At 37.6% G+C, this 72089-nt stretch overlaps 4 protein-coding genes across 8 annotated transcripts in view; all 4 read right to left on the bottom strand.

Moving 5' to 3' along the window:
- LOC311588308 (NKG2-D type II integral membrane protein-like) overlaps positions 1-6851 on the bottom strand; it is a 13463-nt gene extending 6612 nt beyond the window's left edge. For 2 of the 3 annotated variants that reach the window (XM_084765860.1, XM_084765862.1), the window contains exons 1-3: positions 4943-5079; positions 3694-3791; positions 2282-2389 (exon numbers count right to left, since the gene is read on the bottom strand). In XM_084765860.1, coding sequence (XP_084621986.1) covers positions 2282-2389; positions 3694-3736 — 151 coding nt within the window. In that variant the 5' untranslated portion in view covers positions 3737-3791; positions 4943-5079. Of the gene's footprint in view, positions 1-2281; positions 2390-3693; positions 3792-4942; positions 5080-6762 lie in introns of those variants that run through there. The other variant, XM_084765861.1, reaches the window with a different exon arrangement.
- An 8382-nt stretch (positions 6852-15233) lies between these two features.
- LOC311588269 (NKG2-A/NKG2-B type II integral membrane protein-like) lies at positions 15234-24337 on the bottom strand. Of its 2 annotated transcripts, XM_084765801.1 has the most exons (7): positions 23745-24337; positions 23307-23408; positions 22885-22935; positions 21633-21784; positions 19677-19777; positions 19175-19317; positions 15234-15836 (listed from the first exon to the last, which is right to left on the bottom strand). In XM_084765801.1, exons 1-6 carry the CDS (start codon positions 24007-24009, stop codon positions 19200-19202), a joined length of 789 nt encoding a protein of 262 aa, XP_084621927.1. In that variant the 5' UTR covers positions 24010-24337; the 3' UTR covers positions 15234-15836; positions 19175-19199. The 2 variants fall into 2 exon arrangements, with proteins under 2 accessions (XP_084621927.1, XP_084621928.1); XM_084765802.1 differs by lacking the exon at positions 22885-22935.
- A 2204-nt stretch (positions 24338-26541) lies between these two features.
- LOC311588386 (NKG2-A/NKG2-B type II integral membrane protein-like) lies at positions 26542-40211 on the bottom strand. The gene is made up of 8 exons (XM_084765960.1): positions 40025-40211; positions 38712-39066; positions 38285-38386; positions 37748-37798; positions 37093-37244; positions 35305-35405; positions 34860-35002; positions 26542-28711 (listed from the first exon to the last, which is right to left on the bottom strand). The coding sequence occupies exons 2-7, from the start codon at positions 38896-38898 to the stop codon at positions 34885-34887; spliced, it is 711 nt and encodes a 236-aa protein (XP_084622086.1). The 5' UTR covers positions 38899-39066; positions 40025-40211; the 3' UTR covers positions 26542-28711; positions 34860-34884.
- A 26525-nt stretch (positions 40212-66736) lies between these two features.
- Positions 66737-72089, bottom strand: part of LOC311588193 (killer cell lectin-like receptor subfamily I member 1) — a 13632-nt gene continuing 8279 nt past the window's right edge. The window contains exons 5-7 of one of the 2 annotated variants that reach the window (XM_084765677.1): positions 68407-68558; positions 67698-67801; positions 66737-66946 (exon numbers count right to left, since the gene is read on the bottom strand). In XM_084765677.1, the coding sequence (XP_084621803.1) occupies positions 66832-66946; positions 67698-67801; positions 68407-68558 (371 nt within the window). In that variant the 3' untranslated portion in view covers positions 66737-66831. The remainder of the gene's footprint in view (positions 66947-67697; positions 67802-68406; positions 68559-72089) is intronic. The other variant, XM_084765678.1, reaches the window with a different exon arrangement.

Raw genomic sequence — 72089 nt, 5'->3', positions numbered from 1 at the left:
TCATAAACTTCTTGAATATTCGATGGTGCCTCCACTATTTCAGCACATTTCCTTTTCAGTGTTACATGGTATTACAGAACATTTTTGTGCCTTAAGACTATACAGTGAGGGTCTGGAAGGTTGCCTCATCAGTTGAGTGTTTATCACTCTTCAAGAGGCCCTGAGTTCTGTTCCCCGCTCACAACAGCCTATGATTCCAGTTCCCTGGGATTTAGCACCCCCTTCTGGACTCAATGGGCACCTGCATACACACACACACACACACACACACACACACAGCGAGGGGGGGGAGAGAGAGAGAGAGAGAGAGAGAGAGAGAGAGAGAGAGAGAGAGAGAGAGAGAGAGAGAGAAATAAAAATAATCACCTTTAACACAAACTTAAATATGAAATTTTCAAGAGTATGACACTTCTTAGCAATGGTGTATTGACATCCAGACAGGATTACACTGTGCACACATACAAAGATATTATCTGTAAGGTGCTGTCTTTATCCCTAAATAGTCTCTGTTTTCATTATTTGTGCTTATTTTACATTTACTAGCAATTCAAAGTAAGTAATAAAATCATTTCTAGATTACTTTTAATATAAAAGTTTATTTTTGCTTTATCCTTTTGGTTTTGGCCATAAAATTTTCTTCCATTCCATACATAAAACAGTCTGTTTATATTTTTAGTTATAAAAAATCGATTTTCATTCATGTCTTAAGTTTGCATCAAGACTATATCAAATTCTAATATTAATTCTAACATTTAGGAAATATTTACTTCCAAGCTTTCAAATATTTTGACTTATATCTTTTACAAATACATTAATTTTTATTTTTAACTCTGATATGGTAGATATCACATTTACCTTCACTTGGGTGATCATTTAACAATGTTGAAACAGTATTTAACAGTGGCAGTAATAGTATTTTTGAATTTTAATACTTATATTGAAAAATCCTTTTTTTATTTTTTATTTTTTTTACATTTAATAGTATAATAATGGATTTTTATATATTCTATGTGTCTCTACACTTATACACATATTAAAGACAACATTTGTGTTTATAGAATTTTGAAAATCAAAGCCTTGTAAAGTAAGAATTTGTATTGAATTTTATTCAATACCTTTTAAACACCATGTACACAATCACATAAACATTCACCTTTGGTTATTACACATCACATGATTGAATTCCTAAAATTATCCCTTTAAAGATCTTTTGTTAATTTATTTCTAAATTTTAAATCAAATTTTACAGATTAAGGTGGTTTATTGGATTTTTAAAAGTTTATTTAATCTATCTTATTTTTTGAGACAGTGCTTCATATAACCAAGCTGACCCTGAATTCTTTATTGGTGAGGATAACCTTGGCCTCCAAGCAAGTCCTAGGATGACAGACATGTGAGATAAAAACAGGCTCTGGTTTTTTTCTTTGTATAAACTGTCACAAAAATTTTTAGTAATTTTTAATATGTTTCTTTTTTAACATACATTTAATTACTACACATGGGTAAAATAAACTACTTATAGCAGGAAGAACCACAAGACAGTCAGGAATTATATAAATGTTACATTCATAGTGATTTGGCTATTTGTATTTGGCAAACTTGAAATAAACATCTTTCCTATATTCTTCGGTCTAAATTTCTGAATGAAGATTAATATCTATCATATTCCATATCTATTAACTTAAAACATCTATCTTGATCTAAAAACTCATCAGAGACTTGAGAATGGATAAAATTTGAATACTTGAGTGAACCCAGAGTTCAGGTTAGCAGCTTCCAAAATGAAAAACTGACCGAGACAGTTTACTGCCTGAACAGTCACCCAACACTCTCCATAGCGTTGCAGCAGCATCTTCAGCCTTCTGACCCAATATCTCTGATAGACATATTTATGAGGCAGGAACTACTGAGGACTTGCTTACTCTGACTTGGCAGAGTTTGACCATTGACTGTGCCTGCTACTCCTCATCTCAAGGCCCTAATTGTTACTCACAAATAAGTTTATTTTTTAATTCAATGGTATTGAATTTTGTATACCAATGCAAATCATCCTCATGCCAAAAGCCAGTCTAATTTTATCACAAAATTTAATATTGGTAATATCCTTGCTTAAAAAAATCTCATCACCTGTAACTTAATTATAATTTCTAATATTATTTTAGAGCAAATACAGCTTAGTTCCCTGGGAAGGTAAAAAGAACAAGAGTTTTCCCTGACAATAGAGTGATTTCCACATTCACCTCAGCCCATCATGATGAGATAAAAGTAATTCAAGACTTACCATTTTCTCTGGGTTGGCTGTTAATTAGTGCTGACTGGTGTTTCTGCCACCCTTGAGAAGTATCCCACTTTGCTGGCTTGAGGTTGTAATTATGGCATTTGCTCATCTCTGGAGAAAACAATTCAAGCTGATACAAGTCCATGGACTTTCTGCCATTTCAATAATATATTTCTACCTTTCAACTTGTGTTTCTATGGATATACTTCCCATGAGCATCCTTTTAAGAGGCAGCATGAGTTTCCATTGCTTTTCTTAGCTCATTACTAAGATGATTACACTTCATAACAAACATAATCATGATCATTCCTTGGAGAATTAGAATTAGAAAAATAGTATAGACATTTGAAATAAACCAGTTCATAGTGTAAAATGAAAACTAACATCAAAGCAAGATTTATGCAATGAAAGAAAATAGTAAAGAAGGACAGACATATAATTATACCAGACACCCAGGTGTAATATTAGTAAGCAAAAGTAATTTAAAATCTGTATTCTGCTTCCTACAGTGCAGAAGAGAAAAGATAGCAATACTCTATTCTAGGGACTTCATAACAAATGAAATGTGGTGGACTTGGTATCAATAGTTCCAATGGCATACAAACAATAAATAAATACTAGTGAGCCAAATTGCTGGAAAGTCAGGGACACATAAAGACATAAATAGTAGACTGCAAAGTCTCATAATATACATCATGACAGTCTTGTCTGTGAACAAATCAAGTTAAACACAACCATTTCGCTCTTTTCTTGAAATTTCCATCATTAATTGAATCATTTTGTAAATGAAAAGACATTATTTATTTTATTTTAGGTTCAAGTATCAGGCTTATTCTTTTGCATATAATTCAGTTAGTAGGCCTGAAAAAAGAGTACTTGTTATTATATTGGGTGGAAAAATTGGAATTCCAGAGATATTCAGTGTAATAGTGTTCATTTAACATGATATTAACAACTGTGAATAATTCATAACCTTTTTTAGAATAAGAAGCATTTCAAATTCTATATTCCATGAGTTGCAATAGTTTAGAAGTCCACTAAGGTGAATCCAGCGTGGTTTATTTATTTATTTTTATTGGTAGAAAAAAGGAATGAAAATGCACAGAGACCATGCCCCAATGTAAAGCTGGAAATCTCAGTTCGATTAAAACCCAGCTCTTCTGACTCCAAGCCTTCATGTCCTTTCATTATTTCAAGTTATCCTATGTTATAAATGACTTCACAGTAGGAAGATGCTTAAGTAAAGAGAAAAAATTCTTGTCACATTCTCAAAAACAAAAATTTAAATACAATATAAACATAACATGGGATGCATGTACTGAGAACAGCAGTAAGTGGCCTCCATGCCTTACACTGCTTTGGATAGTTAGCATTGCGAAACAGTAGACGTACACACTCACATTTGCAGGACATACCTGGGCTGTGCTGAGGCTTTCGATCACGAATCAATGCCATCATGTGATGGTTGTGACAATTCACTTCAGAAACAAATCCAGGTTCTGGTCTTCGTTATCTAATTAATTAACATTGTGTGAGACAGTGTGCGTTTCTATGCAGACTTGGCTATCCTAGAACTCACTACATAGATCAGACTGGCATCAGATTTACAGAGATGGCCCGTCTCTGACTCCTGAGTGCTGGGATTGAAGACAGGTGCTGCTGCCTGGCTCTTGTCTACATTCTGTAATGTACAAAAGACTCTTGAATAAACAAGGTAGAGTCTAAAGGATTTTCTTCTGATACCTTTGTGGGGAGTGAAATATTTGTATTAGACAAAGTAAAATACAGAAAATTTCCCTTAAACATGAAATAATGGAAACAACAGCTCACACAAGACAAGGGGAAAATAATTAACATCTTATTGGAAAATAAAAATCTACTGTTTCAAAATATCATAAAAACTTAGTATGTATTTTTAATTCATTTTCATTGATATATTTAATAAAAAAATAGTTGGCTTCCCTACATTGAATATCAGCACATACAATTTTCTGTTTATAGTTTTAATTTGGTGTTGAACAACTTTTTTGTAAAATAAACATGCCAGATATGTGAGTTCCTGTTGCACATTTTCTGATTATCTTTTAGTAAAACTTTCTATCACTATCAAATAAAATGTTACCATTTGCATCAACAATTTTATGTATAGTAATATTTTATATTATTTAACAGTACTCACAGAGAGTGGTTGTTTATTTAATACGTAACACTTGGACTTTAAAATTGAGCAGTATTCATATTTGACTTTGATAATATAATGAAGTTGAAATAACTTGTCTCCTCATAAATGTGCAGTTGTGTTGTCTTGGAAGCAAAACCATCTTCCATAAGATTAGCTCCTTTATGTGAGAATTCTTATTGAAACGTCAGCCTTTTAATCCCCCAAATATGTTTTGCTTAGAATGTAAAGTTTATTATCTCAGCAACAATTCACTTACACTTCATTTACACTTACATTTTAGTATTCATGTCCTGATTATGGACACCAGATATAGTGAGAAAGAAAAGCACGCTTTGCCTTCAGCAATTCTACTCAGTCATTTAAGATAGAGTAACCATGCTGTGTAAGTAGTTATAGAACTCTCCTAACTTGACAAATAACTCATTTCCTGGAAAACAGTTGTTAGAAACACAGGCATAAGGACGCACATCGCATTCACAGACCTGAGCAGAGCAGGGAGGTCCTGTTTCTCGGGAATCAAAGCCTTCTACTCAACTAGAAAAGGTGGCCTTGTCCCCAGCAAAGATTTGGAACTGAAAATAAAGATGTCTCGGTAACTTCTGTCTCTGAGAATGATATCGCAGAGATTAGTCTCATCTTTCCGTGAAGAAACCACACAGCTACCACACTTCTGCATTTTCCGTGCACACACCATTTGCCTTATTTGGTGAATGAGGTTTGTGGATAAATGTCAAGTCCTAAGAACATTTTAGGACTTGAAAATGATGATGTTTGTGTTATGAAATAGCATGGAGTTTTTGAAAAATAAATGGTGGAATTATATAATATGGGAATCAAAAGTGAAAAAATACAAAACATGGTTTTTCACTCTCTGTTTGAAATTAAGTAGAAAGAAATTATTAAATATTTTCCTCACCATGTGCATAAACTTTGGCCCTTTGATTAGAATTAAGTCTGCTGCATTGTTTAGGTGGGAACCATGAGAACTTTTTCTTGACCATACACAGAAACACACACACATATACACTATATGCATACATATGAAAACAGAAAATGAATAGATAGTAGTAATCCCATAAGGGTTGGTAATATGTTTATGTACCTAGAAAATACAAATAATTTAGTGGTCACTTAATAGGACTAGTGTTAGCATAACAATGTAACATTAATTTATAACTGTTATTATATTGTTCAAAATGAATTATTCAAAACAACAATTTTATTAGATGAAGAGTTAAACTAATAATAGAAGCATTGTAAAACATTTGTGAGGAAATACAAAGCACACATGTGTGGTACAGGAAACACTAAAAATAACAGCATAAAAATTTAAAGGGCTTTTGAATACTCAAAGTTGTCAAGGATTGCTAGCATGCTCTAGGTAATTGCTTCAAATCTAATTAATACTCTAGTTTTTGTTGTAGGAAAATCTCACATTATCAATTAAGTACATAGCTAAGATCCAGAAGGCCACAATTGAAGAAACAAAATTGGTAATTTCATTATTATTATTATTATTATTATTATTATTATTATTATTATTATTATTATTTAATCTTTTGTTGTGTTGGAGAGATGGTTTGGCAATCAAGAGCACTTATTGATCTTGCATAAGACTTTAGTTTAATTTCCAAAACCCATATTACAAAATTCATAACTCCAGTTCCAAGAAGCTGTCACTCTCCTCTGGCTTCTGTGCATATCAGGTACACCCATGGGGCACATACACACAGACATGCATTTTTAGAGCCTAATTTTTAAAAGCCATTTCTCCACACACAAAAGCTTTGTCCCCAAATCTACCCGGCTTACAAGATGTTCAAGGATAAAGATAGAGCAGAGATTGAGGGAATGTTCAACCAAAGCCTGTCCCAACCTGAGACCCATCCCATGGGAGAGAGCCAACTCCTGTCACTACTTATCATACTGTGCTAGGTCTGCAGACAGGAGCTTAGCGTAGCTCTTCTCTGAGAGGCTCCACCCAGTAATGGATCAAAACAGATGTTGAGACCCACAGACAAACATTGGGCAAAGCATAGGCAGTCTTGTGCAAAAGTGGTGGGGAGTAGGGGGAGGAGAGTAGAGAGTAGGATGGCTTGGAGAGACAAGAATTCCACAAGAAGACCAAGAATACCAACTAACCTGGGCCCAGGGACGTTTGCGGAGACTGATGGACCAACCAAGGACTGTGCATGGGCTCCGCCTAAGCCCTCTGCACATACATAGACCATGGGTAGCTTGGTCTTCATGTGGGTCCTTTAGAAAGGGAATAAGGGCCTGTCTCTGGAATAGACGCTCTTACCTGCTCTTTGATCACTTCTCTCTAGTGAGGCTGCCTCACCAGGCCACTGGGGAAGAAGATGTGCTCAGTCCTGAAGCGATTTGATGGACTCGTGTGGGAGGGGGAGGGGGGATTAGGGGAAGTGGGAGAGAGGGGTGGGGCTGGGAGGAGAGGAGGGATGAGGCTGTTATCGGGGTGTAAAGCGAACAAATATATAAATTTAAAAGGGAGAAAAGCCATTTTTTGTTTAAATTTATGTTAAAATATAATTATATTTTCTCTTCCCTTCTCTTTACGCCAACCCTTCCCATGTCTGCATGCCCCCCCCCCTTACTCCCTCTCAAATTCATGGTTTTTATTTAATTACTTTTAAGTGTTTCTTTAATTGCTACTCTTTAAGCGTTATCTATCTATCCATCTATCATCTATCTAATATATATACACATACATACATATATATGAATAAATATATAGCTACAACCCTATCAGTCTCTTTAGTGCTACTTGAATGTACTTCATTTTAGGGCTGACCGCTTGGTATTGGATAGTGGATTAGGGGACTCATTCCCGATGAAGATTTTTCCCTGCATCATCATCATCATGCCTTGGGATCCTGCAGTTCTTTGTCTATGGTGGGGCACCATGAAATTTCCCTCCTGCACACCATTGTTGTCTATAATGTTGTACTTCTTCAGGTCCTGTGTAGGCAGCCATATTGCTGAGACGTCATGGTTGAAGCTGCCTGTCATTTCTAGGAGATACAATATTACAGCATCTTTGCTGGTCCTCTGGTTCTTACAGTCTTCCTGCCCTCTCTTCCTCAAAGTTCACTGAAATATGAACAACAGCAGTGACCTAAGGATGCAACGGTGGCACTCATATCTTGGCACTGGATAACAGCTATACAATTAGATGTAAGGCTTACTCAGGAGGCGGGAAGTCATGCCTGTTACTGGAAACCTAGCTCGCTCTTTTCCCAATGCTAATGGCTTTGTGGTTCTTAGAGGAGTCCCTACTGTTGCCGCTTTCTACACCAGCATAATTCCTAACTCCGTTCTAAACACTTATTCCTATACCCACAGATAAGTGGCGCTCTCACCTCTCACCAAAGAACCTTTTTCTTTCTAACAATAAAGCAATCTTAAATAAAAGATAGTGAAATGAGAGCATAGATATGCAAGTTTAAAAGGGAAAGTATAAAAACAAAAGGCAGTCATGAATAGATGAAAAATAGGTCATTTTGTACACAACATGAGAAATGGGAGCAAGTGGAGCCAGCAAGGACAGTTGGATCAGATCCACAATTTTGGTAGATTTAGGAGCTCAGCAAAATTGGATGCCGTGTTTCTAGCTGGCAAAACCCCGCCCCCCCACACACACAGGAAGCAAAAACCTCAAACCACACCTGACAATTTAAATTACCTTTCCTTTAGAATCCTGTTCCATCAGACTATCCATCAGGAGGTTCTAATATCACATTTCTCTATGACTTCAGACAAGAACAGAATTTATCTATAGGAGAGGCTTTTGCTGAGCTATGAACAGTAATGGCCTTAGTTTTATGAGTTTGTATAGACAGGAAATGTTGTATAAGGGCTCCAAATCCAGGGCCACAAAGTGAGATTCTATAGAGACCCATGGTGCTCTGAATCTTTCTACCTCATCAAGCACGCTGTCAAAAGTGCTCACTCCATGTGGCACAGTCAAATCTAGATGCAGATATTTATTAGGTCACACATCAGTGCATTCTCCTAACTGAAGTATTATTATGTGTCTATGCTTAGGTAAAACTAGATATACCCTATGGCTTGTCCTACTGACTCTGATGGCTGATCAGCTTCTGTTACAGTGACCTCCAGGTTCCCTTGAAGGAAACTGCTTTCAGTTGCAGTCCTGGGGCCATTCTATGGCACATCCTTCTGAGGGCCATGCATTTACTTCAAACAGTAATGTACATCCTGAACAGGCAGTCAAATAAACTCATAAATAAAATGTCTTCAAAATAAGTACCTCCACGAAGAAGCTGAGGGCAAGCTGAGCACTGGGTTGGTGGTGTTGTATTATAAGCGCCCTAAACAAAACAGTGTGGAAAGGAATTTTTTCAATATATATTTTTTAGAGATGTTATTTACATGTGTTGGTATGAGTCTACACAGGTGTTTGTGAGTGTTTGCAGAGGGCATTGGATCCCTTAGAATTTGACTGAATTTTCCAGGACACGCAACTTGTAAATGTAGAGTCTGGAATCTGAGCTCCAATCCTCAGATTACACAGCAAGTGCTCTTAATTATGGAGCCATTTCTCCAGCCCTGGAACGGAATCTTAAAATGGAGAACAAAAAGATGAATCCTCTATGGTGAGTGAAAAGTATTAATTAAATAAAGAGACATTATGTTCAAGAAAATTCTCAGTTGCTTTTCAGTGCTGAGTACAAGGTCACTCTACAATCATTGTGTACCAACACTGAACATTTGGGCAGCATTATTTTTAGTCTGTGGAACTGCAGAACAATGTGGCAATGAAATCATAAGCCACCCTTTCATATGAATTGAACAAAACATACAAGAATTCATGGATAAATAGTAACTTGACTGCCTACGTTCATGTATGGTCATTGCATGGCCATAATTATCTGATCCAAGTTCAGTGATTTGTGGACAGCCTGGGTTCAAGTAACTTGAGGGAAACCACCAACAAACAAACTACAAGTCTCTCCTAGTAGTTGAGATTAACCGCCGAGACAGATGGTTTTCTCGGCCACTAACATTACGTTTTTCCTGTGCACACTGTTGAAGCTAATGTGCCCTTTGCAGTGAGAAAGAGAGAGGCAGGCAGGATGCTTACCTCAAATTGTGAAGCCGAAGTTGGCTGTGATCAGAAGTTGTCACTGGACACCTGCTCAGAAATGAAACTAACAGATATGTGGTTGTGGCTGTGTGCAAATTCTCAATCTTTCTGGAAATGTGTTTGAATTCATGAAAGAAAAGCAGACTCTTAGTATATGTGATCAAATGAAGTAAATACGAAAGAAGAGGGAAACCAGAATCCAGTCACTGGATATGTGTGGAATATTGCAGTAGAAATGAAACGGTGTGTAACAGTTCAAAGAGAAAGAAGATTTGAAGGAATATGTATTTATTTGGCTAAGATTCCAACCTATGTTGAGTAACAGTTGAAAAGACAATCTTGTCTCCTAATTTTAGAGTAAATGCTTTTGTTTTTTTTATCATTTAGTATAATGTTGGCCATAGGCCTTTATTATGCTGAGTCTCTCCCTCTCTCTCTCTCTCTCTCTCTCTCTCTCTCTCTCTCTCTCTCTCTCTCTCTCTCTCTCTCTTTCCAGGTCTTCAGAGCCATTATTGTCAAAAGCCTTCTATGAAACTAATGAGACATTCATGAGACTTCTGTCTCTAAGGCCGTTTGTGCATTCTGTCACATCTATAGGTTTGTGCATACTTAATCATCCTTGCATCGCTGAAATGAATCCAACATGGTCGTGTTGTATATAATCTTTGTAATGTATCATTGAATTTAGTTTGAAAATATTTTGTTGAGACTTTTCATCTGTGTTTATTAAGAAACTTGGTGTATAATTTTTTTTGTTGTTGTTGTGTTATTTGCTTTTAGTATCAGGGTTCTGGTTTCATTTTTTTTCTTAAATTTTAACACTTACTTTAATGTTTGAGAATTTTTTATGTGAGTACTATATTTATATCATTTCCACCCTGCGTTCTCCTTACTTCTGCCTCTTCTTGCTCCCCAACTCCTTCTTATGACCACTAATTATTACTATTGGGTACATGTGTACACACACATGTGTACACACACACACACACACACACACACATACACACGTATATATAAACATATCCTAATGAGTTCATTTAATGTTGCTCATGTGTATATGTATTTAGGGCTGAGCACAAGGATTAAATAATCTATTAGTGGACTCATCCCATAGAAGGCTGATTCTCCCTCCTTGTTATTAGTCATTAGTTACCTGTAGAACCTCATTAAGGGTGGGGCTTTCTGAGATTTCCCACATCTACTTTGGAAACCATATTGTTGAGAGTTATATATAGATGACACTATCTCACAGCAGACATCCTGGTCCTCTGACTCCTAGAATCCAGAAGATACTATCTTGTTATTATTTTAATTTCTTTTTCTGTTATTGTGCTAAAATAGCCTGACAAAAGAAAGTTAGAGGTAAGAGCTAAGGCTGACTCAGTGTTCAGAGGGGAGTCAAGACAGCGGGAGTCTGAAGCAGCTGGTCACACTGCATCCACAGTTAGGAAGCAGACACCAATGAATGCATGTTGCTATCCAGTTCCCATTCTCCATACTGAGAGTCCAGGATCCCAGTCAGCAAATGGTGTGACCCACAATGGGTGGTCATCCAGTTTCCATTAATGCAATCAAAGTAAGAAGCATGCCCAGAGGCTGATCTCTCAGCTTAGTCTCCATTCTGTAAAGTTAACTGTGAGCACTCACCATCACAATTCCACCCCTTGGCAACTGACACCCGACCACAATAAGCCACAACTTCCTCCTCGTTGTACACATAGTCTCATGTCTGTGTTATCACATAAAATGCATTCAGTCTAACTTTAAAGTTCCCATAGTCTTTAACAATTTCAACACACTAGAAGTCCAGCATCTCTTAATTGTGAAGATGTATGGTTCAAGATGTCCCAGGTGTGGCTCACAGTTATGATCTGCACACATTGCAGTTCTCAAGTTTGTAAAATTCTGGAGCAATTAGATAATGGCTTCCCCCAGATTAAAAACTCAAACCATTCATGAGAAGGCCTGGAGCCTGGCAGGAACCAACTGTAGGGTAGTATTTAAGTTTATGCAATGAACAACAAACCAACTGGCAGCTTGCAATGCCTACCTGGGGAAAAATACCCACGTCAGTTTTTTTTTCGATTTTTTATTTTTAAACTTAATTTATTTACTTTACATCTAATTGCAGCCTCCCTCCTTTCTTCCCATTTCCCAACCCCGACCCTGATCCTGACATCCTCCTGTCCTTTTTCTCTTCTAGAAAAGGCTCAGAAAAAGGGAGAGCTCCTGTGGATTGATATCAATTATTAAGAAAAGGAAGGAAGAGAAGACGGAGGAGGACTAGGACAAGGAGGAGGAGCAGGAGGAGGAAGCATCAGGAGGAGGAGGAAGCATCAGGAGGAGGAGGAGGATGAGGAGGAGGAGGAGGACTAGGAGGAGGAGGAAGCATCAGGAGGAGGAGGACGAGGAGGAGGAGGAGGAGGACAAGGAGGAGGAGCAGGAGGTTGAGGATAAGGACAAGGAGGAGGAGGAGGAAGCATCAGGAGGAGGAGGAGGATGAGGAGGAGGAGGAGGACTAGGAGGAGGAGGAAACATCAGGAGGAGGAGGACGAGGAGGAGGAAGCATCAGAAGGAGGAGGAGGAGGAGGAGGAGGAGGAGGAGCAGGAGGTTGAGGATAAGGACAAGGAGGAGGAGGAGGAAGCATCAGGAGGAGGAGGAGGAGGAGGAGGAAGCATCAGAAGGAGGAGGAGGAGGAGGAGGAGGAGGAGGAGGAAGCAGCAGCAGCAGAAGCAGAAGCAAAAGCAAAAGAAGAAGCAGAAGCAGAACACTGGAGAACTTAAAAATAATCCTGACAATATTTTTTTTCTGTGTAAATCTTCTATCTGCTTCCAGACTAGCAGTCCCCTGTCTCTGCTTAAATTGTTCAGTTCTTTCTTCTTTTCTTTTTTCTTTCTTTCTTTCTTTCTTTCTTTCTTTCTTTCTTTCTCTCTTTCTTTCTTTTTTTCAAGACAGGGTTTCTCTGTGTAGCCTTGGATGTCCTGGACTTAATTTGTAAACCAGTACAAGAAAATTGAAATAATCCCTTGTATTTTATCAGATCACCATGGACTAAAGCTAGACTTCAAAAAAAATATATCAAAAAGCCTATACACTCATGGAAACTGAACAACTCTCTACTCAATCACCACTGGGTCAGAGAAGAAATAAAGAAAGAAATTAAAGACTTCCTAAAATTCAATGGAAATGAAGGCACAGCATACCCAAACTTATGGAACACAATGAAAACAGTGCTAAGAAGAAAGTTCACTCTGAGACTCACAACCAACATTAGGCAGAGCTCAGGAGTCTTGTGGGGGAAGAGTTGGAGGAAAGATAGAAGGACCTGGAGGGCACAAGAACTCCACAAGAAGACCAACAGAGTCAACTAGCCTAGGCCCATGAGGGTGAGGGCTCACAGAGAGCACAACCAAATAAACGCAAGGACTAGACCTAGGCTCCCTACACAGATGTAGCTGCTGGGCAGCTTATTCTTCATGTGGGTCCCCTAGCAAGTGGAGTGGCGGCTGTCTCTAATGCGGACTCTGTTGCCTGCTTTTGACACTTTTCCCTAATGAGCCTCAGTGGAAAAGAATATGCTCGGTCCTGATGAAACTTGATGTGTTGGGGTGGCTCGGTAAGGAGGTAGGATAGGAGGGACGGGGGAAGAGGGTGAGAGTGTGGGACTAGGAAGAGAGGTGGAAAGGGATAGGAACTGGATATAAAGGAAATAAATAAAAAATTGTTCAATGTGTAACCTGGGTCTGGGACCTAAAGAGATTTAAGGTATGTATGTATATATGTATGTATGTATGTATGTATGTATATGTATATATATATATATATATATGTATATATGTAATGTATAAGCCTAAGTTCTATAAAGACTGGTAAATTTTTTTGTTTTTTTCTTTCTTTTTTATTAATTTATTCATATTACATCTCGATTGTTAGCCCTTGCCTTGTTTCCTCCTATTCCTCCCTCCCTCCCACTTCCCCCCTTCTCCCCTCACCTATGTCTGTGATTGAGGGAGACCTCCTCCCCCTATATATGCTCTTAGAGTATCGAGTCTCTTCTTGGTAACTTGCTATCCTTACTCTGAGTGCCTCCAGGCCTCCCCATCCAGGGGACATGGTCAGAAAAGGGGGCACCAGAGTTCGTGTGAGAGTCAGATCTCACTCTCCACTCACCGGTGGAAAATATCATGTTCGTCGGCTAGGTCTTGGTAGGGGTTCGAAGTTTACGGCCTATATTCTCCTTGGCTGGTGCCATAGTTTGAGGAGGACCCCAGGACCCAGATCTGCCTGTCATAAAGTTCTTCTTGTAGGTTTCCAGGACTCTGTGGATCTTACTATTTCCCCATTTTTCCATGCTACTCTCACCTAAAGTCTCAATAGGATGTCCTTTCCTCTGACCCATAAATTTTTTTGTTTAAAGCTGGTTCTCTTTTCTGAGTTAGCTAGAACCAGTTGTGCACTGTTACTTAAGAGCTTTTCCTTTATTTGTCTCTACGTGTGCAGAGTGATTTCTTACTGGAAAGGAATTTTGACTCAACAACATTGCTGCCTTTCTCATAGAAGTGGATTCTCACTACTTCTTTGGGGAGCACGTGCTTTGTTCTCTTCTTTGTCACTGGGCTCCTGTAATACAGAATTATACATTAATATCAGCCTCTTCCCTTATAGATTCCCCAGTCTGAGTTGATCTCTCTCTCTCTCTCTCTCTCTCTCTCTCTCTCTCTCTCTCTCTCTCTCTCTCTCTCCCTCTCCTTCTCCCTCTCCCTCTCTCTCTGTCTTTCTCTGTGTATGTGTGTGAGAGAGAGACAGAGAGAGACAGAGAGACAGAGAGAGGGAGAGTCAGAGAGACAGAGAAACAGAAAGAAAGAGACAGGAGACAAAGACCGAGACACAGAGACAGAGACAGAGGCAGAGAGAAAAAGACAGAAACTTTGGAAGGAAAAGTGGTCAGTTTCTTCATCTTCTACAAGAGTGGACATTTTTAACTGGCACCAAATCAGAAGGGGCTAAAAGTTATATTGCTAGAGTGTGGCCTTCACAATTCAATTGTCTTTAATTCTATATAACATGGCTTTTATGTACGTGTGTGAAAGAATACATGAGAGGAGGAGCTTAAGCATTTTAGCGCTAAGAATAAAAATGTTAATTTTTACCAATAGAGTTCAGTAGCTAATATATTTAGTACCTATATATGGAAGATACTAAATTTAAAAAAAATACTTCTTTAAAACTCTCATTTACTTGATATAGGATGAAATAGTTAAACTAGATTAATTTTTGGATGTCTGAATGTTATGAAACAACAAATATCTGACTTTTGAAGGACTTGGTTCTTCTTAAAAATTAAATTTGTTGGTATATTTTATGAGTTATATGATTCTTTCAGTAATGAAGACTTAGTATTTATAGACCAATACCTTTTCCAAGTGTGCTTCAGAATCCTCAAGTAATCATATGTATAAGATGCCTTGTCTGTCGTATTTTGTAGCAAAGAACAGATGCTTGACTGAGTTAATAGGTAATAAAATGCTGCTGGGGTTTAAAACATGAATCTAGATGAATGAAGGAGAGTGACCACGTGTTACAGAGAACACATTGATACATGTCGCTACACTCACCATTACTCCTTTCACATACAATTGCTATAAGGATCTTTTCAAGTTAGGTTGGAATTTTATAAAGTTTTGTCTTGTTTGTATCTTCTTCCATTCTGAATCTACCAACAAGGTCCTTTATATTCCACTGCGTACTCTGACTTATTTCCTTCTCCTGATCCTGGAGTAAGACATCCTGACAAAATCAACTTAGCAAAGAAAATGTTTGTTTTAGTACTTATTTCAGGTACAGTTTATTCTACAGGGAAGTCAAGGCAGCAAGAATATGAGGGAGCCTATTATATTACATCCACAATCAAGGAGCAAAGAGTGATAGATGAATGAGGCTATTCACTTCCCTCACTCAACATACTCATTCTAAGGTTCCCAAGCAGGAAATGGATATGGGACCATCTTCCTACCTCAGTCAACCTTTACAGTCTTCAAATATACATTGCACAGCAACCCTGGCAAACATGTCTAGCTTTTGAAATACATAATATATGACAAAATAAAGTGGAACTTTGTTTTTTTCTTCTGGGAGATACTAGTCTTCGTAGAGAGTGTGTGCCTGGCTCTGAAGATAAGATACATAAAAAGATTTCAGATGAATTTGTGTTCTGGAACCAAGTGTCTTCAAGCTCATCTTAGATCACCTGAAATCAAGGAGATCACAAAGCTTGAGTGAGAAATAGATCTTTACTTTTTAAATGTTACTACAATCTTGTGATTTTTATTATACAGCTTAACAATTAGGTAGGACAAACTTATGCATTGAATAAAATTAATTTTGGATACATAGTTTATATATTAATGCCAAAATAAAAAGAGACATTACAAGATATCTTTCATATAAAAGCATATGAAACGTTAAATTATTTTGTGTATAATCTTTATCTCTACTTTAAATAAACTTCAGTCCCCTAATCATTGTTAAATCACTAAAACACATGCCTTTCTTCGTAATAATAAGATGCTTAACTCAGGCATTTTTTGTCATTTTAATACTTACATCTTCATTATTTAATATTATTTTTTAATAAAAATGTTTTTCTAAGCATCATAGTCATGACAAAGGGAAACTGATTCTCAAAATATTCTAAGTATACTGGTGGAAGGCACAAAAGTGTGAAATAGACCTAACAACATCATTAGTGAAAATATCTGGGGCTGTAGAGTGTCTCAGTGCTTAAAGACACTTCATTGCTCAGCCTAGTTTCCAGCATCCATGTCAGGCAACTAACAACAGCCTGTAACTCCAGCTCCAGGGGGATCCAACATCTTTATTTGGCCCCTTGTATCTGTTCCTTTGGTCTCTTTGTATACATTCTGGAGTGAATACATATTTCTGTGTGTCTCCTGAGTAAAATTAGTGCAGCAGAGATACCTTAGATTCTTACAGTCCCAGTAGCATTAGGGGCAATGGGCAGGAGTGTATAGCTATGTTGATAGAAAAGAACAGATGGAAAGGTAGTTGTTTCCCCCACCCCAGGATACTGTGTTTCTTTTTTTCCCCCCTTTATTAATTTATTCTTGTTACATCTCAATGGTTATCCCATCCCTTGTATCCTCCCATTCTTCCCTCCCTCCCATTTTCCCCTTATTCCGCTCCCCTATGACTGTTCCTGAGGGGGATTACCTCCCCCTGTATATGCTCATAGGGTATCAAGTCTCTTCTTGGTAACCTGCTGTCCTTCCTCTGAGTGCCACCAGGTCTCCCCCTCCGGAGGACATGGTCAAAGGTGAGGCACCAGAGTATGTGAGAAAGTCATATCCCACTCTCCACTCTACTGTGGAGAATGTTCTGACCATTGGCTAGATCTGGGTAGGGGTTTAAGGTTTACCGCCAACCTCCTTAATCATCAGGGAAATGTAAATCAGAACAACTCTGAGATTCCATCTTACACCCATCAGGATGGCTAAGATCAAAAATTCAAATGACACCACATGCTGGCGAGGATGTGGGGAGAGAGGAACACTCCTTCATTGCTGGTGGGAATGCAAACTAGTACAGCCACTTTGGAAATCTATCTGGTGCTAGCTCAGAAAAATGGGAATAGGGCTTCCTCAAGACCCAGCTATTCCACTCCTTGGAATATACCCAGAAGATGCTCCAGCACACAGCAAGAAAATTTGCTCAACCATGTTCATAGCAGCCTTATTCATAATAGCCAGAACATGGAAACAGACTAAGTGTCCATCAGTAGAAGAATGTGTTTCTTTTTTCCAAGCAAGAATATGTGTTTGGGGAGGAGATGTTGTCAAAAAGTGCCATGCGTAGTGTTTCTGGTAAATTTTACCTGAGAGTAAAAAAAAAAAAAAAAAAAAATGAGGCTAGATAATTCAAGAACGGCAGTGGGTCATGGAGAACTAAAAACTATGGCGCCTCCATCTATGTGGCTATACCCAACTTTACTCTTTTGATATAAACTCGCTGTAAGTGGTAGAATATTTTTTTATGTTGAATTAAAATTTTACCAAGTTTTGTTTTGCCTTTGTATCTTCTTCCACTCTGAGTCCCAAGCCCCTTTTGGTACTGTCTAGAAGTGGAGATCAGTGGCTGAGCATTTTAAAGATTTAGAGAAACATCTTAATGAAACAGTCCATACACATAGAAGATCGAGGGGGGAAAATAAATAATCTGAACAGGGTACATGGTACAAACATTAGAATTCTTGGAAGTTTCATAGCTGGGTCATAGTCAGGTGATGCTTGACAAGATGGTTAAGAAAAAATCTTACAACAACTTGCACCTATAAAAATAGCAGTTAATATGTTTACACACAGAAGACATGGTGCACAGGGGTATTTGGAAACATTGGGTTATGGAATGGTCATTCCAGTGAAGTAGAATTACCTCCCTTTACATTATTGGCCACAGAGGTCCCCCTGAACTCACACATTATAGGGACTATTGAAAAGGATATTGGCTACACACTAGAAAGATAACCTCATCTTTCTGAAGACCTCACATACTCTTGAGGGAGGCCATATGGTAATCAAGCTGAGGTTGCTGTAAACTATCTTTTCTGGATAGCAGGCAGTCCTGGCAGGCAATATGCAGGTCGTTGGGTAAAACTATGACCCATTTAACTATGAAACCTCTGTGTTACAGCCATCATCACGATAAGCAAGGTGCACCCTTTCCTGTAATAGTGACATGAGTGATATTGAGGTAGCCAACTCTTTCTAAATTTGTTTTAAGGTGCTTTTCATGAAATAATCGATGTTTTGTATAGGAAGTCAGCATCAAAACTACTGCTGAAAAGTAATATATCTTAATGGGGTAGCTACTTCTACGGTTTATTACATGGGTGTGGTTTTCTAATAAAATTATTTCTACATGTTTTTACTTATGACCGTAGATATCTTCCTTGGCTACAGTGATAGAAAATTCTTTGTATGGTTGTTGGAAAAGACTCATAACCAGTGACACTGTCTTTATACTGTGACTGTAGTATAGTGGCACAGGATTAGGCAAAACATATGTCACCTTCATTGGGTCAGCTGTGCCTGTTTTCATGTGTCTGCCAAAACTGGCTTTATAGAGTGCTAGTATTACTTCATAGAAAGGGATGGGTTGGGGAGGGTTATTGTTCTTCACCTGAGTTTCCTGCCATTTGTATGAAATTCTGTCTTAATTACATATGTTCTTCAGTTTCAGGAGGTGATACAACATATAGGTTGTGGAAAGTTAGTTGTTGGTGTTCTATCTACATAGCTGTGGGGAAGCCATCACCCACAATGGGTAAAGACTTGGCAGTGTGGCTCCTTTGGAGTCACCCACAGTCTTGCCAGTAATGCCTTATCCATGTTCTATAAGTAAGCCTAATAAACTCATAGGTTTTTCAGGATGTAACTGAGGTGGGACTGCAACTTTTGTGTGTATACTACAGGAACTGTTTTTGAAAGAAAATAATAATCATAACAAATAAGTCACCTTAAGATGTACTCGATCACAATTCTATTTTCAGGTTATGCATTGAAACCATACCTGGCTGACTCCCAGTGCAGGTGTTTCAGTTTGTGAGCTTACATTCACAAAGATATGTATGTAAAGCCATACAGTTGTCTGTTGTGAGACCAGATGTTGACAACATGGCACAGTTATACTCATCATAAGGAAACTCTAATATCCTGCAATGGTGGAAACACAAAATTTATACACACACACATATGTATATTCACACATGCATATATATCTGTATAACACACAAATGTGTATATATATATCAGGATAATCTATCAAATGGGTGACTTCTATAAGTGCATGCAGAAGAAGGATATCATGAAAGTTGGCAATGCCATCTTCATTAGTAGTATGGGAAGAATTGATACTATGAAAGCCCATTCTTCAGATTCTCATGAGCATGTCATGAAGGTCAGCATCATTCTTCCTGTCTATAATTCAGCTTCATTTATTGACATAATTCTCCGAGGTTTTTGTTCTATTATTTTTTTCTTCCTCATCTGTTGCACCATTCATGAAAGCTTACTTTGGTTTGAAATTTGAGTCATTTTTCCAAACCCAGGGTTGACCTCTGCTCTTTCGGAAGACTCCAACCCATGAGACCAGTGAGAGGGATTGCAGAAAGTCCTACCAAAGAAACAAGGAAATTTCATCAGTTTGAAGGTTCTTATTATTTTTTAAATGTGTTAATGTGTTCTGTCATATTGTGGTTATTGTCCAATACAAGTCAACTTTTTAACATTGAGAATACTTCTTACATTGCCCCAAAACATACATATGTGTGTATTTTTATATACAGTTAACTTTAAAATGTCTATAGTTTAAAGGTTTTATTCTTCTATTAGTGGGGGAACTTGGTGTTTATTTTATGTAATTTAACAGTGATGCATACTAACAACATACCCAATACAAGGATGGAAGTACATTTTCAGGTACTATGCATGAAATTCTCTAGATGCTGTGCCCAAATCAACCTATTTTCTATTATTCATCACAGTTTGACTTTAGAAAAAAATTAATGAGTCATTATTAAAGAAATACATGATATATATATATATATATATATATATATATATATATATGTTTTCTGGGTACTGCATTGTCCCCTGGCTAACTTCCTGCTGTTGTTTGTCAGCATTCTGATGGGTTGAAATGAGATAGTATTAATGCTTGGCTTAATACTTAATACTTAAGCTAGTATTACTCTCTTGTCTACTGTGACAAAACAAGGGTAAACTTAGAAAATAACAATGGAAGGCACAAGCCACAAATTGTGAAGGACAGAAAGGAAAAGTTGAAAGTGTTTTGCACCTGAAAAGATGAGGGATGACAGAGAGGTAGGGCATCTCCTATCCCTCATATGACAGAAGGAAATGACTTTACATGCTGTCCCTGAGCACCTACATTACAACAGGTGGATCCTGTAAGTTCATGCCTTCTCTGTGTGGAAGGGAGTCTCAGCAGCAACAATGGACAAGTCTAAAAGTTCTAGACTGTGGGTCTGTCGTCATGGGCCAGCGTGGCATCTCAGAAGTACGGGTACGCATGGTTAGCCAGAGGAAGTGGTTTTGGTTTTTTTTCTCACTAAAGGACACCAGAGCAGGCCTGTGGGTTGGAGTCCTATGAGTACTTATAAATGTTTGTGCAGAAAGTTCTGTGTCTAAGAGTATGACTCTCACTGTTTTGACCTGGGGACATAGACTTCAGAATGTAATATTCACATAATATAGCAACGATAGTCAGCAAGCTGCAGATATCAGTGCAATAATGTGGACAAAGTGCCCTAAACAACATCAGAGAGGCTCAGCTAGAAAGATAAAAGTGTAGACTGGCTTTACTCATATACAGCTCAATGGCAAACATAACTTATGGACAAAATGCCAGGAAGAAGGTTTGGGGGCAGCAAAACCTCATGACAGTATATACAGTAAAGGGGCATGGAGGAAATGGAAACATCTTTCTGATAATCTGACTGGAACTGCTCCCATCTAGTCACTTTCTGATCAGTCTGAACCATCAGCACATGTGTAGAGCTTTTCCTTTTACAATAAGAGTAAATGGTAAAGTTTATCTCAGATTAAAAACACTTGTAGAAGAATGGGTTTCATAAATAAAATAAAATAAAATACTAGAAATAGATATTTACTACCAGGACACAAAGACTAGTAAAAAATTGCAAAATAAAAATAACAAAATATTATACAGACTTGTAAATAAAGGAAACACGTATAAGAGTAGGAATAAGCAGGTCAGTGGTAGCACATGCCTGTAATCCCAGCACTCAGGAGGCAGAGGCAGGTGAATTTCTGTGAGTTTGGGGCCAGCCTGGTCTACAGAATAAGTCCCGGGGCAGACATGGTTACACAAAGAAACCCTGTTTCCATAAAAATATATATATATTTATATAATAAGAATGAGTTCTACAAACATCACATTGACAGGAAGAAAGGCTAAGCAATGATTGACACATGTCAGCTCTTACCTGCTCCTCTTCACTATCTATGTAAAGCAGATTACAGTTTTTGGAAGCGCAGGACACCAAACTGTCACTCCATGTTTTTCTCTCCACACCGATATGAATACAGGTGTGAGAATAGGATATCCACTCCTTTGGGCAATGACTACAAGGATGCGCTGAAGAAAGATTAGGGTTTATTACCTAGAAGCAACATGAACTTAATAATGAAAATTAATTTACATGTGTGCATAGTTTTGAACATGCATGTACAAAACGTAGCTATGTACCTCCTATACTGGTACATAGAAAACAAAATACACACCCAAATACACTCAAACACAGAGTCAACTTCTGGTTTACAGTTCGTGTGTCCATAGAAAGCACGTGAACAGAGAACAAATTCTCTCCACGTTTTTTTTTTTTCATATTGTGGACTATAACCTCTGTTTTAAACGACCGAATTCACTTCTCACTCATCACAATTTGCCAGCAGGGCATTGAAGCCACTTATCAAAATGGTTGTACGGCTGTTTTACATCATTATTTCCTCTGAGTGCTCAAAAAAGGATTATAATCCTGTAATATTTATTTGTGAGAATGTAGCGTTAATTTTTCTAGATTATTCCCTTGCTATAAATATAATTTAAGGCATACTCAGGTAGTCAAGTTTATTCCTTCTCAAGTCTCTGATGGAGCTGATGACCAGGTTTGCTTAGATTTTTTTTATTAACTTATTCTTGTTACATCTCAATGGCTATCCCATCCCTTGTATCCTCCCATTCTTCCCTCCCTCCCATTTTCCCCTTACTCCCCTCCCCTATGACTGTGCCTGAGGGGGACCTCCTCCCCCTTTATATGCTCATAGGGTATCAAATTTGCTTAGTTTTACAGTTAAGCTTCCTTGTTTAGAGATTAAGATGTTGTTAGGTCTAGATAGGTATTTTAAGTTGATAATGACAATATGTGATGGAGATTGATTGACATTCAGAAATTTAGATGAACCAAGATAGGAAAGATGTTTTCTTCAAGGCTGTCAAATACAAATAGCCAAAACACTAAGAATGTAACATTTTATATAATTCCTGATTATGTCATGGTTCTTCTTGCTATATGTAGTTTATGGTATATATGTATAATAATATAAATATATATGTAAAAATAAAAATGTTTAATTAATAAAATAATACAAAAAATATAACTTAAGCCTCTGCATAGTTTACATGAGACACAACACACAATGCGTGCACACATCATAAGTTTGACAAGTGAGGTGTACCTTTCTGGGTTTTGATCAAGAATGAGTGAATCTGTTCCTTTGGTTCAGTATCTAGAGGGGCAAAGTAATTCTTAAGAAATGTGACATCTAAACTAAAACAACAATTTTAGTTTCTTAATTTGAAATTGATGACCCATTTAAATTAGAATAATACAGAATACATTTGAAATTGCTGAAATATGAATAATATGGTGAAATATTAAGGAAAATTTAGTTTAATGATAGTCTAAACATATTATAATATATCATTCATAAGTCTGTCAAAATTAGAATAACCATTCCACATTTTTTATAATTTTTTTTTAACCATTCCACATTTAATCCACATATCTTCTTGAAAATAAAAGCTAAGAAGGAGCACTCAGAGACACTTGGTCATTAAAGTCGAAGGCTCGCTTATAATCTCTCAAAGGCCTGCTTACATGACGAGACAACTCTGGTTACTATCACCAAAGCCACCAATAAGGCAAACCAGATGATGCCCAAGATCCCAGAGATGAGCTTCTCCGGAGGCGATGAAAAATCTGCAGGGAGAAACGGATGTGATAAGGAATAAAATGGACACAGATGTCCACAGGCTTTACACAGAAGAGAGGTCAGAGAATCAGCAGAATAAAACCAGCCCTCCCAGGTCCTCCTGTATACCGAAATCGGCCTTTAGGAAATACCATCACCTTTTCAGTGAAGACAAATGATTCGAATATTATTGCAACAATGTCTGAATGGAAACTATGCTCACAACTTACATTATAACAGCGTGGGTCACATTTGAGCTTCTTTCTTTCCTGTAAGGAGCCCTTCCCCACCTCTGCCTGGCAGCTGGTACCCCAGAGCAGTTACACCGAGATTAAATGCCTTACTTTTGCAGTGGCAGCGCCCGTGGATCCTGGGATGCTTCTGGGAAGCACTTTGAAGGCTGGGCTCCAGCAGGCCCTCTCCTGCTCCTTTACTGAAACGGATCTGCGACTGGGTTTTCTTTGCTGCTTCCCTGGGTTCTGAGACACGTTCAGTTCCAAACAGTCGATCCATGTCTGGTGTCTGCAGGCCAGTGATGTCAGATCTGTGCTGTTCCGCAATTCTACCTGTGAGCTGTGCTATGGCGATCCTACTTAAAAAGCTACACATCCTGATGCAGTCAAAAAGGAGGGGCCCAGAGAACTGGAGCCTTTTGTCAGTTGAAATATCTAAGTTTTATTTGTCAAATGCTCTTTGATAATTTTTTTAGTAGGAAAATGAAAAAAATAAATTAGTGAGACAAATAAAAGATAAGGTTTACAAAATAAAAGATAAATTTTATATATTAAATTTCGTTTTCATAGGAATAACACCATGAGATATTTTAATGCCTTCATGAAAGGTTTCAGTGCTGTTAGAAAATAATTATGCATCAATTTTACCATGTTAAATTCAATAAGGAGTAGGAACAATGTCCTAAAACTTCCTAAAATGACTCAGAAGTTTGATATATTCTAATTACTCTCATTATCTTACTTTTAGTCAATACTTTATATGAATTTAATAAAGTGAGTCAGGTACTGTTAAATTAGCATCTATTTGCCCTAACGGAAGGGTTCAGAGAAATTACAAAAGTTTTAAGGATATTGTAAATATTGGAAAGGCCGGTGGGGGCTGAGCAGCGAAAGGTGAGAGTCGGTGCAGAAATCTAGGACAGCAGTGGCTGCGAACTCTGCCGGGTGCCCCGTGATGCTCAGATGGAGTCAAGATTTCTCACTAACGCGTTTCCGAAGGCTGAACCGGAAATTCTCATACTCGGCTGATTTTGAAGTCAGACTTCCTCATCACACCTTTACAGCGTAGGACGCTTTGGGTTCTCTTGAAAGGACACAGTGGTCCTCTAAGTCCACTGTGTAGTGTCATTTTCCACATATCTTACAAGAATTGCTATGCGTTCTGTGAAGGTGAGAAAGTACTAACCACAATCCCCAAGCTGCCCCTTACAAGATATTCTTAGGTATTTTTTTCTCTTTCATTGAAAAAGATTTTCTTTACGTATAATAATTCTGATTACAGCTTTCCCTCCTCTACACCTTCTAGCTTCTCCACATCTCATCTGTTCTATGTCCTTTGTGTCGCTCATTAGAAAACAAACAGGCGTTTAAGGAATAACAATAAAATAATATAATATAAATCGAAACAACTCAGAATAGGACAAAACAACTGACCAAGAAAAAGAGTAAAAAAAAAAAAAGCACAAGAAATGCGTTTACACACACACACACACACACACACACATACTCACTCACTCACATACAGGAATCTCATAAAAAATCCAAAACCTGAAGCCATAATATATATGCAAAGGACCCATAAGTTAAAAACAAAAACAAAGGCTGACAACATTTGAGACAACGAACCTGCAAAGATACTAAAAGTTAGTTTTGCATTGGCCATCTATAGCTGGCCATAGAGCCTACCTATAAGAATAGGGTTTTTTCCCCCTCAATATGACTCCTTTGGAGAAAATTACTTTTATTTGCAAGTGGCTCTCAGTTGGAGCTAGCCTCTGGGTTAGAAATGGGAACTTGTGTTTCTTTCACCCTCCTGCCCTAGGATTCCTTTTAGTGCCGGTCCATGCAGGCCCTGAGCATGTTGCCACGGTCTCTGTGAGATTTTATGTGCACAAGCCCTGCTCTGTTTCAGACGCCTTGATTCCTTGGTGTCCTCCATCCTCTCTGGCTGTTATACTCTTTCTGTCTCCTTTCTCAGAGTTCCCTGAGGCCTGAGGGGAGGGATTTGATGGAGACATCCCTTTTAGGGCTGAGCGTTCCAAGGTCTCTTATATACACTTTGCATTGTCTAGTTCCTCATCTGTTGCGGAGAGAAGATTCTCTGATGTTGGCTGAGTGTGACACTGATCTGTGGGTATAGCAGAATGTCATTCGTAAGTCATTTTATTGCTGTGTTCCTTGGGCAGAAAGCTGTTTGGCTTTCCCCTAGCTCCTTCACCTACCCATTGCCATGTTCTTGGCCACCAAGCAGCGTTGGCTATGAGTTCCATCTCATGGAGCGGACCTTAATTCCAACCAGACGTTGGTTGGCTCCTTACGCAAGCGTTGTGTCACTACTGTGCCAGCCTATCTTGCAAGCAAGTCACTCTTGCGGCCAAGTCAGTGTCTACCTTTCTCCTTTGGTAGCAAGCAGAGTACTTTCTAGTGTAGTGCACACTACTCCGTAGGGGTGAAGTCCGTACTTAGGCACCACATAAACTTCCCTGTGTTCGCTCAATTGTGTAAATGTTGTCTCCAGCAATAAGACCTTATCCTCGGTGTGTAGAAAGCTGCAACAGCCTTGGCAATGGCTTTGTTTGGTTGGTTGTTTTCATGGGAGAATTCTTAGACTTTAAAAAAAAATGTCTCTGCATCTCTCTGTCTTTTTCTGTTTCATAATGTCTCTCTCTTCTGGAGGATGCCCACATCAAGTACAAACAATATTACAAACATTTTCTTCTCATGTCAACTTTGCATCATTCACACCATTGAAAAATTATGGGAACGTTATCAAACTCATAGTATCATTTTCAACTGAGGTTATTATAATCAATGGATTTTCAACTTCTAAAGACTGGCACACAAACCAGTACAAACTGTTATCAAAAATACTCATATATATTTTTGTTAAAATTCTTGAAGTGCTTATGTTTTATTTCATTTCAAAGTTAAATATTTGTTTAAAATTCCTTTAATGAAAATATGTATGTTTGGTGAGTGAACTATTATTGAATATTATTTAAGTTACACTATGTCAGTATGACAGAAATTGTAATATTAAGTAATACTCATATTATTTAGTTATTTATCCATAATTATAATTGTCTATATTTTTATAGAAATATTTAGTTTTAAATGACAAAAATTCATATATAACTATGTAGTAAAAAAAATAAATTCACTCCTTTGTAACACAGAATTATCTCAACATTTTGAGGTTTGTTTTGTGGCCTTTGTTATGATCCTATTTGGAGATGTTATCTGTCCCTGGGAAGAATGTATATTGCCTATCTGCCAATATTACATCACTAGAACTCTTCCATATTCTTGTGCAAGTTTGTCTTTACTTATTTACAAATATGTCAAATATGTATTTCCTTTTTTACTTCATAGTGTTTATGTTTTTATATTACTGAGACTTTTTTTTTTTTTTACTATTTTTGGTTCATGAATGAAAGACTTCCTATACCCACAACTTGTTTGTGTCAGGTAAGGTGAGAAAATTGATTGTTTTATACATTCTATATCGAGGCAAGTTCTCTGACTGATCCCAAACTCACTGACTTCAGTGCTCTAGCTTCCCAGCTTACTCTGGTGATCCCCAGTCTCAGCATCCTACACTCTGGGATTGCCTGCTTGTGGTCACACCTGTCTAGCATTTATATGGTTGCTAGAGATCCAAACATTGGTCCTCAGCCTTGTCCTCCACCTGTGTTAGCCATTAAGCTAAGCCTATAAAGCAGAGTTCTTATTGGGACAGGAAACCAAACTCTCAAATCAAGTTTTTCTTTTTATACAAATGTGAGAACAGCTATTCTAAGATGTTACCCACTCCTTTGTATAACAACGACAATGACATAACAAAGATTAGACATTTTCTCTCAGTAACAGCATTGATATTTAATAATGACTATGCATCTTTGTGTGTCTATAATCAGGCACCTACAAATTTACAGACTTGTATTCTTGCAGCCTGTTACAAATAAAACTGCACACACACTAATACAAACATGCATGGAAAAAGTCAGGCAATCGTTCCTAAATCTATCTGGATCTAGCTCCGTATGCAGAAAACAAGCAAAAATTCACCCTATATGTGTTCCAAAATTCACTCTTCTGAAACAGAACAATTATTTAAGTCTTGTCATGTGACAACAATAGCAACTTTGAGGCAACTGATACCAAAGGACATCGTATCTTTTAGCATTTCCTTTTAATAGTGTACAAGAACAAATGTTTTCCTAAAATATTTATTTGTGAAGAGTCATTGACTAATTTTCCCCCCTGAAAGTCATGATCAGTTTTGCATAGGCTGAGATCAAGACAAAACAAAACATGTGCAAATATTGGAACTTTGACAATTATTGTGTACTTTGCTGGCTGGGGTTTATTGGGAGTAATGTTCTGCTTCGTAATTACAATAGCTAGAAAAAAAAAGTAACGGGCTCTTAAATAATTAGTATTTCTGCAAATATGAGTTTTAATTTCTTATCTTGAAATATTAGTTCCTATGAGAATATATAATATAATTATTTTATGTGGAAATTTTGTTATAAAAAATGAACCTCTGGAAGGAAAATTTTACAAAATCATAAGGGTTCAAAGCTGACCAAATTTTGGGTGGGAGAGATGTCTCGGCTGTTAAAGGCTGGGCTTACAACTAAAACTGACCAACCTTTGCAATTGTTAATATAACCACAAATAATTATTAATTTAATTAACATCTTAATAAAGGTTTCCAGGTACATATCATTGAGTTACAAAATCACAACACATTGACATAAAAACACTCTGCAGTAGTTCTGTTATTGAACTTTTGACAAATTCAGAATAAGCATTTGGCAGGTTTTTTTTTTACAACATTACATAAATAAAAATATACTAAATGAAAATATATATTAAATGGGTTTTCATGATTATATACAGAGGAATATATACAGAGACTTCCAGCTAGCAGAGTGAAAAATTCCCTTATACTCATCCATAAGCTGTCCTTACAGGTAACAACAGCTGTGTTTGCTACCACAAATGGGGAATTTAGAGAAGGCAGATGGTCCTTTGGATCCCAGCCACAAGTCCATCTGAAGCAAGCAAGAAATCTGTCGGGAGAAATGGAAGCAGTGAGAAAGACAGAGAGAAACAGCTGCTCAGGGGGTGACATGCACTCAGAAAAGGAAGACAAACTGGTACCCAAATGCCACACCCACAAATCTAATTTGCTTTTTGGTATGGACCTTTGCATTTTCGGTAAATATGGGCTTTGTAAAATGCTGGAGATTTTAGCAATACATTTACCGTACCCAACTTGGAGGTCAGGCTTATAGTTCATGTGAAACGAACTATAATGATCCTGTTTCCAACTTCAGCTCACCTCTGACAGTTACAGAGAAAAATGAATACACAGTTGCTCTGAGTCATGGCAATTTTTTCCACTTCCTTCAAGGTGCTGGGAGCACTATGAAGGAGTAATTCCAGACAGACTACTGCTTGTGTAGTCACTGGACTGGAGTGTGGCAGCAGATGCCAGGAATTATGCTTTAGGTAAATGTGCTTAAGAGATGAATGCAGCACGTTTTCCATAAACCAATATAGTATGGGAAGCCTAGGGTCATCCAACTGCACCCTTATGTTGCAGCTGGATCGAAAAATTTAGTTCAAATATCCACAGACCTTTGGATTGCACCTCACTGTAAAAATAAGAATGTTTCAACACATGTCTGGGGACCACGAAACACAATAGATTGGCAAAAACTAAAGGAACGCATTCTAGTTGGATTTTGTTGTTGCTGCTGCTGTGATGGGACATTTTGGACAAAAGCAGCCTAGGAAGGAAAGGATTTATTTCAACATATACTTCCAGGTCACATCCGTGGCTGAGGGAAGCCAGGGCAAGAACTGAAGCAGAAAGCAGACAGGATACTGCTTGCTGATTCCATTTCAAGCCTTCTCATATAGCTCAGGACTATGTGGCTAGCAACAGTGCCACAGACAAAGGGGTGGGCCATCCCACATCAGACATCACTCAGGACAGCCTCGCACAGTAGTTACTACAAAGCTAATTGAGGCAATTCTCCAACTGATACGCCCCTTTCCCAAGTTTACAGTGAAGAAGTAACCAGGACACCTTGCCTACTGGCTTAGGGCTTTACTCCAAGTTACTTGGGAAGCTGAGGCAGAAGTGTCTCAAACCGAGTGACAGCCTGCTCTATGGAAATCCATGCTGGTTCCAGGAATAAAATTATGATAAGTTCTGTCCCTACAACAAATATGTAAAGGAGTGGTCTAGGGTAGAGCCTTTGTCTGGTATGCAACTTTCAGTAATAAAAAATGCTCATAAATAAGAATATCAGTAATATGAAGCAACACTTCACATGAATGTCTTAATTAAAATCTTACATTATTGAGCCTAATGATTAAAATAGGTGTATTAATTTTTCATTCCATAAATAATGATTCAAGTTTTTATTTTGATGTGTGATAATTGCCAAGGCCTGGATGCTATGAGGTAGAAGGATAGTATTTTTTTATCACATGTATAGCAATTATTTCACTATAATGCTTTTATTTAGTGATTATCATTAGTCATTAAAATGAGATTTTATCCTTTATTTCAAATAGTTTTGAGAAGTATTTATTTAAAAAAAAAACAAGTGTTTTGTGTTTGAAACTGTTACATGACATTAGGCTCACCCATAAAGTAGACAATATTAATATCAAGCAAAGGGAAGCCTGTTACCTGTCACTTAAGGGATGTTCATGGCCATGAAACCTGTGGATGACTGAGGTCAAACAAATCTAAGTTTTTATTTCCTAAAATCTACAGAAATAGAATTTAGACCCATAAAGCTGTCAGTATGACCTGTGCAGCCATAGACTATATAAAGACATTCTGTGGCTAAAGATGTGGCTCAGTGGCACAAAGAGCTTGCCCAGCATGTGGGAACAGACAAAACAAACCAAGAGCAATGAAAATACAGTGAATAATGTAACTGTGCTCCCACAATATTATGTAGCTGAAGACACTACAGTGGCTCCAGTTGGCCTATTACACTTTGCCTCATTACATGAGACTGTGTAACAGTGCAATCTAAGAACGTCACTGTCATTAGTTGAGTTGGGAATTACAGAGTTCTCTGCAAACCCAACAGCCAGCAGGGTAATGACCAGAGGGAAACAATAGAAATTTGGCTCAAGATGACTCAAGCTGGTGTTGATTCAAACATCAACAGTCTGACCTTAAGTCGTTTATTTTAGGCATGTTTATGCACAGCACATGTACACAACATGTACATGCCATATACCCCATGGACACAACAGAGTTTAAGACTTGACTATATGGAAAGTCTTTGTATAGTGCAAGTGGCATCTTCCAATAGAAACAGATTCTAATAGATTAAATCAGAAAATAGGCTCAAGACGAGGGTCTGGAAGAGGCTATGGTCTGGCTTTAGGCACACATACTGTGCAAAAGACATCAAGCTGTTAACTGCATCCACTCTCTGCTGTCTGGGTGGAAAACACATTATACATCTTTCTCTTTGAGGAGACAACATTGTGTTTTTAACATTCCTGATATTCTCACTTCTTATCTGTGGACACACACACCTACATGACTTACAAAAATGAGTCTACTTATATTTCTATTAATTATATTTTATTTTTATAAACTAAATATTCCATATATTTATATATTCTATTCATGTTCAGTTTACCAAAACTAAATTTATTTTGTTTATGTATTAATACACTTAAGATTTAAAGCTCTCAAATAATGTAAACCATGCTCTATTCATTAACATTCCTTTTTTTCTTATTTTATGTAGTTATATTTATTACTGATAGAAACATTAATTATAAATTATATGATACTACACATCTTACCTAGAACACATTTTATTATATACAATGATATGGGTTTTCACTCTTTTGGCATGTAATCCTATAAAATCTATGTTCACAAAATAATATAACAAAAAGTTTAAAGCAAAGTGATTTTTATAACAAAAATAGCTAGAATTTATCCCTTTAAGTATATGGAAAATTATTTTTGAAAAAGAGAGTTGCTTTTTTCCAAGTTACCCATATCTAAGAACAGTATGTGAAAATAACTTTCCTTTGGTTATTAGTGAAGCAATGCTGACACCGATAAGTAATTTAGAAGTTAAAAAGAAGTAAATGATATTTTTCTGCAGCAAATTAATTCATTTTTCAGGAATCAGCAAAAATAGGCAGTCACCAGTTGACCAAGACTAAAGTAAACATTTGAAGTTCTCCTAACGATAAACACTTCCTGTAGGTGAGAGCCTTGGACATGCAAAATGAAGAGTAGAAGTAATTACTGGATATTTCTTAAGTAAATGGTGAAATATTGGTGACAAAGTATCAAATTTAAAAGTTTATTATTATCAGGAAGTATATCACAAAATTACAGAAAGAAAATAATGGAATAAAAAGTGAATAAAAATTGAAGGTTGTTGGAAGTTTTTGTTTGTTTGATTTATTGGATTTTAGTGAGTAAATAATTATACTGTAAAATGTGAGACATAAAGAAGATTTAGTGTTGAAGTTAAATTAACAAATTCATGTAATGGGATGTGATCAATGGAAATATTGTGAAAAGACAAGGGATCAGAAAAAATAGTTTATGGGATAGAAGTGTTCAAAATTAAATGAAAATTAGAATAAGTTATACATGCAAGCAACTTAATAAATAATATATCATAGTAATCTAATAATACCTGAAATATAAGCTAAATAATATTTAACTTATGTAACACAGGCTTCTGTTTCAACTTTCTTGTATCAATACAAAACTCAGAACATAAAGAAAGATGAAGACATAAAGAAAGAAGAAACAGAAAGAAAGATGAAAGTAACAAAATAAAAATTAAGCCAATTGTGTGCTATCATAAAAAATTGACAAAAACTGGAGATGAAAAAAAAAGTTTAATAATGACAACTTTTTCATTAAAACCACTAATAATATTTCACTAGTTTTTGTGTACCTAAAGGTAAAGAAATAAACAATAAAACATAGAACTGGAAATCAGAGGTTTAATATCAAATGGACCTAGATACATGAGCACTACACCCACACAGCGGATGAATCAGTGAGGTTAGGGAGACAAGTTGGAGGGTGAACCACACCCGCACAGCAGATGGGTCAGTGAGGTTAGGGAGGCAAGCTGGAGGGTCAACCACACCCGCACAGCGGATGGGTCAGTGAGGTTAGGGAGACAAGCTAGAGGGTCAACCACACCCGCACAGCAGATGGGTCAGTGAGGTTAGGGAGGCAAGCTAGAGGGTCAACCACACCCGCACAGCAGATGGGTCAGTGAGGTTAGGGAGAAAAGCTGGAGGGTCAACCACACCCGCACAGCAGATGGGTCAGTGAGGTTAGGGAGACAAGCTGGAGGGTCAACACAGGCTGTCACTCACATACTTACCTCTGTGTGCACAGAAGGCTCAGGCTCTGAGGTACAATTGGGAAATTTCCCCAGAAATATACTAGTATTTCTAAGCACATTATTAAAAAGTATTTAAAGCCGAACTGTCCACACGGTGGCCACTGTAGCCACAAGTCACACTAGCATAAGACATCCAGGCTGTAGCTATCAAGCTTAAACTTGATTGGAAAGTAAATAAAATGTAAGACACATTGTAAAATAAATTCTTTGGTTTTACTAACCATATCCACAGTCACATGCGAATATGACTGAAAATTCCTTTCAGTTTAATCAAAAAATTCTGATCCTGAAGCATATTTATTAACAATGATTGGACAAATAGGTTATCACTAAGGCTGTTCACAATTAAGAATTATAAGTAAGGCAGCTGTGCTTACAGCTTGCCAGAGGTCTAGGGGAGGGGAATAGGGCAGAAGAGGGAGGGAGGGTGAAAAAATGAAGATACAAACAAAGGGATAACAATCGGGATGTAATATGAATAGATTATAATGCATCAAAAAGAATTATAAGGAAAATATAACAAATTTTACTTCATGAATAACTGATCTCTTCAAAGGCAATATTACAGAAAAAGAGATATTTTAGTACAAACATGTATCATAGGAAGTTAATATCAAAAAAGCCAAACAAGTTGAAATTTGCAGTGAGTAAAGCAAAATGTAGAAAACAATAAACTATATAAAATTATGATCAAAAACAATATTTCAACAGAAAAGGTCAGTAAAGACCTAATCACTTACATTAAAAAAAAAAAGAAAGAAAAATAACTTTGACAAAAAAAAAATGCCTGTAAACCTCTGCTCTCAAGAACCAGAATGGCTGCTGACCATTTGGTATCAGTCTATGCTACGAAGGGAGATATCTTCTCAAAAAAAAAAAAAAAAAAAAAAAAAAAAAAAAAAAAAAAAGGAAAACAAACCAAAAGAAAACAAACAAACAAACAAAGGGCAGTGAGGTGGTTCTCATGTAAAGGTGTTTGCCATCAAACATGCCAACCTGAGTTTGAAACCTGAATCCTACACTGTAGAAGGAGAGAATCCACTTCTGTAGAGTGTCCTCTGACCTCTGTACATGCTCTGTGCACACACATGTGCACACACGCACACACACACTCACACACACTAAAACAAAAGGACATAAATAAATGACATGTGAAAGAGTTTAAAAAACAAAAAGAAACAAAAGACACATGAAATTTATTAAAGGGCCTTGAAAAACCATGAAGAAGGTGTAAATATTTTGTTTCTGTATTTTAAAAAACTTTTCTTTATAAGTTTTCCAGACCTCAGATATAGAACCTTTATTTAAAACATTTCTAAAAACATTTCTATTTATCTATGAAACAAATATATCTTAGGACACATTTGCACACACATATATATATATGTGTGTGTGTGTGTGTGTTTATGTGTGTGTGTGTATGTGTGAAAATGTAGTTAACAAGTGAGTAACCTAAATATACTAAAGAAGCTAAATTTGTAATATATAACTGCTAATTCTACAAAATCCCACTACAGTGCATTGAATAGTAAGCTCAGAATGTAACAATGCTTCTTCACAAAGCCTCCTGGGATATACGTAATCTGTCAAAAATAAATATTGTAAAGAATATCTTGAGGAAAAGATTCAGATACAAAAGTAATCTTTGTACTTTGTGTGTGCTTACTATACTTCAATGATTGCTTTTGAAAAAAAAACTGTCATTAGATCAAATGATATAATTCCCTACAAAATGTACACAATCACAATTCTATTTTCAGGTTATGAGCTGCAACCTTACCTGGCCGACTCCAGGTGCAGGGGTTTCAGTTTGTGAGCTTACACTCACAGAGATATGTGTGTAAAGCTGTACAGTTGTCTGCTGTGAGACCAGATGTTGACAGCATGGCACAGTTATACTCATCATAGGGAACCTCTGGTATCCTGCAATGGTGGAAACACAAATTGTATATACTGCAGGCTAATTGAATGAGCGACTCCTATATGGAAATGCAAAAGAAAGATCTCATGGAAGTCGGCAATGGCGTCTTCGTTAATAGGGTAGTAAGAACTGATTCCTATGAAAGCCAAGTAGCCCATTTCTTCAGATTCCCATGAACAGATCATGAAGGCCAGCATCATTCTGCCTGTCTATAACTCAGCTTCATTTATTGACACAATTCTGAGGTTTTTGTTGTTTGTTGTCCCCCCTCCCCTTGTCTATTACATCATCCGTGAAAACTTACTTCAGTTTGAAATTTGAGTCACTTTTCCAAACCCAGGGTTGTTCTCTCCTCTTCCGAAAGACTCCAGTCCATGAGACCAGTGAGAGGGATTGCAGAAAGTCCTACCATAGAAACAGAGAACTTTCATCAATATGAAGTATTTTATTATTTTAAAAATATATTCTGTCATAGTGTGGTTATTGTCCAATACAAATCAAGTTATTGATGTTGAGAAAACTTTATATATTGCCAAGCAGTTACATACGTGTGTAATTTTTTATCTAGGATTAACTTTTAAATGTTTATAATTAGAAGTTGTATTTTTATAATAGTAAGGTTTTGGTGATCAATTTATGTAACTTAATAGGTACTCATGCTAACAATATAAATATAGCAAGGATTCAAACAAATTTGTATACAAATTTCTGAATGCTGTACTCAAATCAACTTTTCTACTAGTCCTCAAAGTTCAGTTTTAGGAGGAAGTCCATGGATTGCTATGGAAGAACTGAGTGAGGCAGTAATCAATGATTTTCTTTTCTGTGTACTGCATTATCTTTAACTAGCTGAGCCCCTATGCCATCTACCACTGTAGGGTTGGATTACTGATAAGGTAGCGTTAATGTTTCTCTCGGCTACTGTGATAAATAATGGGAAACTTATAAAGTAATAATAAAAGGCAAAAGCAAGAAACGGCCTGGAACAAGAAGCTGAGAGGGCTTGACACCTTTAGGTGAGGGACATTAGAATGGCAAGCATCCTGTCTCCCTTGTCCAAGGGAAGGGAATGACCTTACACCTCTCACCTAGGACCCAAGCAACAATAGGTGGATGCTGTGACATCTCTCTTTCTTTGTGTGTAAAAGAGTTTAGGTAAGAGTATTGGGCAATGCTGAAAGCACCTAATGAGTGACTGACCATACAAAGGGCTTCTCCTACCTGCTGAAGGACACTGGGGTGGAAGTTAGAGTAGGGCACCCCGTGAGTACAGAGGTCATGTAAAATGCCTCTGTCCTTGAGAGTGTATCACTCATGGCTCCCATCCAGAGGCACCAGCTTACATTACACAGCAATGAAAAATTAGCAAACTGCAGATGGTTACAGTAAAAGGACCAACGATTTGCTATAAGACCATGAAAGAATTATAGCAGTGCTTCTCAACCTTCCTAATGCATTGACCCTTTAATACAGTCCCTCATGCTGAGGGGATCCCAAACCGTAACTTTCTACCTCATAACTGGAGTTTTGCTACTGTTATAGACACAATGTAAATATCTGATGTTTCCCATGCTTTGAGTTGACTCCTGTGAAAGGGTCATGTTAGCCTCCAGGCTGTCAACTACAGGTTGACAGCTGCTGAGTTACAGGATATCTACGTAGTGGTGCATACGTATGTCTGAGCCTGTCTTATGAAACTCAGAGGAATGTGTAGGTAATTACTACAAAAGCGAAACCTGATGAGAGCACAGGGGAAAGACATGGAGGAAAGAGAAATGTCTGCCTAGTGACCCGACTACAATCACCTCTAGTCGGTCACTCTCTGATCAGTATTAACTACTGTACATGCATAGATTATTTATATGGTACAATTAAATGGCAAATTTAATTTCAGACTAAATGCACTTGTACAAGAATGGCTTTCACGACAAAAAAAAAAAAACAACTGGAAATAAATATTCACTGCCAGTACATAAATACAAACACAGCTTTGTAAAGTAAGTAAAACATGTAAAGGATATAAGTAGGCTCTACAAATGTCACCTTGACAGGGAGAAAGGTCAAGAAATGATTGACATGCTGCAGCTCTTACCTGCTCCTCTTCACTATCTATGTAAAGCAGATTACAGTTTTTGGATATGCAGGACACCAAACTGTCATTCCAAGATTTTTTCTCTACACCAGTGTAATAACAGTTGTGGGAATATGATATCGACTCCTTCGGACAACAGCCGCAAGGGTGTGCTGAAGAGAGATTGTGCTTTATTATCTAGAAGCAACACGAACTTAATAGTGAAAATTAATATGTATTCATAGCTTTGAAAATTCACATAAAATATATATCTACACAGCCTAGAGGCTAATAAACATGGATCAAATGTATACTCAAACACACAAAGAAAAGAGTCACCATTTGGCCCTCTGTTTATGTGTCTATCCAAAGCAAATAAACAAATTTTTTTTCAAAGTCACAGAGCTTAAGGTCTATTCTAAAAGAGTGAATTCATTTCAATTTTATTAGAGTTCATCAGTAGGAAAATTAAGCCAATTATTTAAATTTTGTATGATTTTATTTGAATATTTCTTATTGTGGGACAAAAAAGGTTATCATTCTTAATGTCTGTTTAGAGCACATATCACTCTAATTTCTAGATTATTTTCTACATAGAAACCTGTGGTCATCTTTGCATGGTCAGACATAAAACATAATGAGTAGAAACATCGAAACTATGAGAAGAAGGACTTGCCTCTGTGGGTTGTAGTCAAGGATGTGTTGATCTGCTCCTTTGCTTCAGTATCTGAAGAGTTAAAATAATTCTTATGAAAATTAACATCAAAAATACTTGTAACAATTTTGGAGTCTTAGTCTGAAATTGATGTACAATTTTTAATTAGGTTTCTGTGGAATATAATTTAAGTCACCAAAATATAAATAACGCAGGAAAAACTTTGGCAAGTACTTCAATGAAAGCCCAAATTTCATCATTTTTACAGTGTAACCTCTGACAAAATCACTTTTAGAACATTTTTCACATCTCAGTAAAGAGTCTCCAAGGTCTTAAACTATGTGTTTGAGTTATAAAATCATTGATAAAATCAAAAGTAAATTTTTGTTCAGTTCTTCTGGTAGTCATAATATAAACAAAGTCACAATAAGCATCCTACATTTAATTCAAATAAATACTTTAAACTAAAAGCTACTGTTCTTGGTGTGAGGTCTTGAAAGGCATTTCCAGTCATTAAAGTGGAAAGTTCCTTTATAATCTTTTTTAAAACATGCGTACATGGTGTGATAACTGTACTAACTACAACCACAGCAACCATTAAGGCAAAGCCGATGATGCCCAGGGTCCCAGCGATGAGTTTTTCTGGAGGACATGGAAAGCCTGCAGAGAGAAATGCAAGGTAAGGGTGGCTGTACACACGGTTTATATACACAAACCTCACATACACACTGAGTCAAACAGACAAACTCCAGCTCCAGCGCTCCTCCATGCAGACACTGTATGCAGTATCATTTCACTTTTCGTGGACAGAATGATCCACAAATTTTTTTTGCCACAGAAAGACATCCATGCTCATAAATTATAAAAACATGGGTCAAGTTAGAGCTCTGATCCTCACAAGGAGGCCATTTCCACCGCTGCCCACACCCCTTCATGCCCTTGGAATCCTGGTGTCCTTAGCTTGAGGGCCAATTCAGCATCTCACCTTTGCAGCAGCAGTCCCTGCAGATGGCGGGATGCTCTGGAGAAGCTTTTTGAAAGCTGAATTCTGCATAAGTGATTTCCTGCTCCACTACTGAAATGGAACTGGGAGTGCCCCTTGGTTTCCGTTGGTGGTCCCTGGGGTTCTTTGCCACATTCAGTTCTGCGTAGGTGACTCCTTCATTAATCATCTCTGCAGTAGAGTGATGCCAAGGTCTGTGCTACCACAGTGTTTCACAGAAAGGTAACACACATTCTGATGAAGCCAAAATGGGTGGAGTTTGGAACATCAAAGCTCATTTTGCAGTTGGAACTTTTAATCTAAGTTACTTTTTTCTCTTGGATACGGAGTATATATTCTATGATAAAACAATAACAAGAACAACAACAGTAATAATGATAATAAATAATAATAATAATAATAATAATAATAATAATAATAATAATAATAATAATAATAATGTTTTAAAAGGTAACCCTCTTTTTACAGGACAATAATTTAGTGAGAAATAAAAATGCTTATAAAGAAAAAAATGTTTTACAAATTACATTTAGTTTTTATAGTACTAGCACCGTGAAATGTTTAACGCTTACAAAAATGATGCTAACAGTGTAAGGAAAAAGAGCGTTGAATTAATTTCTTTAGTTTAAATTTTTATTGTTTAGAGGATTTTACATTATTTCCATGCCTCTCTCTTCCCTTCCAACCTGTCTCGTGGCCTCCACTCTCTCTCGAATTCATGACCTCCTCTTTAATTATTGTTGTTACATATTTATGTGTGCATGCACACACAACAATCTGACGAACTTTATAATACTCTGAAATCCAATAACGAGTAAGACCTTAGTACTCTACATGGGTAGGAAGGCGGACACACATATATGCATATAAGACTTGCATATTACTTTTAATAGCTAATATATCTATTTAAATGATTTGCATGTTATTAAATTTGTTTTATTTGGAATAACTGAGGAGTTCAGAGAGTCACTAAAAATGTAAACATATTGCAAATTCTAGAAAATGTTATGTCAAAAATATTGCATAAGATGATATTGGAAGTACTTCAAAATTATTTTTAATACACATTTTATTTAAAGAAATAATTAACTAACATGTGAAACCATAACATGAAAGAAAGGTTCATAGTAGAATGCTTTTGGTTCAATCTTCCCCTAAAGAGTCTAAGGCTATCAAAGTCAGTGTCATTTAGGTTACATCAAATACAATTGTAATAACTCAACATAATTGGATAATTCAATCAATTAGCCCTGGAATCAGTGAGACCTAGAATTAATTCTGGCTTTAAAACTTACATGTGAACTTTGAGATGTGTGCATCTGAACTGAGCCTCAGTTGCTCCAATGTAGTATTTGCAAAGTCTCCTCACCAACTGGACAAGCTCCCTCTATTGCCAGAAAGCCAGGCCTCCTGCAGTGAGGTGTGGTGCTCACAGGAGGCCTGTGGGAGCCGAGAACCAAAAGGGAGAGTCAGTGCAAAGATCTAGGACAGCAGTGACTGTTCACATTGGCGGCTGCCCCATGATGCTCAGACTGAGTCAGAAGTGGAAAAGGAGATTTCTCACTAATGCGTCACTGAAGGTTCAACAGGAAATTCTCATACGTGCCTGATTTTGAAATCAGTTTTTCTCATCACACCTTCACAGTATAGAATACTTTGGGCTCCCGTGGAAGGGACAAAGTGGTCTCTCAGTGTGCTGTGCAATGTGGTCTTTTCCAACTGTTTCCCTATCACTGTTTTGTATGTGTAAGATAAAGCCGTCAGCACAGGGAGACTGGCCATGCGTGGAGTTAATTGTCTTCTATAGTAGTCATAAACATTATCCTGTCAGCGGAGAACAGATTTTTAAGCCTTGATTTTACACAAAAACACTGTTTCTTTTTCCTTCCTTTCCTTATTCCCTATTTCTCTCTCCCCCCTCTTTCCTAATTTTACTAGAGCTTCAGCCTAAGGCTGCTCATGCCAAGTGTATGCAACATTATAACACACACACATACATACATTACATTACAGCATTACAGCAAACACTATAAATATATAATATTATAGCATACAATATATTCAATACTATGCAACATTATAACACAATTTGTATATATATGTGTTATATATGTGTGTGTGTGTTGAGATATATTATATCTCAAATCTTAATTATATCATGATGGAAAAAATATAAATTCATTGAAGTGTTACCAATACATAAATATACAACACTACCTGTTACTGATTTTTCAGAGCAGTGATGCTATTTTCAGTTTCTTATGGCTGGCCAAAAAAAAAAAAACCACAGTCACACACCCATCTTCTCAAAGTCATGTGTTTGTGTTTGAGATATTACAGTTCATAATTTAATTTTATGTGTATAGTTGATTTTTTTCATGTATGTCTGGGTTAGCATGTGCATGCCTAGTGTCCTTGGAGGCCACAAAAAGGACTGCAGGTACAGAAGATTGTATACTGTCGTGTGAGCGCTGGGAACTGAACCTGGATCCTTTGGAGGAGCATCCAGTGCTCTTAACCTCTGAGATATATCCCCAGCATTGCTATATTTTATTTCATATTTAAAAATAATTATTTCTGGGATTCTTTTGACAAAAACAAATATAGACTGAATAGATAAAGCATTAATAATTTTTAAGCTGTGTCAATTTACCAGAAATTTTAAGTAACCATTATTTGTTCATTCATCTTCTTCTTTTATCATAGCTGTTTATATTTTAATAGAAATGTCTTGCTTTAAATAACAAAATCCAAGTCAAACTATGTAGGGAGGTAGGCTGAATTTAAAATGCTTACCTTGGAGATGGGAACAGATTGTGGGGGTGTTTAAAGGTGGTCCCCGACTCATATCCCTTGACAAAAATGATAGTTTTTCCCATTCATCCTCAGGAAAAGGGACATTTGTGGGGGATTTGAGATTCGGATGGGACTTCACAACATTCCTATAAAACTTGATTTCACACACAGGTCCTTTGAAAGTGAAGACACATTCAGGTGGCAGTTTGGTTAAATGTCGTCTTTGTTCCAGCATCAGAAATGACTTCATCCCCCTAAAAGCCCCACTACAATTCTGTTAGGAACTGTTGCCAAAGCTGCCTGCACTGAGATTTCAGCTTCTGGTTCACATCACTCTTACACCCAAAGGGACCACTTGTCAGACTTGTCCACGTGCATCCCCAGAGCAGGCTTGATGACCTGAGTCCCACAAAAGATATTTAACTGGCTAAGCACTGTGCATAGGCTGGTAATCCTGGCACTTGGAAGGCAAAAAACCAGAAAGCTAACCCCGAGTTTCAATGACCTTGCTGATTTGAATAAGTGTGTGCTATGGCTTGTGTTAGGACAGGGCCGCCAGTATAAAATGTTCAAACAGAGAATTTTGGGAAGGCAATTGTGTCGTGGAGCTTTATTTTGATGATGGAATCATTGCAATTACCACGAAACTAGATACATTTCCTTGAGAACAAGTTATAACAATGTGAATGTAGTGTTCTTGTCTTGCCCTCTTACTTGTGCTGTCACCATAAGGCTAGTCATTTCTATACACCAACAGGCAACAGGTATGGCATGTGGCTCAGGGTAGAAGACAAACAATTGGTAACACCACCCCAGTAACCAGAACCACAAGGGAGAAAAAAAATCAAAACACACCCTCTTTCCTTTATGAGTTACCTATCCTCAGTGACAGTGACGACAGTGACAGAGAGGAGATAAGAGGCTAATCTCAGCTCAGCCCCTCACAGTTGCAGCTTGGAAGCATTACTGTACTCCCAGGAACCCAGAAGACATACTCAGTCTATGACCTGCTAGACAGAATCCCACTGTGGTTCATGAAATCTTCCTATAATGCAGCTCCAGCTACTCTGGGCTATTATCTGACAGCTAGTCTGCACAGACAGGAACTCACCAATGACACAACTGTCCATGACTCCAAAGACAGTTATAAGGAAAATGACATTTACTGCAGAGCATGGAAAGGAGTCTGATAACTCAATTATATTGGGGCCATCAACAATGCTGGGCTATCTCTGGGGACTCAGCACTTGACACAATAGAAGGTCAAGAACTCCAAAAGAATTACACCTTTTCACACAACTGGCAAAGGACTTAGTATATGCACACCTAAGGTATATTATCATCTCAGCATCAGCAAATTAGCATGTCAAAAAGTCATGAACACGAACATAGTATATATCTCTTTAATACAAATATCACCCAGTTTTAAAAATTTTAAATACTGTGAGGCATATTAACAAAATGAAGAACAAAAAGCAGAAGATAATATTATCAATAGATGCTGAAAGAACTTTTGATGAATTTCAGTATTTTCATGATAAATTAGTCAATAAGTTATGTGCAGGAAGAATATACCTTGGTATGACTTAGCATCATATTCAACAGAGAAGGTATGTTTATTCCCTCACTTCGAGAACAGACAACGGTACTCACTCTTATAATCTCCACTTGGCAAAGTAGTATAGGTCTCAGACAAAGCATTTAGACAAGAGAAATAAATGAAAAATGTCACTATCAGGAGGGTTGAAATAAAATCAGCTGTTTTTCATGCTTGACATGGAAGCCTAAACACATAAACAAAAAGCTTAGGGGGAAATAAATAAATTCAGTAAAAAGTGTAGTGGTTGAAAAAAATTCAGTAACATTTTAGTTTAGAAATGAAAAACTGAAAAAGAAGTATTATTAACTATAACATGAAAAAGAAAAAGGTAACATAGTGTTATCAGTTATGAATATTAGTGTTAAAATGATGAGGTTGGAAATAGTAGAAAATAAGAGAGGGTTCATGGATAGATGTGAGATAAATAGGCAAGAGGAAAGACAGAGCTGTCAAACAAAAAACAAACAAACAAAAACCCAACCAACCAACCAAACAAACAAATAAAAACAAAAACCAAGTCTCCACAGGCTCCATGAAGGCCCGTGCCCCCCACCTCCTGCTAAACCAAGGAACACACTGATGACATTTTTGAAGGGCTAGAAAGATGGTTCAGCAGTTAAGAGCACCGGATACATTTCCAGAGGACACCAGTTCAATTCCCAGTATAAATATGACAGATCAAAACCTCCTGTCACTTCAGTTGCAGGAGGGAAGATATCTGATGCTATCTTTAAGCCTCCAAAGGCACTTTGCACATACAGTATGTAGACAAAACATGCACCTCAAACAAGTCAGATAAAAACAAACAAACAAATAAACAGTACAAATAAAAAAACATTACTGCCCATTTCCCTTAGTGAGCAGTGTGAAAGTTAGCCTTAATTGTCCACTTGACACAATGTAGAATCTCCTGAAAGGGACACTTGGTGAGGAATTGTCTGTACCGTGTTTGTCTGAGGGCCTACCAGTGAGACATTCTCTTCATTGTGCTAATTGAGGTAGAAAGGGAGTGTGAGAGCCCTGGGCCCTGGACTGAGTGGGAAGTAGAAAGCTACTGAGCACCATTATGCATGCATTAATATATTGTTCTCTGCTCTTGAGTGTGGTGTAATGTGATTAACCACCTCAAAGTCCTTCTTCTGTGTTGGATATGCAATGATGAAATGTAACCTCGCACTGAGAGCTAATAGGTCCTTCTACCTTAAGTTGATTTTTGGTCAGGGTGTTTTATCATAACACAGAAATGAAACAGAAACAGGTAGTTACGCTATTATACATAGTCTTGCATCTAGTCCATCTAACTGTAACAACTCAGTTGTGAGTAAAATGGCTTCTAATCCAGCATCTGGCTATTCTATGAAAGAGAGTACCTCAGACTTCCCCAGGGGTGGACCAAGGGGAGGGAAATGGTAGAGCAACCTTACAACTGCAGATGCTAGAGATGGCACTGAACTGATTTCCTGCATTTACCCTCTCACCTGCTAAAATAACATTGCTAACATTCTCTACTTTTCGCTCAGCCTGAATTCTCCTACAGCAGCATAAAAACCCAGATACTTCTCTAGTAAAGATATGAAGGATGCAAGGGGAGGCCTGTTTGTCTCTCCTTATCCACATCTCTTGGGAATAGATTCAACTGAAGGGATGATATTTTTGTCGTTATTTTCCACGCATAGACACATTGCTACTGTTCTTTTATTTCTTTGTTTTCATTTAAAGGCAGTACCCTTAGCCTAAGTTGGCCACAAACTCCATATGTAAAGGAAGATAGTCTTGGACTTGTGATGCCCCCCACTCCCACCTCCACCTCACTAGTGCTGGGACTATAGGCATGGCATGATGTTTTAGTTAGGATGTCTGCTGCTGTGATGAAATGCCATGAACAAAAGCAACTTGGGGAAGAAGTGATTACTTGTCTTACATGTCTACCTCATGGTCCACCACTGAAAGAAGTCAGGACCCAAACTCAAACAGGGTAGGAAACCGGAGGCAGGAGCTGATGGAGAGGCCATGGAGGTGTGCTGCTTACTGGCTTGCTCAGCCTGCTTTCTTACAGAATCCAGGATTACCAGCTAAGGGCATGACTTCACTCACAATAGACTGGGCCCTCCCCCATAAGTCAATAATTAATAAAATGCTCAACAGGCTTGCCTACAGCCAGATCTTTTGCAGGCATTCTCTCAACTGAGGCTCCCTTCTCTCTGATGACCCTAGAAAATTAGCCACCACACGTAGGTTACCATACTCAGTGCCTGGTGTTTGTGATTGCACTCCAGGCTTCAGGTTCCTAGCAACTGAGTAATATGCCCATCGCGTGCTGCTACATTTTCCCCTTTTACTCTCAGAAGAAATAGTTATTTCTTAAAGATAATTTTATTTTTTTGTTTGCACATTAGAAATTGCCATGAATTCCTTCTTCATGCATACCAAATAAATCATGAATCAACCTATCCTAATCTTAAATAAAAAATATTTGCACTCTATATGCAGAGAGGAAATCAAACACATTATAAGACATTTAATTAAGATCCTGTGATAAAAAGCACATCTACTTACTCAGTGATGTTTTCCTCTTTTCTCCATGATGCTATGATGTTTCCAGGGAACCTCTGGCCACACCATGATGTCTGGATGGCTCAGCTACTGTAATTTGGGGTGAAACAGACTTTATTTGTTTAATTATTATGCACTGTCAGGTATTTTGTTATAGTAACACAAGATAAAATATTTTTTGACATACAGAGTTTCAAAAATGAAGAAAAATATAGTAAAAAGAGTTGTATCTAAAGCCAGACTTTCCTTTAAGTGATATTTGTAGGTCTCCCCATGGCATTTCTTCGGAACTAAGAAAAGATCTGTGTCCAAGCAATGCACTCAATAGTTTTGGATTTCTAATGTAATAATCACAGGGTGCTGGGGAGAACAGCTAGGGTTTTGTTCATATCACACAAATGTTCTATCATGGAGCTACAATCTCCAGCCCAGTCACTGATATGTTTATAACATTATTTGGGTGCAACTTAATCTAGTTTTAGCAATCTCTTTAACTAGGGAATCAGCTTAGGTTACTAATGTCCACATAATCACATAATGTGGACTCTGTGTGTGTGTGTGTGTGTGTGTGTGTGTGTGTGTGTGTGTGTGTGTACACCTAAGTACTTTGGGGACATTGTGAGGGCAATGGGCTATGTAACTCAGCATATGTTCAGTGTGGACTCTGGACCATACCTGATGCTATGCACTGATGTCATATCAGCTAGTAGAATATACAACTGTATCTCACTCTCACAATTAAGGTGATAGTCATAAGATAAGTGAACAAGCCAAGCCAAATAAGCCAAGGAGGTAATGCAGTGCCTACATTAAGGAACAGAAATACTATGGGCTTTCATGCAGCTCTTTAATCAGAACCAAAGAGTACAGATTTGTGCTTCCAATGCTTGAAACGGGATATTTGAGGGCAGTAATGTTTGTATTATAACTTGAAACAGGTGATTCATGATCTATGTGAGCTTGTGTAATGGAGCGGAATCTAGAAGGAAACAAAACGTCTATCGTCAGGTGCTGGTATGAGAAGCGTCTGGCTGGAATGAGAATGGCCCTCATGTATGTGAACTCTTGGTCCCTGGTTGGCGGAGCTGTTGGGAAGGATTAGTAGGGGTAGCCTTGTTAGAGGAGGCCTGTCACTGGGGATGGGCTTTGAGAGTTCAAAAGGCCAAGTCATTCCTAGTTAGCTCTCTGCCTAATGCTTGTGGATCAGATGTAAGCTCTCAATTACCGCTCCAGCGCCATGCCTCCCTGCCTGCTACCATGGTTTCTGCCAGGATAGTCATCGGTTCTAATCTTCCTGAGCCATGAGAGCCAGATTAAGTGCTTTCTTTATAAATTGCTTTGGTTATGGTATTTCGTCCCAGCAATTCAAAAGGATCAGGACAAGTAGTTAGTACGCTTCAAAGAACAGCAAAGGATTCTGTAGTCAAGTGAGTAAGGCAGATGGCAGTGCAGAACCAGACCAGAGAGGAGCGTGAGTGACAAGGAGTGGTTTTTTATTAATAAACCATTGGAGGATATTTAGTAGGAACATTGAAAAAGATAGTATCTTGTCTTAAGGTATCTCTTTGAATAGTCTGTTGACACTAGAATGCTTAGGGGAGTATTTTAGGCTGAGATAAAGGGCATTTACCCAAGAGTTTCTTGGAGTCATCCAAGGAACATACAGTCATGATTTCATCATGATTACATGGGTTGGTGCTAGTGACATGTAGCCAGAATCTGGACATAGTTTGAGAACGTGAAAAAGAAGATACACTTGGGAAGCTACTAACCTGCACTCCTGGCATTCTCAGGTAATCATGTTTATTCATTCTCGAGTCTCTGATGTAGGTGAAGACCAGGTAGCTTAGTTTTACAATGGAGCTTAGTTGTTTAGGGGTTAAGATGTTTTTAGGTCTAGATGGATGTTTTAAGTTGATAATGCCAAGAGGTGATGGAGATTGATTTACACTCCAAATTTTTGATGCCAAGATAGGAAAGATGTTTTCTTCAAGGCTGCCAAATACAAATAGCCAAAATGCTAAGAATGTAACATTTATATAATTCCTGGCTGTTTCATGGTTCTTCTTGCTATAGGTAGTTTTTGGTACATATGGGTAATAATATAAATGTATATGTAAAAATAAAAAATAAAAAAGAAGTCACACAATTCTAGTTCTAATCATTTTTATCCAGCAGCTCTAAAGATATTGTTACCATTGACTCTGACTTGTAATATCAAAACTTCAGTCTCAAATATAAGCTTGATGAATTTACTGTGTGATTTGATATCTATGGGGACATTATATAGGCAATTTGATATATGATTTGGAAGTTCTTATGAGACAATGCAAATTTACCATGCCTCAATGCTTTAGCAGTATTGATTGACACTATCAGGTAATAATAATAGAAAGGTGTGGCCATTGAGTTTTCTTAGGTCTGATGCTTTAGACACCCAAGTGTGAAAGATAGTGCAGTGGTCAGCATAACCTCAAGTGATTTCTGAGAAAAATAGAGATGAGAGACAAACCACAAGGGTGTAGTTCACAGCAATAGGATGTATCAAATTGAGTGAGAAAAAGGAGCAAAGTAATAAGCCAATGGCTGGAAACCCCAGCAGCAATCATTTCTGTTAGCTGATTTTCTTAATTATATTTATCAGTTTATGTACATTGGGAATCAAATTGGGATTTTGGACAATTTCCTTCTGCTTATTGCATGATTTAATATATGTTATATATTATTTATTGGCCTACCCTGCAATTATTTTTTTTCCTATATTTTATTGCTCAGGTTCACAAAAAAAGTCAATTTTGAGCTTCATATGTAAGATGATAGATTCAGAGTGCAAAAGTAGTTTATGCTACAAAAACAAATAGCTACATTGAGACAAGCAGTACAGCCTTGTCTTCTTCACATGTTGGTATGAGTCATAGGAAACTGGAGATATTCTTATATATTTTGGTACAATATGTCATGCCAGATTTGCTGCATTTGGGTCATTTCTCGGAGTTTCATAAACTTTAGAAGAACTTTTGTAAAAGGGTCCTTAAATCATAGCATAGGAGGCTTGGCCCTCAAAGACTTATGCTACTGTCATATTGCAAAATATTCTCAGTTCATCTCCAAAACTCATCACAATCTGAATTACCTCCCAAAAGTCTTTGAAGTCACAAATCCAACCCTGTTCCGTAAAGCAATACAAACTTGCATGTAAGGTATTGTGAAATCAAGTAAAATTTATGTAAGTTCAAAGTATAATGATACAGAGTAAGCAATACCAAGGAGAAAAAATAGAAGAAAATAAGAAAGGAATATACTAAAGCAAGATCAGAACTCAGTGTGGAAAACATTAAATTCTTTATTTCCATATTCATCATCTGAGGATGGTCTTGTGATATGGAACTCACCTGACTGAGCATCTCCATCCATCGATAGGGCCATCCACTGTTAGGTGGGCTGTTCTTGATCTCTCCCACTTCCTCAGCAAACTTTCCACATTATTGGAAATTCTAAATTGGAATCTCCACTTTGTGTTCAGCTTCACTCTCACATCTTCATTCTTCAGTCTCTTATGGGATGCCAGTCAGAGCCTTGACTCTGTGGTACCTTGTCTACCTGTACCTAACTCAATCCAGTTGGAAGCCTCAATGACCTCTGCATGACTATAAAACCAGCTTCACATACATGGTAACAAGCTGCAGTGACAGCTTGGACAACAAGTGCACTGGAGTCTGAGTGTCTGGATTACTGTACTTAGGCAAAGACTTTGCCAGTGGGCCCAGTATCAGGAAGACAGAATGGAATTCTCTTCTCAATGAAATCTTTCTTTTTTTAAGATTCTTTTTTATTAAACATTTTTTATTTTTTTACATATACATTTATATTACTACACACACACACACACACACACACACACACACACACATATACATGCACATATAAAATAAACTACCTATAGAAAAAAGAACAATGACACAATCAGGAGTTATATAAATGTTACATTCATCGTGTTTTGGCTGTTTGTATTTGGCAGCCTTGAAAAAAAAAAAACATCTTTTGAAAAATGTACAATGAAGGATTCCAAGATGGCGGCACCTATGGAATACTTCATCCGAATAGCAGGAAATCCAGGACTGCACGGCCACCTAAAGACCAAACTGAGAACTACAAAACACCAATGCTGCTCATTCTCAGGTGAGAGGGCTCCAAATTGTGTGGGGCAGGGTGTGTCCATTGCCCGGCCACTCAGCTAACCCATGGAAAAAATCTCTGGGGACAGCCCACATTAGCTGCTGTCTTGGTAAGGACTGTTGAGAAATCTCTGCAGCTTCAGTCCCTCGCTGCCAGCTGCTGCTTGCGGAATCCCGGACAGAAAAACAACGGGATATACTTGCAGCTTTGGGCTCTCACTGCCCCCATGCACCCACCTGCTTCTTGCAGGATCCGGGATATGTAGTGAACAGGCAGAGTTTAGTCCCAGAGCAGGACACAATCCACATTAGCTGCCTCCCAGAAAAAAGTGTGGGGCACCCAAGTATCTTTGAGCCCTGAGCTATCTCAGGCCCCCAGCTGCTTGCTGGCTTAGACTGGCTGGGTCATGAAGCAGATAAATATACTGTTGCCATCCCAAGAGAGTCAGTGGGATTTCTGAGCAGCTTGGATACTCAATCTCATACAACACTCCCAACTACTAGCTGGGAACATACCTTGTGGCTGGCAGAGCTGAATACAGGCTCCTGCCACAGTCTGCATCCTACAAGCAGCTTCAGGCCTTGCTCTGTATACACACACAGTCCTGAAGTATACCACTCAGATACAGCTAAGACACAATGTAAGCCCACTGAGCAGAGGCCAGCTTGGTCCACATTACTCATTATCTGCAATCCTGCAAGCAGCTTCTGACCCTGATCTCACCCTGTGCACCTATAGCCTATTAGCCAGATCCACCTAGATCACAGACCAGAGACTTGTGCAGGCCACACCTCACATTCCCTGATGTTTCATGAGAAGCTTAGAGCTCTAATCTCTCTCGGTTGGCCTTACCCAAATGAGGTACAGAGAACCATCTGGAACACAGCAGATAGACAGAGCCCTGCCATCTCGAAAAGGACTATAGGGTACCTGAGAAACTTTGAGCTTACAAATATATCAGCTCATTCCTCCCCTGCCCAACCCAACTGGAATACAGGCAGGGAACCCAGCTGAGCTGGGTGCAGGCTCTAATACCCACTGTTCAACATCCTAAGGAGTCTTCTGAGGAGCCCTAGCAAACAACCTTTGGCTTGGAGTTCTCTTTACTTGCTCCCAATCTGCCTGGTCAACTTGGGACACAGATAGTGACCTCATCGAGGATCCCCCAAGCCTGCTAACACCAAAAACACCCAGATGCCTAGAGGACAGTGCAGGAAGACTAGCAACAAAACTCAGAGCCATATAACAGCACAGGATACCAGTGATCCTAACACAGCAAGTCCTGGAGATATGAACACCCATGAAACACAAAAAATAAGACTTTAAATCTGAGGTGATGAAAATGATAGAAGTTTTGAAAAAGGAAAATAAATCACTCAAAGAAACACAGGAAAATACACTCAATGAGATGAAGGAATTGAATGAATCCTATAAAGAACAACAGGAAAATACATCCAAAGAGATCAAAGAGATGAAGGAGTTGAATAAATACTATTAAAATTACAGGAAAATACATCCAAACAGATGAAGGAATTGAAGAAATCCTATAAAGAACTACAGGAAAAATACATGCAAAGAGATAAAGGAATTGGATAAATCCTATGAAGAATTATAGGAAAATTCAATCTAATGGGAGAGAGAAAGGAATAAGACTACTCAACACTTAAAGAGGGAATGAGAAGCAACAAAGAAAACACAAGCTGAGGCAATTTTAGTGTGGGAAAACATAGGGAAGAGAACAGGAACTACAGACATAAGCCATGCCAACTGAATACAAGAAATGGAAGAATAAATCTCAAGTGTGGGAGATAAAAAGTTATCGATGCATCAGTCAAAGAAAATGTTAAAACTGAAAAGCTCCTGACACAAAACACTCCAGAAATCTGGGACACTATAAAAAAGGCCAAATCTAAGAATAATAGGAATAGAAGAAGGGGAAGACTCCAAGCTCCAAGGCCCAGAAAACATTTTTAACAAAGTCATAGAAGAAAACTACCCCAACCTAAAAAAAGAAAAGCCCATTAACATACAAGAAGCCAAAAAACTCCAAATAGATTTGACCAGAAAAGAAAATGCTCCCACCACATAATAATCAAAACATTAAATGTACAGAAGAAAGAAAGAATATTAAAAGCTGCAAGAGAAAAATGTAGTCACATATAAAGACAAACCCATCAGAATTACACCTGACTTCTCAACAGAGGATGTGAAAGCTAGAAGGGCCTGGAAGGAAGTCATGCAAACATTAAGAGACCACAGATGCTAACCCAGACTCCTATACCCAGCAAAATGCTCAATCACCATAGATGATGAAAACAAGATATTCCATGAAAAAAAAAAACAAGTTTAATCAGTACCTAAGCACAAATCTAGCCCTACAGAAGCTACTAGAAAGAAAACTCCAACCCAAGAATGCTACCTATGCCCAGGAAAATACAGGAAATAAATAACTCCATATCCACAAATCCCAAACACAGAAATGCACACACTCTACCACCAACATCATCAAAGCAAAAGGAACAAACAATATCTCTTAACATTAATGGCTTCAATTTCCCAGTAAAAATATACAGGCTGATAGAATGGATGTGAAAACAAGGTCCATCATTCTGCTGCATACAAGAAACACACCTCAGCAATAAAAATAAAAATTACCTCAGAATAAAGGGTTGGAAAACTGTATTCCAAGCAAATGGACCAAAGAAACAAGCTCGAGTAACCATTTTAATATCTGACAAAATGGGTTTTCAACCAAAACTAATCAAGAGAGGCAGGGAAGGTCATTACATCCTCATCAGGGGAAAAATATGCCAAGATGATTTTTCAATTCTCAACATCTATGCCTGAAATGCGGGAGCACCCACATTTGTAAAAGAAACATTAATAAAACTTAAGCCACACATTGAACCATACACATTAATAGTGGGAGACTTCAACACCTCACACTCACCAATAGATAGAGCATCAGGACAGAAACTAAATGGAGAAAAAATAGACATCATGAAACAAATGGACCTAACTGGTATCTACAGACCATTTCACTCAAACACAAAAGATTACACCTTCTTTTCAGAACCTTCTCCAAAATTGACCACATGCTTGGCCACAAAGCAACCCTCAACAGATACAAAAAAATCAAAACATCCCTTGCATCTTATCAGACCACCATGGATTAAAGATGGACCTCAACAACAACAGCAGCAACAACAACAACAACAGCAACAGCAGCAACAACAACAGCAACAATTGAGAGCCTACAAACTCATAGAAACTGAAAAACTCCTTACTCAATGACATCTGAGTAAGGGGAGAAATATAAAGATAAATTAAATACTTCATAGAATTCAATGAAACAGAAGGCACAACATACCCAAACCTATGGGAGACAATGAAAGCAGTGCTAAGAGGAAAGCCCATAGCGCTAAATGCCTATAAAGAAACTGGAGAGATCCCATACTAGCAACTTAACAGCACACCTGACAGTTCTAGAACAAAAGGAAGCAGACACACCAAGGAGGAGGAGTAGATGGCTGGAAATCATCAAATCCAGGGCTGAAATCAATAAATTGGAAACAAAGAAAACAATTCAAAGAATCAGTGAAGCCAAGAGCTGGTTCTTTGAGAAATTTGAAAAAACTTTAGCCAAACTAACTAAAGGGCAGAGGGAGAGTATTCAAATCAACAAAAGCAGAAATGAAAAAGGAGACATAATGAAAGACACTGAGGAAATCCAAAGAATCATCAGGTCTTACTTCAAAAGCCTATTTGCCACAAAATTCAAAAACTTAAATGAAATGGACAATTTTCTTGATAGCTACCAACTACCAAAGTTGAATCAAGATCAGGTAAACAAATTGAATAATCCTATCATACCTAAGGAAATAGAGGTAGTCCTCAGAAGTCTCAAAAAAAAAAAAAAAAAAAAAGAAAGAAAAGAAAAAGCCCAGGACCAGATAGATTCAGCACAGAATTCTACCAGACCTTCAGAGAAGAGCTAACACCAATTCTCTTGAAATTATTCCATAAAATAGAAACAGAAGTAATATTATCAAACTCATTCTATGAGGCCACAGTCACCTTTATACATAAACCACAGAAAGACTCAACAAAGAAAAAGAATTTCAGACCATTTTCTCTTATGAACATTGATGCAAAAATACTCAATAAAATATTCGCAAACTGAATTCAAGAATACATCAAAACTATCATTCACCATGACCAAGTAGGCTTCATCCTATGCATGCAGGAATGGTTTAACATATGGAAATCCATCTGTGTAATTCATCATATAAATAAAGTGAAAAATATCCACATGATCATCTCCTTAGATGAAAAAAAAAAGCATTTGACAAAAACCAACATCCATTCATGTTAAAAGTTCTAGAGAGAGCAGGGATGCAAGACACATACCTAAATATAATAAAGGTAATATACAGCAATCCTATAGCCAACATAAAACTAAATGGAGAGAAATTAAATCAATTCCACTGAAATCAGGGACAAGACAAGGTTGGCCACTCTCGCCATAGCTCTTCAATATAGTACTTGAAGTCCTAGCCAGAGCAAAAAGACAACCAAAGTAGTTCAAGGAGATACAAATTAGGAAAGAAAAAGTTAAACTATCACTATTTGCAGATGATATGATAGTTTACATAAATGACCCCAAAAATTCAACCAAGGAACTTCTACAGCTGAAAAACACCTTCAGCAAAGTGACTGGATACAAAATCAACTCAAACCAGTAGCCCTCCTGTATACAAGTGAAAAACAGGCTGAGAAAGAAGTTAGGGAAACAACACCCTTCACAATAACCACAAATAATATAAAATACCTTTTGTAACTCTAACCAAGAAAGTGAAAGATTTTTATGAAAAAAATTTCAAATCTCTGAAAAAAGAATTTGAAGATTTCAGAAGATTGAAAGGTCACCCATGCTCATGGATCAGGAGAATCAACATAGTAAAAATGGCCATCTTGCCAAAAGCAATCTATAGATTCAATGCAATGCCCATCAAAATATACAGACAATTCTTTACCAAATTTGAAAGATCAATTCTCAACTTCATATGGAAAAACAGAATAGCTAAGATGATCTTCTACAATAAAAGATCTTCTGGAGGAATCTCCATCCCATATCTCAAGCTATACTATAGAGCAACAGTAATAAAAAGTATAGTACTGGCATAGAAATAGGCTGTTTGATTAATGGAATTGAATAGAAGACCAAGAAATAAACCCACATATTTATGGACACTTGATTTTTGACAAAGAAGCCAAATCCATACAATGGAAAAATGATAACATCTACAACAAATGGTGCTGGTCTAACTGAATGGTTACATGTAGAAAAATGAAAATAGATCCATATCTATCACCCTGCTCAAAACTAAAGTCCAAATGGATTAAAGACCTCAACATAAAACCAGACACACTAAATCTGTTAGAAGAAAAAATGGGAGAAGAGCCTTGAGCTCATTGGCATAGGAAACAACTTCCTGAACAGAACACCAACAGCTCAGGCCCTAAGACCAACCATCAATAAATGGGACCTTATGAAACTAAAAAACTTCTGTAAGGCAAAGGACACTGTTAACAGAACAAAATAACAGCCTACAGAATGGGAAAACATCTTGACCAACCCAACATCTGACAAAGGGCTAATATCCAAAACATATAAAGAACTGAAGAAATTAAACACTACCAGAAGAAATAATCCAATTAAAGAATTGGGTACAGAACTAAACAGAGAATTCTCTGTAGAGGAATATTGAATGACTGAGAAATGCTTACAGAAATGCTCAACATCCCTAGTTACCAGAGAAATGCAACTCAAAACAACTCTGAGATTCCTCTTACACCTATCTGAATGGCTAGGATCAAAAACCCAGGTGACAGCACATGCTGGAGAGGATGTGGAGAAAGGGGAACACTCCTCCATTTCTGGGGGAGTGCAAACTTGTACAGCCACTTTGGGAATAAATCTGGCATTTTCTCAGGAAATTCAGAATAACTGTACCTCAGGACCCAGCCATACCACTGTTGGGAATATAACCAAATGATGCTCTACTATATAACAAGGACATTTGCTCAACAATGGTCATAGCAGCTTCATTTGTAATAGGACAACCTGTATGTCCCTCAAATGAAGAATGGATAAAAAAAATTGTAGTACATCTACACAATGAAATACTATTCAGCTATTAAAAACAAGGAAATCTTGAAATTTTCAGGCAAATGGATGGAACAGGAAAAGGTCATCCTGAGTGAGGTAACTCAGACCCAGAAAGACATGCATGGTATATACTCACTCATAATCGGACATTAGCCACATAATACAGGATAACTACACTACAACACAGAGTCAGAAACATAAACCAAGGATCATGTATGATTTAGACCTAGACCAACTGCTCAGATGTTGTATCACAGTCTCCTTGTGGATACCACATGGGGAGAGTAGGGACTACTTCAGACATGTACTCTGTCCACCAAACTTAGATCACTTACCCCTGGCAAGTTGGCCTTGCTAGGCTACAGAGGAAGAGGGTAAAGGTAGTACAGATGAGACGTGATAGGCTGAGGTCAGATATTAGGGAAAGAGGAATCACCTGTCTGAGTACTAAGGGAGGGAAGGAGATGGGATGAGGAAGGGAGGGGGAATCTGGAGGGAATGAGGGAGGGGCTACACTTAGGATGTGAAGAATTTAAACAGCAGAACAAGGAGGTAACTCATATGGTTAATCCCACCATATGGGACTAGCTCTGAGACTGGCTGAAACATGAATGTGTAGGCATAGACAATGATTCTTCTTGACTACAGAGCCCCTATGAATTACTATTAGATGCCATTCTTCATATGGCATGAATGAAGGTTTAAAGATGTCTTCTTTTCCTGCTCATACAAAAAACAGAAATCCAGGCTAAATTGTTCTGTGCATCACACACACACCTTATATACTGTATAATGCTTGTGAGAAATTATGTGCTTTCAAAACAAAGGACCAGACACTGACATTGGATCAGACCTGACAGGATGCATTCCTCTCAGCATACTGGACGTTGACATCCTGTATGTAGAAAGGGGTTGAAAAGAAAGGAGAGGGAATATAGAAATATATAGGAAAGATAAAACAACAAGTAGATTAGTGAATCTACTCCTCAACTTAATGCCTCAGTTGTCACTCACAAGATATTTTTAATTCACTGGTATTTAATTTTGTAGATAGATGCAAAATAAGTTCTAGATATAGTGGTATAGAATTCAAATGTAAGATTATTCTTCACACACACCATATATATTTCTACTCTAATATGAGTTAGTGTACCAATATAACTCAATTACAATGCAAGATTTACTTCCAATGCTTTGAAAGTGCTATAGCAAGTTGTTTAGGAAAAATAAATTATACAAATTAAATGTTAGTAGATTAAATTATCCTCATGTCAATTGCTAGTCTACTTTTATCACAAGAATATACATCAGGTGCAGCAGATAGATATGACTCTATAGAAAGATAAGGTCTTCAAAAGCCCCAGAGACATGCAGAATATAGCATTAAGAATGTTTTTATTATTTTAAAGATTCACTGGCAATGAGACAGGTTAACTCCTGGCAACACCCAGCCTACCTCAAAGAAGATGATGAGCATCAAAGAACTTCCTTATGGAGATGGTTTCAAATGTGCCAAACCAGCCACTTGGCAAAAGGTTCTCACTTCCACCACAGACAGAATTCTGCCTTTAAAAAAGGGCAAGCTTGGTAAGTGAAGGCTTTCGTAGGACATGCCCCTTGGGCTAATATGCAGATATAAGTGAGTATATACCATTTGAGTCTTTCTGCTTCTGGGTTAACTCACTCATTATGATCATTTCTAGCTCAAGTCATTTATCCACAAATTTCAGGAATTCCTTGTTTTTAATAGCTGAATAGTATTCCATAGTGTATATGTACCACAGTTTCTTTATCCATTCTTCTATTGAGGGACACTTAGGCTGTTTCCATGTTCTGGCTATTATGAATAAGGCTGCTATGAACATGGTTGAGCAAATTTTCTTGCTGTGTGGGGTCCCGCTCAAACTAAAGCACCAGCCAAGGACAATACAGGCGGTAAACCTTAAACCCCTACCCAGATCTAGACAATGGACAGAACACTCTCCACAGTAGAGTGGAGAGTGGGATATTACTTTCTCACATACTCTGGTGCCTCACCTTTGACCATGTCCCCTGGAGGGGGAGACCTGGTGGCACTCAGAGGAAGGACAGCAGGTTACCAAGAAGAGACTTGATACCCTATGAACATATAAAGGGGGAGGTAATCCCCCTCAGGAACAGTCATGGGGGAGGGGAATAAGGGGGAAATGGGAGGGAGAGAAGAATGGGAGGATACAAGGGATGGGATAACCATTGAGATGTAACAAGAATAAATTAATAAAGGAGAAAAAAACAAAACAAAAAACAAACAAACAAACAAACAAAAAGGGCAAGCTTGGATTCAGGCAGAATCGATGGCCAAACTCTGCCAAGACACGGTAAGCAAGTCCTCAATAGTTCCTGCCTCACAAATATGTCTGTCATATATAGTGGGCCAAAAGACTGAAGAAGATGTCCCAACTTTATAAAGAATTTGGGTGACTATTCAGGTACAAAACTGCTCTGTCATCTTTTCATTTGGAAAGCTACTAACCTGCACTCCCAGCATATTCAGGCAATCAAGTTTATTCCTTCTCAAGTCTCTGAGAGAGTTGAAGACCAGGTAGCTTAGTTTTTAAATGAAGCTTAATTGTTTAGGGGTTAAGATGTTTTTATGTCTAGATAGGTGTTCTAAGTTGATAATGACAATATGTGATAGAGATTGATTTACACTCAGAAATTTAGACGCACCAGGACAGGAAAGATGTCTTCTTCAAGGCTGTTAAATACAAATAGCCAAAACACTAAGAATGTAACATTTATATAATTCCTGATTGTGTCATGATTTTCTTGCTTATAGGTAATCTATTGTATATATGCATAATAATATAAATGCATATGTAATAAAGGAGAAAAAACAATTGGTCCTTGAATATAAGTTTTTCTTAGTCTTTTAAAATAGCTATTCCTTTAATGCAGATGTCAAGTCTCACTGTCATATCCATATTGCTAAATTTCTTATGTGTGAGCTCAGTTGTTTTTAAAGGTCTGACTTCTTCTGGTCTACTATAACTATTCACTGCATAAATGGAAACTTACTATGTCTATGTTTTTGTACATGTAAATATATAAAATTTTTATATGTGATGTATAGTTCATCAAAAATTAAAAATTAAAAAACATCTTTCATATCTTTGTGTGTCTAAACTTCTGAATGTAAATCAATATCTATCATATCTCATCATTATCAACTTAAAACATCTATCTAGACCTAAAAACACCTTATTCCCTAAACAACTAAGCTTAGTTGTAAAACTAAACTATCTGGTCTTCAACCCCATCAGATCTTGATTACCTGAGATATATTGGGCCAGAAGGCTGAAGAAGATGCTCCAATGTTATAGAGAGTTTTGCGTGACTGACTATTCAGGTAGCAAACTGTCTCTGTCATCTTCTTATTTGGAAAGCTACTAATCAATGGAATCTGTCAAATGAGCCACAGCCTTTACAGCTTTGAGCCTATAATGGGTAGGATCCAGCTAATCACACAGATGTACTCAAATAACATTTCCTAGAGTTTATATATAAAATGATTGTTTTTTTTTTTAATGGGACAACTTTTTCTAGAAACCGTGCTTCTTCATTCAATCATTGCTTTACACAGACTTCTGTGAATTTTTTAAAAATTATTTTTTAATTATTTTTTCTAAATACTTTCTATTTTATCTCTTCTCCTAACGATATTATTTATGTTTCTGTTCTTCCTCAATCCTTAGTGGTTGCTTAGAATTTACAAAGTTACTTTATTTTTCCATAACCTACAATAATCAACCACCAAGCACAGTATCTCTTCAACTTGCTTGACCACGTTTTATATGTTAAGTAAGAATCTAACATCCTTCCATATGTCAATGTCAGTGTCGTATCTTTTAATATTTTCCTTCTGAAGAATGCCATTTGATATATATTATATTATGGATCTAACTGGAAATATTTCTGCTTTTATGGTTGTCTGAAAGCAGGTTTCTTTCTCTTTCGCCTTTGAAGGATGATTTAGTTGAATACAGAATTTCAGTCTGTGGGATTTTTTTCCTTTTAACTTTAAGTGTTGTAATCCCCCCGCCTTGCATTTTACTTTTTCCTTGTAGCCTCCTCCCTTGTCTCCTCTCTCATGCCCCTCTTCCCTCCCCTAGTCCTCAGAAAGGGGGAGCCCTCCTTATCCTATCATCTGACCCCAGCTTATCAAGTCTCATCTAGAAATGACTCAAAGCTGGATCACCAAAGCTTTCCCCAGCATGGGTGACAGCTCACAAAAGCCTGAAGTATACTGCAGGGCCTTAAGGCAGTTCAACAAGTTAGAGAGTGTCCTTTCCTGGTAGCTCAGTTGATCTGAGAATCATTTTCAGTATTCTTTACTGAATACATAGTGTTGGGGTGTGGTACAGTGTATCTTAATGTATCTGATAAGTTTCAGAGACTTCCTGAAGCTACTTTGAATTTTTTTCTTTTCTTTATTGTGTTTCCCTTCAGGATGCAATGTCTCAGTTGCAGAAGAAATATTTACACTATAGCAGCAAAGATGTTAGAGAGGGAGAGAACTAGAGATGATAGGTATAGGAGAAAAGAGAGAAGGGATGAAGGAAAAAATGAAAAGATAAGAGAGGAGAGAGATGAGGATAAAAAAATCAAAGAGTGGGAGAAAGAGAAAGGAGAGAATATCAATGTGATCAATGTGGCAACCTTTTATTCTAGGAGAACCACCGTATTTATTTTCCAGATTTCAGTGTAAAACATATGAAGGTGAGGTATCTATTGTGACCGAGCATCCTTGAGGTTTTACTCTCATTTTTGTTTTCATCAGGTGTGTACCAAACTTCAGTTATTGTTTATTTTATCAGACCAGCATTTTATCCTGCTTCACAAAATACAACACCACAGTCTGGAAGATTTGTAAAGAAAATGAAAAATCTTTACTTCTTAGAGTTTAAAATGTATACAACCCTGAGAGCAGGTGGCAGCTTTGACTGGCTTTGGTGAGTGATTTTTTCACAGTTATCATCATAAGTGGGCAAGACACTCATGAAGCCCCACCTCTTACTGAAATACTGTGGGTGATTAACATGTGCTAGGGTAAGAAGTATCATTTTCTTCAGTGCTGTGGCCACTGAGAAGTTGCACATATTCCAGTAAATAACCCCACTCATGGTTATGTAAACAACCTGTCACACATACACACAAACACATCAAAACAGGAGGGAGCTTTGACCACCACAACTTCAGTGAGTTCATGAGTTCAATAGCCATGCAATGTCCATAAAACTTATGCATAACAGTTGTCCCTTACAGCCGTGGGGTCTTGTGTTCCTCTGCCATTTTTCTTTGCTTCAAAATGCTCAACATTTAGTTTTAATAGGTATTTAAACTTACTAAGTTATAATAAGAATATCTATATCATTGTCCTATTAACTATGCCAGTATTCTTTGGATATTTTCCTTATATAGTCATCATCATTTTAAAGTTATCATCATCATCATCATCATCATCATCATCATCATCATCATCGTCATCATCATCATCATCATTATTGTTATATGTGTATGGGCCACACAGAAGGCAGAATGTGTACCTGCTGCCTTCTGACACCACAGAGAGTGTTGAATCCACTGGAAGTTACAAATGGCTGTCAGCTGCACTGTGTGTACTGAGAATTGAACCTGAGTCCTCAGGAGGAAAAGCCAGTGTTCTTGACCACTGCCATCTCTGCAGCCCCACAGTCATCATCTCTAAATGCCAGCAGTGGGACAATAGTACATATACCTGTGGTTTCTGTGGTCTCTGAAATTTCTCTTCGCATTTTTGCAACATATTGTATTTTAATGCCAACAATAATTCTTAGAACTCCATCTGGAGAACTGTTTGGCATCATTTCTTTAAATATTTAAATTATTAAAATTAAAAATTTTTTCAGTTATGGGCTTTTTAACACAAGAATTTTCTCTTGTTTCTCATTGTGATTTTCATCCCTCTGCCAGGCTCCCTAATCTGTTCTCTCGTCATCATTGGGTCACCTTATAAATGGCTGGAAGTGCAGTATTACTTCCTCTCTAGGAAAGGCAACATCTTACAACTGTCACCAGACTCCAAGTTTCTTTTTTTAAATGCATTTATTTAGTGTTTTATATCGTAATATCCATACAAGACAGATACATAAAACCCATGCTGAGTAAGCCAAGTAGACACATATAAATGCTTTATTAGTTGGTGACCAAGAGCAAGTTCATGCCTCAACATCTCTTGATGCCAAAGCTCATGGGCACAGTATTTTTAAAGGCAAAAACCATGAAGACCATACTTTACATCAACAATAGATGAGGGTCACAGTAACCTTGAAACATTCATTTCTGGCAGAACATGGTAATAATTTTAGACACAGCATGACAACTATTTTGAGTCATATCTTCTTTGGTTATTTAGCTTATGCTACTTGTATAAACATTATTTTGTTAACACATCTGTACTATGGAAATTTCAATTGTGTTTCTAGGTTGGATGGTGTTGGAGGGTAAGGAGCTAAGAATTGCCTAAGCAAACACAAAATGGAGTCCACACAAGATGGCATGACAGAAATCACTTCAATATGTCTGTCAGTACATATGTGAGTTTTCATGTATGTCATGTGTATTCAGGAGTCCAGGGAGATGAGAAGACAGTATCAGATCAACTGGAACAAGAGTTACAGACTTTTGCAGAAGCGGTAAGCACTCTTAGCCTCAGAGCCACCACTCTCCCCCAGAATCCAAGCTTCTTAAATTTTTAAATCCAAGTTGCACTTGTTAGTTATTGTTTTCCCACTAAACCTATTCCTGCTGTTATAAGCAGTGTCATCAATATGTCTCTTGAACAATCTCAGAAGTTATCTGCCCATTAGGATGGGTGGGCTGCATTTCTGGTCTACCTACTATTTATGTTTCTACTCAAAAATAGTTTGAGCCCTGGGAATACAGACTAGGCTGAACCACATAGTGTAAGCATACTACCAATATGAAAAGCCAAGCCAGAAAGATGGCTCAGTGAGAAGCAGCACTTCATGAAAGCCTGGGGACCTGAGATTAATCCCTGGAATCCACAAAGAAGTGGAAGGAAGGCCGGGCGTGGTGGCGCATGCCTTTAATCCCAGCCCTCGGGAGGTAGAGGCAGGTGGACCTCTGTGAGTTAAAGGCTAGCCTGGTCTACAAAAGCAAGTCCAGAGTCCAGGACAGCCAAGGATACACAGAGAAACCCTGTCTCAAAATAAAAAAAATTTAAAAAAAGAAGTGGAAGGAAAGAACCAATTCCACCCACATGTACTCTGATCTCCACGTGTGTTCTGTGGAACCCTTGCTCCTTATACACACACACACACACACACACACACACACACACACACACACACACATACACGAACACAAATAACTCTTTTTTAAAAACATCCACTCCTTTATCAAAACTCATGTCCATAGATATGTGGATTTATTTCTGGGTCTTTGATTCCATTTCATTGATCCACTAGTCTATTTCTATTCCAGTACCATGCAATTTTTATTATTATTGCTCTGTAGTATAGCTTGACGTCTGGGTTGGAGATGTCTCCAAAAGTGTGTGTGTGTGTGTGTGTGTGTGTGTGTGTGTGTGTGTGTGTGTGTGTGTGTATGTGTGTGTGTGTGTGTGTGTTCTAGGATTGTTTTAGCTATTTTGTATTTTTGTTTGTTTGTATTTCCATATGAAGTTTAGAATTGTTCTTTCAAAGTCTGTAAAGAATTGTGTTGGTATTTTGATGGGGATTTCATGGAATCTGTAGATTGCCTTTGGTAAGATGGCTATTTTTACTATGTCAATCCTTCCAATCAATGATCATGAAATATCTTTAATCTGACTCACCCACAAGAGAGAAACAACCCCTGGCATTATTACTGATACTCTGCTATGTTTTTAGACAGGAGTCCAACAGAGTTGTCCTCTGAGAGGCCCCTCCCAGTAGCACCTCAAAACACACGCTGAGACTAACAGCCAAATATTGGGCTAGTCATAGGGAACCTTGCAGAAAGGTGCAGGGAAGGAAAAAAGAACCTGGAGGTGACAGGAAGACCGAAAGATCCAACTAATCAGGGCCCAGAGGGGCCTGCTAAGACTGAAGTACCAACAGAGGACCTAGCATGGACTAGACCAAGCCCCCTACAAAGATGTAGCTGAGGTTAGCTCAGGATTCATGTGGGTCCTATAACTATGGGAATGGGGGCTCTCTCTGATATGGACTGTCTTGCCAGCGTACCAGTAACTCCTCCTTGGCAGGACTACCTTGCCAGGCCAGAGAGGAAGAAGTCCTAATATGACTTGATGAATGCTGGGAGATGGAAAGGGGGCTCTCCTCTTCTGAGGAATAGGGGAAGAGATCTGGGAGGGGAAGGAGGAGGAGTTGGTTGGGAGGTGGTGAGGAAGGGGGCTATAAAGTGAATAAATAAATATTTTTTAAGATGCACTCAACGTGACCATATGTGTGTGGATTCATTTCTGGGCCTTTGATTCGATTCCATTGATCAAGCAGCCTATTGTTCCAGTACCATGCTGTTTTAATTATTGTTTCTCTATGGTACAGCTTGAGATCAGGTATGAAGACTCCTCTGGAGGATCTTTTATTATACAAGATTGTTTTAGCTAGTCTGGGTTTTTTGTTTTTCCCTATGAAATTGAGAATTGAAATTTCAATGTCTTTAAAAAATTGTGTAGGTATTTTGATAGGGATTGCACCGAAACTGTAAATTGCTTTTGGTAAAATGGCCATTTTTACTATGTTAATTCTTCTAATCCATGAACAAGGGAGATCATTCCATCTTCGCATGTCATCTTCAATCTCTTTCTTCAGAGTTTTGAAATTTTTTCAAACAAGTTCTTCACTTGCTTGGCTAGAGTAACTCCTAGATATTTTATATTGCTTGTGGCTAGCATGAAGGGTGTAGTTTTCCTAATTTCTTCCTCTGCATGATTGTCATTTGTAGATAGGAAGGCTACTGACTTTTTTGAGTTTGTATCCAGCCAATTTGCAATCTACAGACTGGGAAAAGATCTTCACCAACCCTACATCTGACAAAGGTCTAATATCCAAAATATATAAAGAACACAAGAAATTAAACACCACCAAACCAAATAACCTAATTGAGAAATGGGGCTCAGAACTAAACAGAGAATTCTCAACAGAGGAATATCAAATGGCTGAGAAACACTTAAAGAAATGTTCAACGTCCTTAGTCATCAGGGAAATGCAAATCAAAACAACTCTGAGATTCCATCTTACACTCATCAGAGTGACTAAGATCAATAACTCAACTGACACCACATGCTGGAGAGGATGTGGAGAAAGAGGAACACTCCTTCATTGCTGGTGGGAATGCAAACTAGTACAGCCACTTTGGAAATCCATCTGACACTATCCCAGAAAACTGGGAATAAGGCTTTCTCAAAACCCAGCTATTCCACTCCTTGGAATATACTCAGAAGATGTATTAGCACACAACAAGGACATATGCTCAACCACGTTCATAGCTGCCTTATTCATAATAGCCAGAACATGGAAACAGCCTAAGTGTCTCTCAGTAGAAGAATGGATAAAGAAACTGTGGTACATTTGCACTATGGAATACTATTCAGCTATTAAAAACAAGGAATTCCTGAAATTTGTGGACAAATGAATTGAACTAGAAATGATCATAATGAGTGAGTTAACCCAGAAGCAGAAAGAGTCAAATGGTTATACTCACTTATATCTAGACACTAACCCATGAAAGTCTTCACCTACCAGGAAACTGGAAGAGAGAGGAGGGCATCCTATTGGCACTCCAGGTGAGAGCAGCATGGGAGAATGGGGAAATAGAAGGACCCAAAGAGTCCTAGAAACCTACAAGAAGAAGAACATCATGCCTGGCAGTGGTGGTACATGCCTTTAATCCCAGCACTTGGGAGGCAGAGGCAGGTGGATCACTGTGAGTTCGAGGCCGGCCTGGTCTACAAAATAAGTCCAGGACAGACAAGGCTACACAGAAAAACTCTGTCTCAAAGCTCCCCCCCCAAAAAAGAAGAAGAACATTATGATAGGTGGATCTGGGCCCAGGGGTCCTACTCAAACCAGCCAAGGACAATACGTGCAGTAAACATCGAACCCCTACCCAGATCTAGCCAATGGACAGGACATTTTCCATAGTTGAGTGGAGAGTGGGGACCGACTTTCAGATGGACTCTGGTGCCCATATTTGACCACATTCCCTGGATGGGGAGGCCTGGTGGCACTCAGAGGAAGGGTAGCAGGCTACCAAGAAGAGACTTGATACCCTATGAGCATATACAGAGGGAAGAGGTCCTCTTCAGTCACAGTCATAGGGGAGAGGAGTAGGGGGAAAGCGGGAGGGAGGGAGGAATGGGAGGATACAAGGGATGGGATAACAATTGAGATGTAATATTAACAAATTAATAAAATATAAAAAATGCACTCAATGTGATATGGTATCCTTTTATCATTTTAAGTCTCTTACAAAGTTCCTGAATATAAATTATACTGGTTATTTAATTCATTAATAACAATACAAATTGTGATAAAGTGATGATCACCCTTAAGAAAAATTTTACTCACTTTCAACAAAATACAGAAGGTATAAAAATTAATCAATATCTTCTAAATACAGTAAAAATGTTTTAAAAATTAAAAGTTATTGCTTATTGGCCTTTTGACTAATATTAAGTGTACAAATTAAGAACCAATAAATAAAAGACATATTTTGTTATTCATAGTTTAATAAAGATTATGTTAATGAAATAGGTGTCATAATATACTAAATTCACAGGTGTATGATTTCTTAGATGGACAGTCACCAGGATAAATTTGTTTTCCACTCAGATAATGGCAACTATGATTCTTCTTTCCTGAATCATTAATTCTGTATAAAAACAATTTTTTAAAAATCTAAAATTAAAACGTTGTCACTGTAGATCACATTTTCTTATATCAAAGTTAAAATGAGCTAAAACTAGAACAGCTCAAAGAGATGAAATACTATTGTTACCAGAAGAAAACAAAGCACCAGAAAGGGGGGATGATGACTTTTCATTGCAAAACTGTGAGGTTAATGGAAAGCGAGAGGCACAAGCTAAACTTACATGGTCTGATAAAGTAGGGTTGCCATTCACATACATAGGAGATGGTATCAGGCTTTAGCAGTGGTTCTTGACCTACCCAATGCTGTGACCTTTTACCATGGTAACTCACGGTAGGATGTCCCTCAACCACAAAATTATTTTGTTGCTACTCCATAGCTGTAATTTTGCTACTGTTATAAATCATATCTTATATGCAAGATATCTGATATGTGACCCCCCATAAAAGGATCCTTTGACACCTAAAATGTTCATAAGCCACAAGTGGGTAACCACTGCTTTAGAGTTATAAACTTCAAACATGGTGCATAAGTGTTTCCAAGGACTCCAGTAGAATAAAAATACAAATGTTGTAAGGGTGACATTTCTTAGGGCTAGCAAGTTTTCTCTGTTATGGCCACACACTGCTCCTTCCATATCAGAGTTCTTTCTTTTTCCTGAATGCTCCTTCTCTGCCACACACAGACAGAGCCACTGTGCACAACAATCCCAGTACCCTCAGCAAAGCCCATTTTATCCAAGCCTTGTACTTACAGGGTTTGCTGTGTTGTAGTGTCAAATCCCCACAGCCAGGACCAATCGGTTTCATTCATTTTGAGAAGAATCCAGCCATCAATTTCAAACAATAACAAGTTTTCCTGTTGAAAACCCATAATGAACTGCCCTAATTTTTTCTCTTCTATATGCTTCTTAAAAAATTAATTTTTATAATTTGTATATATTTTTTAATTATGAGAAAAATGTCATCCTATAGTTCAACATGGACTGGAAATCCATGATGTAACCCAATCCTCAAGCTCAAGGTGATCCTCCTGTCTCAGCCTCTCAAGTGCTGGGGTTTTAGGAATGAGTAACCACGCTAAGTGACCTCTTCCTTCTTTATGAACTAGCAGCCTGCAGGGCTGCTTAGTAGAACAGGCCAGCTGCAGCTCATCCACTGCTTTGGTTTGCTTGTAGCATTGAGCATCATAATGCTGGGAAGCCCTCACTAAGCATGACAGTAAATCACCATTAGCAGGTATCACATACCCTCCAGGACATTCAGTTTGTCAAATCCTGATCTTCATGACCAGTGCTCCCAGCACCATCAGTGATAAAGAAACAGAAAACAGGAGTGTCTGTCTGTCTGTCTGTCTGTCTGTCTGTCTGTCTGTCTCTCTCTCTGTCTGTGTGTGTGTGTGTGTGTGTGTGTGTGTGTGTGTGTGTGCATGTGTGTGTATTTGTGTGTGTGAGAGAGACTTACCAGCTCTGCTTTGGAGTCTATCTCCACAAGATGAGAATTCAGTTCCTCACAGGCAGACTGGCTGTCTGCCCAGGATTTCATTCCTCGAAAAGCATGGTAGAAATTGTTTCCAGAAGCAACCCAGTCACTTGAGCAAAGAGGACAGGAGCCATCTAGGAAATGCACATGTGTGAAATGAGTGCCCAGCACTGGAATAATCATTTATTAATACAACTATTAGGCCTTTTTGAGACTCAGGAATACTACATAGAGAGCAAAGATTCATCAGTGCCTTTGCTGGTGCCCCAGGTTGATGCACGCACAAAGGATGATCAGCCAGCCTCCTGCCCATGAGCAACACTCCAGTCCTAAGCAGCATATAAAAATTATGAATAATTTTTACACAATCTTTATCTGAAAGAAATTAATTATAACAAGTGTCAGTTTTAGAATTTTCTACATAAAAATCAATATGAATTGGTTTCTGTAGGAAAATCAAGTTTCAATATTATACTTGTGATAAATGTATACATTTTTAAATGGCTAAATGACATGAATAGAAAACCAGGTACTGAAATGATTCTAAATCTGCAGTTGTTTTTATGAATAATGGCTCTGAGTATACAAAATTAAAATAATAAGTAACTTTAAACTGGTATTCTAACTATTTAATAACTATACTATGCATTTGTCAGATTTGTAATAGGTATAATCACCCAAGGTCAAGTATACATTTGTCTTCAGAAGTCTGAGGGCATTTACTTCTCTGTCTCTCATTTTATATGATTCTTTCAATAGCAGCATGTATTTATGAAGTATAAAATATGATTATTTTGTTAATTTATTGAAATAGATTTGTTACCACTCATATACCACTCATAAATATACCACATATATTTTAAGGTAATATATGTGTGAGAAATTATATAAAAATTGAGAAAGGTAGTGCTTTCTAAGATAGTACATATGTAACAAAGATCCCTAATTTTAAATTTTATGCCTAATATAAAATGTATTTTCATCATTTTAGTGAGAAGTTTGAGAACATCTTATTATGGTCTGCCAGTTTATTTCAATGAGAAGTATTGAAAGTATATTTTGAAAGTCAAAAAGGAAAATTTTTAATAGAGTAATACATTAAGTTTTTGTATCACAATTTCACCAGGAGTGTATGTCTTTCTCTCTCTTTTGTGTTTTTGGCATTTAAAATGTTTCCTACTTTAGACATGTGTCGGTTTTCTAGGATCAAAGTGATACAGCACTGAAACAAAATCATCCATAATTGCCAGAGGGCTTACACACTCACAGACAAAACACAATTCTGACCTCAAACAGAGAAATAAGCAATTAATTTCAAGCCAAATACTAGTGATCATGGCTCAGCAACATGGATTCAGGTTGTACTGAATACTACATTTCAGTTCAGAAGCAGTTTTAGGAAATACTAGTACCCTTTAAAGGTTACATGATAGCTGAATGGATTTTAGTTCACACAAAGTGATGGACAAGGAAGGCTAGAAAAAGGACTAAAGATAGCCCTAACTAATTTGGTTCTGGATCTGTAACATTTTAACTTTCTATAATAATGTTTCAATCAATTAGCCCACTTTGTAGATTTTTCTTTTTCAGATAGATCTGTGCTTTAGGGTTTTTTGTTGTTGTTGTTGTTGTTTTGTTTTGTTTTGTTTTTTGTTTTTTGTTTTTTGGTTTTGTTTTTTTACCTCGCCTGGGAACTTTCATTTACCAGATGTTTTCATGTGAAGTTTTGTAGTTTAACTTTCTCATTCATGGTTGATTTATTGCTATACATATTTACACCTTTTTCTTTTCTTTCTTTCTTTCTTTCTTTCTTTCTTTCTTTCTTTTTGTCTAAAGCAGGTTTTATTTTGTTTTCCTATTTTCTTTGTTTCACCCCCCCCCCCAGACTATTCAGGTGCATTCATTATCTATGAAGCCTTTTCCAAACTAGTAACTCCTCTAAATGTTTGCTGCCCTTTGGGAATAACCAGCACGGCATTTTTGCTTCTGTGTAGCTCCACCCTTATTTTTTGCTTTTTCATTACTGTGGTAAACACCATGACCTAAACCATGGGTTGGAAAAAGTTTATTTTGGCTTACCAGTTACAGGCCATTATCAGGGAAGCCACGGCAGGAGCCCAAAGAAGGAACCCAGAGGCAAGAATTGCAGCAGGGAGCATGTCGGGAAGTTCCTTGCTAACTTGCTTCTAGGCACACCGTCACCTACAGTTCTTATACAGCCAGGCCATGTAATTGAGGATGAAACTATATCGGAGGAGCTGGGCCCACTCAAGCCATTTAGCAATTAAGGAAATGCCTCACCATTAGGCCAGCATAATGGAGTCGGATGATCAGTTGGGATCCCTTCTTCCCAGGTTTGTCTAGGTTTGTCTCCAGTTGACAGAACTGAACCAGTTATTCTATATATCCTTTATTTCCCTCACTGACATGGAAGTTTTATGTGGTTTTCCTTGACTCAGACCCAATTACTTCAAAAAGTGAGTCAAAGATTAGGTTTATAATTTGTTGGTTTTAACATTTCTGAGACAAAGGGAAGCTGAGGCTCATTTGCAAATACCTTCTCTAACAGAATCCAAGAGACAGAGGAACAAATCTCAGGACTAAAAGATACAATCATAGACCTTGAAGCAACCATCAAAGAAAATGCTAAATATGAAAAATTCCTGACACAAAACATCCAAAAAAATCAAGGACACCATGAGAGGATGAAACCTGAGGATAATAGCCATTGAGGAAAGAAAAGATACCCAATTCCAAAGCCCAGAAAATATCTTCAACAAAATCATAGAAGAAAATTCCCCCAATTTAAAAAAGGAGATGCATATAAACATACAAGAGGCTACAGAACACCAAATAGAATAGACCTGAAAGGAAAATCTTCCTGCCACATAATAAAAAAACCCACAAAATATACAAAGAAAAAATATTAAAAGTGGCAAGAGAAAAAGGCCAAGTAACATAAAATGGCAAACCTATCAGAATTACACCTAACTTCTCACAGAGACGATAAAAGCCAGAAGGGCCTGGACAGAGGTCCTGCAAACCCTAAGAGACCACAGATTCCAGGCCAGACTACTATACCCAGCAAAACTATCAATAACCACTGATGGAGAAAACAAGATATTCCATGACAGAAACAAATTCAAGCAGTAGCTATCCAGAAATCTGGTGCTACAGAAGTTACTACAAGGAAACTTCCAATCCAAAGTGACAATCTACAACCAAAATTACAGGGGTAAAAGATAAGCACATCATTGCAAAAATATAGCTATATAAACACTCTACCAGAACCAACATCAAAATGAAGGGACTTAACAGTCACTGGTCATTAATATCCCTTAACATCAATGGTCTCAATTCTCCAATAAAAGTGCACAGACTAACTGAATGGATGCATAACCAAGACTCAGCATTCTTCTGCATTCTAGAAACACATTTCAGCCATAAGGATAGACATTGCCTCAGGGTAAAAGGCTGAAAGAAGGTATTCCAAGCAAATGGTCACAAGAAGCAAGCTGGTGTGGCCATTTTAATATCTAATAAGATATACTTCCAACCAAAATTAATCAAAAGAGATGAAGAAGGTCACTTCATACTCATCAAAAGTAAAGTCAACCAAAGTGATATCACAATTCTAAACATCTATGCTCCCAATACAAGGGCAC

Source organism: Acomys minous, assembly GCF_964271855.1.
Source record: "Acomys minous genome assembly, chromosome: 17".
NCBI lineage: Eukaryota > Metazoa > Chordata > Mammalia > Rodentia > Muridae > Acomys > Acomys minous.
Note: the sequence above shows the minus strand (reverse complement) of the source record. Positions and strands in the feature narration are given on the sequence as shown.

What these genes read in the sequence shown, in the direction of transcription:
- LOC311588386 (XM_084765960.1), bottom strand. Translation starts at nt 38,898, where the DNA reads ATGATTAATGAAGGAGTCACCTACGCAGAACTGAATGTGGCAAAGAAC. An exon ending in CTTGACTACAACCCACAGAG is followed by an intron (nt 37,245 to 37,747) that starts GCAAGTCCTTCT and finishes ATCTCTCTTCAG; the next exon opens with CACACCCTTGCGGCTGTTGT. An exon ending in TAGATAGTGAAGAGGAGCAG is followed by an intron (nt 35,406 to 37,092) that starts GTAAGAGCTGCA and finishes TTTCTATGGTAG; the next exon opens with GACTTTCTGCAATCCCTCTC.
- LOC311588269 (XM_084765801.1), bottom strand. Translation starts at nt 24,009, where the DNA reads ATGTGTAGCTTTTTAAGTAGGATCGCCATAGCACAGCTCACAGGTAGA. An exon ending in TAGATAGTGAAGAGGAGCAG is followed by an intron (nt 19,778 to 21,632) that starts GTAAGAGCTGAC and finishes TTTCTTTGGTAG; the next exon opens with GACTTTCTGCAATCCCTCTC. An exon ending in GACTCAAATTTCAAACCAAA is followed by an intron (nt 19,318 to 19,676) that starts GTAAGCTTTCAT and finishes CCACCATTGCAG; the next exon opens with GATATTAGAGTTTCCTTATG.